General features: G+C 48.4%; 1 protein-coding gene across 2 annotated transcripts; it reads right to left on the bottom strand.

The window, feature by feature from the left end:
- Positions 1-10,615: 10,615 nt before the first annotated feature.
- Positions 10,616-68,358, bottom strand: LOC146049879 (phospholipase B1, membrane-associated-like). Of its 2 annotated transcripts, XM_083166533.1 has the most exons (16): positions 67,782-68,358; positions 48,295-48,359; positions 45,016-45,106; positions 44,658-44,716; positions 44,503-44,570; positions 44,240-44,283; positions 35,954-36,074; positions 34,372-34,423; positions 34,207-34,287; positions 31,327-31,392; positions 29,069-29,160; positions 25,080-25,161; positions 23,892-23,999; positions 17,954-18,049; positions 12,097-12,168; positions 10,616-11,265 (listed from the first exon to the last, which is right to left on the bottom strand). In XM_083166533.1, exons 1-16 carry the CDS (start codon positions 67,837-67,839, stop codon positions 11,143-11,145), a joined length of 1,278 nt encoding a protein of 425 aa, XP_083022659.1. In that variant the 5' UTR covers positions 67,840-68,358; the 3' UTR covers positions 10,616-11,142. The 2 variants fall into 2 exon arrangements, with proteins under 2 accessions (XP_083022659.1, XP_083022660.1); XM_083166534.1 differs by lacking the exon at positions 48,295-48,359 and having other exon boundaries at positions 67,782-68,354.
- Positions 68,359-69,108: the final 750 nt, after the last annotated feature.

Here is a 69,108-nt window from a genome sequence, read left to right as displayed (position 1 = left end):
GAGCTTCCCGTGAACTCCGGGTGAGTATTGTGTGGGTGCCGAGGAAAAAAAGTACTGTAGACAAAACGATCCACACCCCCTATAAACGTGATCTCTCAAAACGTTAAGGTGTTAAACACTTAGCACAAGAGATCTCTTTTATTCCGTATGCTTAATTCAGTGCACGGCGACAGTGCTTTTATACAAGAAACACACTTTAAGAAAAATGCACACCCTTCGATAATTTCTAGACGATTCCCCATGGTGATATACTCACAAAAGGAGTGGTGTAGCAATAATGATTCGCTCCACAACCCCAGATTATTACCACTAAAAAAAGATAGGGAGGGACGCTATATTATTCTGGTCTGCCAGGTGGGCCACCAACTAATGACTTTGGTGAGTCTTTATGCACCAAACTCCGGACAGGGGTCCTTTTTCTGTAAACGTTTCCTAGAAATTCATACTATCCGCAAAGGCGCTCTTTTGGTAGGAGGCGACTTTAACTCAGTTATCTAGGATTAGACAAAAGTAAGCCCACGTGCCCATATCAGCATAGTCACCCCCCGGGCAATCTTAGAAAACACATGACCGAGGTTGGTCTCTTTGACACATGGCATGCTCAACATCCATCCTCCAAAGTCTACACTTTCTTTTCGATCCCCCATGGAACTTATTTGCGTATAGACATGATTCTGGGATGTAGTAGTATACTGCAGTCACTGCTGAAAGTGGACATCCTTCCTAATTTTTGGTCAGACCATTTGAGTGTTCTAGCTACTATAGATCCACTAGGTACTCAAAAGGCCGCCAGACATGGAGACTGAATGAAACTCCTTCGAATACCCCAATTTAAAGAACATATCAATACCCACATTCAAGACTACTTTCAGTCCACCGAAGACGTTCCCACGTCCACAATATGGGAGGCACATCAGAGGAGCTATGATTAAATATGCCACACATAGAAAAAAAATCCAAAATGAAAGGATCTCCTCTCTCACATCTAAACCCTCCCAACTGGAGAATATACACAAACAATCCCATTCCCCCACCGTACTGTCACAGATCCAAGGGGTTAGGGGGGAACTGCAATACATTTTAGCGGAACACACAGAAAAATCCTTACGGTACCTCAACCAAAGATTTTATGAAAAGAATAATAAACCTGACTCCCTCCTGGCAGCTAAACTTAAAGCTAAGAGAGCCTCCCAAACTATTTCCGCAATACATAATGATCAACACGCCCTTAGCTATGACCCAGGCCACATAAATGACTCCTTTAAATACTATAAGTCCCTCTACAATCTGAAGGAACCGGCTACCGGCCCTTCTTTGCCATCAGCTATAGCACAGGAATACCTAGACAAGTGTCACCCTCCTACACTCTCGAACTCAGCTATCAGAACTCTCCTGTTTCCCCTGATGAAATAACCAGGGCACTGAAAACACAGAAGCCATCGAAGGCCCCGGGTCTCGACGGGTTCCCTATGTCCTACTACAAGACATTTTCAGGACTATTAATCCCACAGCTATCTGTGGTATTTAATAAAATTATGATGGGGGAGAGGTTTCATGCTGAATCCATGAAATCTGCAATCATTGTATTGCCAAAACCAGGCAAAGATCCTACATGTTGACAACACGAAACGAGCTATTAACTTGATCTCATATATCAATAAAATATATAAATAAAACCCCAGCAATCATGCTTTCCTTAGACGCAGAGAAGGCCTTTGACCGCCTCTCTTGTCCTTTTATGTTTCAGATTCGATGGTAGTTTTCTGTCAGCCATACAAGCCTTGTACCATGGCCTGAAAGCAGTGGTCTCCACTAATGGAGTCACTTCCCAACCCTTTAACCTGGGAAATAGCACCAGACAAGGATGCCCTTTATCCCCTTTACTGTATGCCCTCAGTATTGAACCCTTCACGGCTCACATCAGAAAAAAACAGGATATACAGGTGATTAATGTCCGGTTTTCCCAGTACAAAATATCGCTAGTAGTAATAGTTTGTTTATTTATAAGGTGCCACAAAGTGTCCTCAGCGCCGTACATAGCAAACATAAAAACAAATTACAAGGTAACATACAGGGTTTGATGATAAAATACAGCATAAGTAGGGGTTAAATCTGGTAGAACTAAAATCAGCATAAAATTCTGAAGTAGGTGTCGAATTGTCGAGGAGACTGAAGATGAAGTAGAGGAAGGGAAGAACAGGGCAGGAGCACAGGTGAGGTAAAGAGGGTAGGTTAAGTACGTGAGGAAGGAGAGCCCTACTCATAAGAGTTAACAGACTAAAAGGAGGTGGGTGGACGAACGAAAAACAATAAGAATAGTAGGAATCGCTATTTGCCGATGATGTTCTACTATCGTCCTCCCCACTGACCTCACTTCCGAATTTTCAAGCTGAACTTACACTCTATGGTAATTTGACAGGTCACAAAGTAAATACTTCAAAGTCAGAAGCACTAGCTTTTCACCTACCCAACTCCACCAAGGAACTTTTAGAATTAAATTTCAACTACATTTGGCGCCCCCAATCTATTAAGTACCTGGGAATTCATATAACAAAACATCATGATCAATTATTTAAAGCTAACTATGCACCTCTTTTAAGCTTCATTAAGAAAGATCTAATGACATGGACCCCCTTGTGCATATCCTGGACAGGCCAGACAAATTTGGTTAAAATTAACATTTTACCCAGGTTGCTCTACCTATTACAAAGATCCCACTTCCTTCCTCCGTTCCATTCAATCTTTATGCCGCAAATTCATTTGGTCGAACAAATCCCCTAGACTAAATAGAACCTGCCTAGCAAAGTTCTCGACAAACGGGGGGAGGTTAGGCCTCCCCATGTTTGAACGCTACTACCAGGCCACACAACTAAGCCATGTTGTAGCATGGCATATACAGGCGAGGGGCAAGAAGCGGGTGGCTCTAGAGAGCGAACTAATCGACTACCACTCGGTTTACTTCCTCCCCTGGCTACCGTCGAAATTGAGACCAGCCTCGGTACTAGATACCCCTTGTGTCCACTCAGTGTTAAAAACATGGGACTATAGAAATAGGAAACATCAACTGGCACCATATCCCTCCCCACTCACCCCTCTTTGGCGACACCCAGACTTTCCTTTAGGATGTATGTCACCATATTCTCAACCTTGGATTTCGGTAGGTGTCACCCAGTTCTCACACATTTCAGGGGAATTCGCCCCTCAAAATTATGTAGCACTATGTGAAAAATATGATAATCAGCGTCTTTGATATTTTGATTACCTCCAGATATCCAGCTTTGTAAACTCCCTCTACAAATCAACTAAACCCAGATCCCTGCTCTCCTTTGAATGGTTTTCATGTACAACCCAGAACGCAGAGGAGCAATTTCAATGTTATACTCCCTTCTGGCAGACAAACCCCCGGCTAAAGAGCCATTTGAATTAGCATGGGAAAAAGATCTGAATGTTACTCTAGAGGAGGAAGAATGGGCAAAAATAAAAACACTAGTAGCAAAATCTTCAATTAACTTAAATTTTAAGGAAAATGCCTATAATGTCTACTCTAGATGGTACATGGTTCCCACAGTAATACACTGTATTTTCCCTTCTAGCTCCAGTCAGTGCTGGCGGAACTGCAGATCACAGGGTACATTCATACATATGTGGTGGGATTGCCCCAGATTAGCTCCTACTGGGATGAAAATGTTTCTCTATTGGGCAAGATATTTGATTCCCGGCTCCCAAAGGGACATTAAACCCCAAAAGCAAGCTAAGTGGCCAGATACTTAACTCCGCTAGATTGATCATTTCATCAAACTGGACACAAATTGCTGCCCCTTCCATTCAGTCTGTAATCAACAAAGTGTGGTTTGCTGGGTCCATGGAGTATATCATTGCGCTGTTACATGACAAGGTAGGGAAATTAATGTCAACTTGGACTCCCTGGTATGCACACTTCCAGAGGCAACTCCCTGGTAGAGTGTGATCGCTGGACCTTGCTCATTGCTCATCTACCGATACGTGCTTGGTTAGGTGACTCTCCCCCTCCTCCTTCCCCTTTCTGTTTCGTTCTTCTCTCTCCTTCCTCTTTCCTTTGCTTCTCCTAAATACCCCATTTGCAACGAATTACTGTGTAGTAAAAAAAAAAAAACTGTGGTAGATAAGACAGTTTTTTTTTTCTGCATCATATTATGTAATCCACATCAGACTGTATATAATAGTACTGTTCAGATATCTGATTTTTCACACTGTGTTGTATGCTACTGTAAAAATAAAGAGTTTAAAAAAAAAAGAAAGAAAGGCGTTTCGCCACAGGTGTTGCAATCATAAATGAAAAGGGAAAGTCCAGAAACTGCTGAGCGCCTGATGTCCCTCACCACTTAACAAACTTTGAACCCAAGGTCCCGTCTCCTCCCCTTCTTTCCTCTTTTGTAATAGGGAAACAAGGGGGGTGTACACCCTGCGCTATACTTCCAATCTGAAAAATATTACGTACACAGTGGTTTAGTGAAAATAAAAGTGGATATTTATTATAGTCTGCAATTTGAACAATAATAATATTAAATGCAAATAGTATTTATAATAATAAGATAAAAATTATTAAGATAAAAAGTATTATATAGGATAGTATGCTAGCAGTATGCTAGAGTATTAAGCTATATAAATGTAACAGCTAATACCGGTATACATATACATAAGGACTGGCGGTCACAAGACAAACATAAAAGAGTCCAATGCAAATGCAAACCAGGTGCAGCTTAATTAGCTGTTGGGAAAAGTCTTTTAGGATAGTTGGAGTGGTTTGAAGTAAACGAGTACCTGTTTCCAGGGTACAGGGGGTCTGCCGGCAGACTTACTCGTCAGTGTCGTATTGGGCAAACGGAAATCTGAGGGAGGATGTGACATCACACTAGACACTCCCTATGGAGAACACTCTTTACCAACACGCCCAGGTAAGGGCGGAAGCACTACTGCATTACAGGATGCCCACACAGGGGCGTGCTACACAGGCACCTGAATCAATCAGAAGACAAAAGAAATCGTACTTAAACCCCAGCCTGCAGGGGCATCTACCACACACACCATTCTGAGGAAGCCTTGCTGGCGAAACTAGTCGATGTTTGTGGAGATCCCGCCAACGCCGTTTGCGCAATACGGCACTGATATACATCCACTCACCGCACCCACTCTTGCCTGTACATGGCCCCAGAACTTTTTGTGGAAGAGACTGAGTTACCCACACCCCAACAAGGTCCCTTTTTATCTCACAAATGCACTATATCTTACCCATTTTCAAGCGATCTATATTGATCAGATATACGAATTGATTATTTGTCATTTCTTTCCTCAATAAAATACTCTTTTATATACCTAGAAGGTCTAGTGTATTCTCTGAATTGTACGGTTAAGGTGTGCGCAGGAGTGTCTACCCATTTTCTTTTTTCAACTGTTTATTCCTTGGGTAATCTGTAGTTTACCCTAGACACCCAGCAGCAACCTTAGTCCCAAACTGTTACTCAAAGCGCAGTCAGTCACCCTGTTTTTTACACTATGTTGCTGGGTTGCTTCCCTCCTTCAGCATCACCCATTTTCCTTTCCCTTGCTGGTCCATCTTGGACATGTGTATCTTGAAGGCCACCACTTTTTCGCTAACCCACACGTTGCTTGCTAACATGCCCGATGCCTTGCATCTCTTTGATGCAGACACCAGCTCGCTCACTCTAAAAGCCCCATGAAAGGCCATTGCAAAAGCCGCCCTAAGCAGCGCTGTTTCATGTTCTCCCAGGTTGTCACACCAGAAAGTTATCTCCCTGTTGGCTAACCTGCTGCCCCACTGCTACTATTATTGGGAACAGCTCCAGTAGCAGCAAGTTCTTTGCAACCCCTCCCCTGCCCAGATCTGGGGCCACAATGCCGCGCACCATTCTCCCTCTAGGTAAGCTCCAAAGCCCCAGGACCCTGCTGCACCCCTGTATAGTTGCAGCTCTATTTTGGGCACAGGTGTGCCGGCCAGTTCCGTACACCATTAAATTTCTGCAAAAAGGTTTCCCATTTGAACATGTCTTTTCTCATTTCTGCTGTTAACCTAACTAAGTGATGCGCCTTTTCCACCCCAGCAGTGACCCTTTCCATTTTGCGACAGAAGATTCTCCCCTGGGGATCACCCTGCATGCAAAGTTTAGTGACCCCAGCAATGATTGGAGCTGATTGATGATTGTTAGTGTCAATTTTCTTGCCCTTGCGTGCTCGCTAATCTGCCCCAGGAGGTTGGACACCTTGTCCTCTGGTAACCTGCACAGCTTGTCTGAGGTGTCTATTTCTATGCCTTGGTAGGATAGCCTTGTTGTTGGCCCATTTTTTTGGGTTGCTTTGGGTACCCCAAATGTGTGGAATAGCGCCTGGGTGGATTAGAGCAGCTGCTCGCATCTATCAGTACTCGCCTGGCTGACCATTAGAAAGTCGTCCAAGTAGTGTGCCATTGTTTTACTGCATGTTCCCGTTTCCACACACCAGTGCAGGAACGTAATGAATTTTTAAAAGAAAGCGCATGAAATGGCGCAGCCCATTGCTAAGCATAGGTCAATGAAATAATTGCCCTCGAATTTGAGGCCCATGAATTTTTGACTCTGTGGGTGAGGAGAAAGGAGGCTAAATGCTGATTCAATATCTGTCTTCCCCATCAGGGCCCCTTCCCCGCAGCTGCGCACTATTTTGAGCGCTTCCTCAAAAGACTGGTAAGCCACGCTGCACTGAACTAGCGCAGTTCTAGTCTGTGAACCGCGGCAGGGGAGAGGCTGCATGAGCTGGGCTTACGGCTGCTGTGAGGCGGGGGTTGTGGGGGAGTTGGGTCCCAAGAGGAGAATAGGTCGGGTGGACTGCTGGCTGAGGGTAAGCTGCGCCGATCCCTGACAGGGATAGTGTGCTGCTGGTTGTTGGAGGCTGCCCTGGGTGAGTGCCGGGGGCTGCTGCTGATCCGGCTCTGATTTTCCCCATGCAGCGCCTTGTGAGTGTGGTGATGTGGGCGGGAGCTCTGGTTGCTGTGGGGCCTCAGGCTGACTGTCGGGGTTGGTGCTGTGGGCAACAGAGGCAACTTCCTGAAAGCTGCTGCTGGGTGTCGGGCAGGGCGGTGATGGTCGGAACTCCGGCTATGGGGCAGACATGGTGTGTGCTTACCCACTTCATGATAGAAGTGCCGGAGCTCAGTGCTTCTCCTGGTCATCACTGGCCACGGTCCTCCGTCTCACTGTCATGGATGTCTCTTCCCCTCGCCTCCACCTCCCGTTCTGTCACCATTGGTGTCCTTGTGTTCCTGCCTCTTCTTGCGTCTGGCCTCTTCTTCTCCCTTGGCTCCTGTGTTGGTCCTCGGTACCGTGCCGGGGCTTCCCTGGATCGTTTAGGACGGTCCATTGTCTTCTGGAATCAGGAAAATGCTGCTGGGTAAGTATATGCAGGATCCTGTAACTTGGCTAACTATCCTTGCTGTGGTCACTTCTGAGTGTGCTGGCCACAAACCTCCCCCCTCCTTAAGTATGGCCTATCCCCTGGGGAGGGGCCGCTTTCGCTTTATCATTTTCCGCACACCTCTGTACCTGCAGCCTCCACACCCTCTGTGCCTGCAGCCTCCGCACCCTCTGTACAAACAGTCATGCACAAGGCATGTGAGCAGCGCTTAATAAATTTAAACCAATGGAATGAATAATGAAAATATTTTACTATAATAAAAAACAGATATATAAACAGCATACAATAGATGCACAGTACAATACACAATATAAAAATAAATGCTAAAATCACACCACAGGAGAATGAATGGATTGTAGATTGGCAACAAGGGGCAATGGGGTACAGTGGGTCACAGGTAAGTGCACTTTACCGGTATATTGTCACTTCCTACAACCGTGTGGCGGACACTGCTCTACAAGTCCCCCGGTGGCCAACACCATCTAGCCAACCAAGTGGGAATGACCTTATGAGCAGAAGCCCCTTCCAGTGACTTTCCATCTCCTGGCGGACACCGCATCCTGGACCACCCTGGTGGCTATAGTCCAATATAGTCCACTAGGGCAGATTACCAGTAGAATAGCGGAAGCCTATGGTTCACTCCTACCTCCAAACGGCTTATAAAATACCGTGATCAATAGTGAGGGTAAACATCGTTTGTTACAAAAGTGGGCTTCCCTGGATCAAAAAGGTCACCCAAATACCGGTAAAGTGCACTTACCTGTGACCCACTGTACCCCATTGCCCCTTGTTCCCCTGGGCCAATCTACAATCCATTCATTCTCCTGCGGTGTGATTTTAACATTTATTTTAATATTGTGTATTGTATTATGCATCTATTGTATACTGTTTATATATCTGTTTTTTATTATAGTAAAATATTTTCATTATTCATTCCATTGGTTTAAATTTATGAAGCGCTTCTCACATGCCTTGTGCATGACTGTTTGTGCCTTTTTTTCTTTTGGTGGGGATTGACTGATAACACCTTATGCCAGGGGTTCCCAAACTTTTTGGAATCATGGCACCCCGAAGCATCAGAGTTATTTTGCAGCACCCCTAGGCTACTGATTTCTCATTGAGAAAGTTAAAAACAAATATTAAGTTAAATATATTGTGTTTATATCTCATCCTTAGGATCAGTAATGTGGTAATGGACAGGATTCACTTCTGTTTGTGCACAATTTACTATGATATTGGACATAAATAACTTGAATTGATCCTGGACCACCAACCCAGGGCACCCCTGCAAGTTTTCCAAGGCACCCCAGGGTGCCTACGGCACACAGTTTGGGACCCCTGCTTTATGCATTGTTGCATCTGTCCTTACAGTCTCTAGTTTAGTTGCTGATAACACTCTATGCATTATTGCATCTGTCCTTACAAATAGACCCTTGTTTAGTTGCTGATAACACCTTATGCATTGTTGCATCTGTCCTTACAGTCTCTTGTTTAGTTACTGATAACACCCTATGCATTGTTGCATCTGTCCTTACAAACAGTCATGTTTAGTTGCTAATAACACCTTATGTATTGTTGCATCTGTCTTTACAGTCTCTTGTTTAGTTGATAATAACACCTTATGCATTGTTGCATCTGTCCTTACAAACAGTCTCTTGTTTAGTTGCTAATAACACCTTATGCATTGTTGCATCTGTACTTACATTCAGTCTCTTGTGTAGTTACTGAGAACACCCACTGCATTGTTGTACTCAGCCCTGTTATCTTAATTAAATCACCGTTTGAACAGCTGTGTTTCCGACTTTGGGTTTCTGAAAACGCCTCACTGTGTACAATTTCTTCTGCCCAGCCTCCAGTAGCCACTTTGTCTTTCGGAAAGACCTGGGGCATCTGAGTACAGGGTGGACCTAATTTGCCCTGTAAAGACAGCTGCTATAGGTGAAGTATTTGGCTGCAGGAGGCTGGAGGATTGCTGGGCAGGGTGAAAATTGCGGTCAGAGGCCGCTCAGTCATGTCAGCTCAGTGTACCGGTGTGACACGCACCCTCTGTACCTGGAGTCTCAAGCCCTCTGCACCCTCTGTGAGTACAGACTCCAGCCCTACACATCCTCTTTACCTGCAGCCTCCAGCCCTACACTCCCACTGTGCCTGCAGCCTCCGCACAACTCTGCCTGCAGCCTCCAGCCCTACACACCCTCTGTGCCTGCAGCATCTGCACACCTCTGTACCTGCAGCCTCCAGCCCTACACACCCACTGTGCCTGCAGCCTCCTCACACCTCTGTACCTGCAGCCTCCGCACACCTCTGCCTGCAGCCTCCAGCCCTACACACCCTTTTTGTCTGCAGCCTCCAGCTCTACACACCTCTGTACCTGCAGCCTCCGCACCTCTCTGTGCCTGCAGCCTCCAGCCCTACACCCCTCTGTGCCTGCAACCTCCACACCTGTCTGTGCTGGCAGCCTCCAGCCCTACACACCCTATGTGCCTCCAGCCCTACACACCCTATGTGCCTGCAGCCTCCAGCCCTACATACCCTCTGTGCCTGCAGCCTCCAGCCCTATACCGCTCTGTCCCTGCAGCCTCTGCACACCTCTCTGTCCCTGCAGCCTCTGCACACCTCTCTGTCCCTGCAGCCTCCGCACACCTCTCTGTGCCTGCAGCCTCCGCACACCTCTCTGTGTCTGCAGCCTCCAGCCCTACACACCCTCTGTACCTGCAGGCTCCAGCCCTACACCTCTCTTTCCCTGCAGCCTCCGTAAACCTCTCTGTTCCTGAGGCCTCCGCACACCTCTCTGTGCCTGCAGCCTCCGCACAACTCTCTGTGCCTGCAGCCTCCTCACACCTCTCTGTGCCTGCAGCCTCCGCACACCTCTCTGTGCCTGCAGCCTCCGCACACCTCTCTGTGCCTGCAGCCTCCGCACACCTCTCTGTGCCTGCAGCCTCCGCACACCTCTCTGTGCCTGCAGCCTCCGCACACCTCTCTGTGCATGCAGCCTCCGCAAACCTCTCTGTGCATGCAGCCTCCGCACCACTCTCTGTGACTGCAGCCTCCAGCCCTCTGCTCCCTCTGTACCTGCAGGCTCCACAACCTCTGTGACTGCAGCCACCAGCCCTACACCATGCCCTCTGTGTACCATGGCTCCAGGTACACATTACTAGTGTTCCACATATAGTATTTTCTAATAATTACCATTTATTAAGTTAGTGGCAGCACAGTCCATGGCACACATGGGATTGCTGCACACCCGTTACAGTGCATGGACAGACTAGTATGCGTGTTACACTTTCAAGGCGCTTGTCCATTGTGTTCCAGAGCTGCCGTAAAGTCCCAGTTCAGGAGCATCTTTATCATTGCTCACGCTCCACAGTCATCTGGAACTCAGTCGCATCCCCATGTAAAATCCACATTCTCTCCTAGCACGCAGTGTGGGTGTAAGTACGTCCGGCTTGCGTACAACTGCGCCAGCCCCGGTGATTCTGAAAATCCATTAAAGTCAATCAATTCCTCTGTCCTTTCCCTTATTTAAAAATAACAATTTGCTCTTTTTTATTTTTCCCTGTGTATATGTTCCATCTGTTCTCTCCCAATCAGCCCAAAGTGGCGGCAGCCAGGAGAGAGCGCTGTTCAAACAACTCGTAACCTACACAATATCCAACATAGTCAGATGTCTCTCTGCCAAGTGTTCCTTCTGCATCTTGCTCAGGGGCTGGCATAGAGGAGCACAGCAAGAAGGAGGAAGACGGTGAGCAGAGCGGATCCTCTGACTGTCCACGATGCAGCAGACGGGCTTACCGGGGTCCTGGTGTAAATATACGGATGAGCCTGCAAGAAAAAGTTGGTTTCACAACTATGAAATCATGTCAGGGATTGCAGTAGACTGTCCCTCTCGTCAGATGTGGTGGGAGTTTGTTACAGCAATGACAACCGGGTCCTGACTGCTGAACCTCTATACACAAACTAACACATAAAATTCTGGTGCATAACAAAATATGCCACGAGTCACCAGCAGCCAGAAGAAATGAGTGGCAGGTGAGGTACACTTAGTATAGACGCTGAGAAGATAGACGCTGAGAAGATCTGTCGGAGGGGAAGAGGATAACCAAGAGAACACAAGGCTGAGAAGCATAAGTTGGGGAGGAAGAGGAGAACCAAGAGAGGACAGAGATGGAGGCTGAGAAGGATTGTTTGGAGAGGAAAAGAAGAACCAAGAGAGGACAGTGGTGGAGCCTGAGAAGCACCATTTGGAGAGCAAGAGGAGAACCAAGCGAAGACAGAGGTAGAGGCCGATGAAATGGAGGGTGCAATGGAGGAAAGGATGGTCGATGGTATTGAGCAGGAAGCAGATCAAGGATGTAAAGAGAAAAGTGCCCCTTAGATTTAGGGGTCTATGTACTAAGCCTTGGAGAGAGATAAAGTGGATGGAGATAAAGTACCAACCAGCTCCTAATTGCCGTGTCACAGGCTGGGTTTGAAAAATTACATTCATGAGCTGGTTGGCAGTTTATCTTTGTCCACTTTATCTCTCTCCCAGCATTAGTACGTAGATGCCTCAGCTCTGTGACAGCCCTGAAATATTTACGTCTTTTATATGTGGCCACCCATACTTTATAATTGGCACAGAGACACCATGTTATGATGTGCCCAGAATGTTACCTCAGAGGGACACAAGAGCTTCACCTCCTCGGAGAATGATGTTAGTTGGGTTTTTTCTCCATATGGCTGAAGCTACAGTGAGGAAACAGAGAAGACATTGAGGGGATGAGCACTGAGCTGTCCTTATATCCTCATCTGGGAGGAAGCAATGCAGAGTATAACGTTGCACAAACATGGGAAATTGGCTGTGAACGTTTCAGTAGATATGAGTGGTTATGGTAGAAATAGATTGGCTCTAGGTTGACAGTCATTAGGTTGACCACTAATGGTCGACAGTGGGTAGGTCAACATCTTTAAATGGTTGACATACTTAAAGTCGACATTGACAGAAGATCGAATCAAGCAAAAAAGGTCAACATAGACATGGTCAGCACTGAAAATGTCGACATGAGTTTTTCACTTTTTTTGGGTGTACCGTGTCCCCTCACGGTACACTTGGATGGTAAAGAATGAACCAAGTCAGTCTAAACCCCCCAAAAACATGAAAAACTTGAGTCGACCATGTCTATGTTGACAATCTGTCAATGTTGACCCTGAGTATGTCGACCATTTAAAGTCAATAGGATGACCATTAGTGGTCGGCCTAATGACTCTCAACCTAAAATCACTCTATCATGAGTCTGGATACCGATACGAGTACGTCTGTGCCCTTCTTACGGTCTCCCATCAATGTTTCATGTATCACAAGATGACCCCAGAGGTGTGGTAGGACCTGGAATCTCTGGCGAGCAGCTAGGTATGCGCTTGGGCATCTGGAGGATGGGTCAACAGTTACAAGGTTGACAGTAAATCCGTTGATATCATATAATTGACATAATCAAAAGGCCGATGTGGCAACGGTTGACACAGGGAAATGTTTTTTTTTTTTTATAACCATCAAATTTTTATTCAGTGTTGAAAAGAGCGTTACAAATATCTTGTCATTAATACATTCTTGATACAAGCGTAAAGTAATAGCAGGGATGCCAAATATTTCACACAACAGGTTACAAGCATGTTATGGTTACAATCGAAGGCATGTGTAGAGATTTAATCATTCTTTTCCCTGAGTGATTCAACACCGAGGTTTTGCGTTTTTTTTGAGTAGTAGAGTGTAGGGGGGGAGGAGGGGGGTGGAGAAGGAGAGAATAGTTAGGGAGGGGGAGGGAAGGAGAGAGGGGTATTGTAGGAGATACGAAGCGGTGAGTCTGAAGTGGGGAGAGGGGGGGGAGGGTGGTTCCTGCGTCATTTCCAGAAAATCTTTCGAGCCAATGTTGGGGTGTTCAGTCTAAACATATTTTTAGATGTTTGGTTATGTTAGGAGGTAGAGTTACAATGTACTTTTCCCAAATTTTTCGCAGTTGTGAGTGTTTCTTTTGGTTGAGTGTAGGGGACTCTAGCCATGTCATTTTGAAAAAGAAGAAGAGGGTGTCTTCAAAGAATTGAAATGAGGGAGGAGTCGTAGAGATCCATTGCTTTAGTATCGCTTTCTTTGCTACTCCAGCTATTATGGACAATAAGTGTTTTTCCGCTGATGTGATATTGGAGTCGGGGTCAGTCAGCCCCAAAATTGCCCACTCCGGTCCAAATGTGTAAGTTAGATTTAGTATGTTATTGACGTAGTTGCTAATTAATTTCCAAAAGTGTTGTATGTTAGGGCAGTCCCAGAGGCAATGTTTTAGAGAGGCCGGGGTTCCGTTGCATTTGGGGCATGAAGGGGATGAGGTTATACCTATCTGGGATGCTCTAGATGGAGAGATGTAGCTACGGTAGAATATTTTGTAGGTCATTTCCCTGTAGGATGTGCTTGGCATTGTTTGTAGTGAATACAGTAGAGAGTTTAGTATATCCTGTGTGTTCAGGTGAGGAAAGATTTCGTGCCATTTGCGTATACCTGTGTTGAAGTTATTGGAGAACACTGGGGTATGAATAATTGTATAAAAGAGAGAAATGAGTTTTGGGGTGTCGCTTGGTAGAAGTAGGCAGGTATCAAATGGATTTGCCCAGTCTTTGTTGTTGAGTTCCTTGAGGACCGCATTTGTGTAATGTTGCGCTTGGAAAGTTGCTAGTGTGTTGTTTTTGGTGAATGTATATTTGCTGTTTATCTGTGTGACGGTTAGGGGTTTGCGTGTGTCTAAGTTAGTAATATGCCTAACAGATGACAGTCCCCATCTCATCCACAGTGGGAAAGGGTGGTTTCAATTACCGTCTTGGAATGTTGGGTTGCGCCAAAAGGGCAGAAATAATGACATTTTTGGATTCAGGTTCCAGGAGTTGCGTATCCTAAACCAAACTGTTCTAGTAGTAGTGAGGAGTGGATTGTTCTGTGCTGATAGAGGTAGATCTTTTTTGTCCATATGTAATAGGGCTGTTAGGTGTATATTAGGGATTAATTGTTGTTCTAGTTCATAATTTGCGTAATTATTGGAAGAGGTTACCCAATCCTTTATATATCTGCAGATTGCTGCTTGATTATACATGGAAATATGCGGGAAATTTATTCCTCCTTCTTTGTGGTTCTTTTGTAAGATTTTAAGGCTAATTTTGGGTTTTTTCCCTGCCCAGATAAATCTGCGGAATGCAGTGTTAAGGTGTTGTTCGTCTTTTGATGTTAATAAAATGGGTAAAAGTTGGAGGGGGTATAATAGTTTTGGGAAGGAAATCATTTTTATGATCTGTGCTCTTCCCAAAAATGAAAGTTGGAGTTTTTGCCATTCTTGTAATTCTGTTATAACATTATTTATTACTTTAGAGATGTTTAGTTTATACAGTAGTGTTGGATTTTTTGGAAGCTGAATGCCAAGATATGTAATGCTAGTATTTGCCCATGTTAGGTTGAATGACCTAGCCCATGGTGGTTGGGTTTGGGTGGAGAGATATAAGGCTGTGGATTTCTGGACATTTATGGAGAAGCCGGATACTGCGCCGAACTGTTCTATTTTTGAGAGGACTTCACTTAAGCTATCTTCTGGGTTTGAGATAAGCAATAAGAGATCGTCAGCGAAAGCCAGAATTTTTAATGATTTATTGCCTATATTGATTCCTCTGAAGATATCAAGGTTTTCAAGTAGGCGTAGTAAAGGATCTAGTGAGAGATTAAATAAGAGGGGAGATAGGGGGCACCCCTGTCTGGTTCCTCTGTGTAGATGGACTGGTTCGCCAATTAGGTCATTAACTATCAATCGTGTTGTTGGGTTGGAATAAAAGAGGCGTATGATATTGATGAAACGAGGACCAAATTGTCTATAATCTAATACTCCGTATAGATGTTCCCACGTAATTTTATCAAATGCCTTTTCGGCGTCGAGGCTTAAGAGCATGCCATGTTTATGGTTGTTTGTGGATGTTGAGGTAATGGCTGCTAGAGCCGATCTTACCCCCATTACAGAGTGCCTACCATGTGTAAATCCAAGTTGGTGTTTTGTTAGTAATGATGGCATGAGCTTTTGGAGTCTGGAGGCTATAATTTTTGCTAGCAGTTTAAAGTCTTGGTTGAGTAGGGTAATTGGTCGGTACGATTCTACCTTTTCAACGTCTTTGTTTGGTTTGGGGAGCAGTATTGTGTAGGCCTCATTAAATCTCGGGTAGTTAGGGCTTTCTTTAAGCAGTAATTTGTAGAGTGCCGACAGGACGACACAGGGAAATGTTAACATGAGTTTTTTGTTTAACTTTTCGGTACTTGTTTCCTAGCACGGCCACACCGATCATGATCGTGGGCATAGTTAGTAAAAATCGGGGGCATAACGGCCATCGCATGCACTAAAAAATCGGGTACGATGGTACCGACGCGATGCCCGCGATTTCCCATAGGGAACAATGTTAAATGCCTCAATTTACCCGCGATGCCCCCGATTTCCCATAGGAAACAATGTTAAATGCCTCAATTTCACCAAATCATCATAGGGAACAATGGTAAATGGCCCAGAAACCCCCAAAAACACCCCTGAACAGTGAAATGTCCCCTCAAATGTAGTTTACGCCACCCCACGATCAACGTGAACCCGTGGCGAGCGCAGTGAGCCCGCGAGGGGCGGCGGTACGCGTCCTCCGACCTTTTCATACCCCCACTATCCACGTCGGCGTGGAGTTGAGAATAGAATAGTGTGGCAAGCGCAGCGAGCCACCGAGCCCGAAGCGTGGCGAGGGGACGCGGATAACTGTGAAGCCCGCGAAGGGACGCGTTTACCTGTGAAGGTATCCGCTGCGCTCGCCACGCTTCGGGTTCGGTGGCTCGCTGCGCCTATTCTATTTTCAACTCCACGCCGACGTGGATAGTGGGGGTATGAAAAGGTCGGAGGACGCGTACCGCTGCGCTCGCCACGCTTCGGGTTCACGTTGATCGTGGGGTGGCGTATAACTACTTTTGGGGGGACATTTCACTGTTCAGGGGTGTTTTTGGGGCTTTCTGGGCCATTTACCATTGTTCCCTATGATGATTTGGTGAAATTGAGGCATTTAACATTGTTTCCTATGGGAAATTGGGGGCATCGCGGGTAAATTGAGGCATTTAACATTGTTTCCTATGGGAAATCGGGGGCATCGCGTCTGGACCATTTAAGCCTTTTTTAGCCGCCTGCGACGCGACCGACGCAATTTTGACTTTTTTCAATGCATTTCAATGGGAAAATCGGGGGCATCGCGTCGGTCGCGTCGCAGACCACTAAAAATTACACCCGATGCCCGCGATTGTGGCCGTGCTAGGAAACAAGTACCAACTTTTACACCCAAAGGCACTTGTCCGAAGCATGTCGTCCATTTCATGTGTCGACTATTTCCATGTCAACCTTTTGCCTGTGTGGACATTTTGTCTATGTTGACCTGGACACTTGCTTAGAACATTCCTAATCTGGTTATGACTCTATGTGTAGTGTCTTCGACAGCCCATGCCTCATAATGAGGTATCACGGTTACTCATTTGCAGGCCTGCGCGTCCCACATCTGACTTATGTATACTGTATATCTCTCTGTACAGATACTCACTTCTGATGCTATATGAGTTTTGTACTGTACATCTTACCGCATACTGTATCCTGCAAACTCATGCTGCAATGTGCTCGTCTTTCATGGTATGTGTTGATAGTGAGTATGTGTGAAGGATGTCTGATAATAGTGAGTCTGTGTGAAGGATGTCTGAAGATGAGGAGTCTGTGGGAATGACTGCTAACGATCAGAAGTTTGTATGAAGGATTTCTGATGATGGTGAGTGTGTGTGAAGGACTTCTAATGATAGTTAGGGTGTGTGAAGCATTTTTGATGATAGTGAGTGTGTGTGAAGGATGTCTGATGATAGTGAGGGCGTGTGAAGGATGTCTGATGATAGTGAGTGAGTGTGTGTGTGTGTGTGTGTGTGTGTGAAGGATCTCTGATGATAGTGAGTGCATGTGAAGGATGTCTGATGATAGTGAGGGTGTGTGAAGGCTTTCTGATGATGGAGAGTCTGTGTGAAGGATTTCTAATGATGGTGAGTGTGCGTGTAAGGGACTTCTGAGGATGGTGAGTCTGTGTGAGGGACTTCTGAGGATGGTGAGTCTGTGTGAGGGACTTCTGAGGATGGTGAGTCTGTGTGAGGGACTTCTGAGGATGGTGAGTCTGTGTGAGGGACTTCTGAGGATGGTGAGTCTGTTTGAGGGACTTCTGAGGATGGTGAGTCTGTGTGAGGGACTTCTGAGGATGGTGAGTCTGTGTGAGGGACTTCTGACGATGGTGAGTCTGTGTGAGGGACTTCTGAGGATGGTGAGTCTGTGTGAGGGGCTTTTGATGATGCTGAGTCTGTGTGAAGGATTTATAGATGATAGTCTATGTGATGGGTTTCTATAGATGGTGATTGTGTAGGATCAGGATATATTTATTATTAGGCATCATACAGCATATACATTACCATGTTGTTCCACAGTCCTATTGCCATCAGCTCATGACCTTTAATGGTAAAATGGAAACAGTCTGGAGAAAAAAATGAATAATCGATGCGCCCATTCTGTACAGGATGAAAGTGAAGCAAATATTACACAGCGCTCAGAGGGCCTGCACAGGGCCTACTCCCCCCCCCCCCCCACACACACTAAATAACCTGATATAAGGCAATTGTATCACCATGAACTTTGTAGAGACATATCCTTCTAAGTTTCCCTTAAATCTGTTGTATTTGCAACAAATGTAACACTTCCAGCCTCTAAAGATAAAATAAGCATAGCATGGTTACACGGCCCAACTCCACTACACACAGTGGTGCACCCCCAAACCTCCCCAACTCCACTACACGCAGTGGTGCACCCCCACCCCTCCCCAACTCCACTACATGCAGTGGTGCACCCCCACCCCTCCCCAACTCCACTACACGCAGCGGTGCACCCCCACCCCTTCCCAACTCCACTACATGCAGTGGTGCACCCCCACCCCTCTCCAACTTCACTACACACAGTGGTGCACCCCCACACCTCGCCAACTCTACTACACAAAGTGGTGCACCCCCACCCCTTCCCAACTCTACTACACACAGTGGTACACCCTCACGCCTACCCAACTCTACTACACACAGTGGTACACCCTCACGCCTACCCAACTCTTCTACACACAGTGGTACACCCCCACACCTACCCAACTACTACACATAGTGGTGCACCCCCACACCTCGCCAACTCCACTACACGCAGTGGTGCACCCCCACCCCTCCCCAACTCCACTACATGCAGTGGTGCACCCCCACCCCTCCCCAACTCCACTATACGCAGCGGTGCACCCCCACCCCTCCCCAACTCCACTACATGCAGTGGTGCACCCCCACCCCTCTCCAACTTCACTACACACAGTGGTGCACCCCCACACCTCGCCAACTCTACTACACAAAGTGGTGCACCCCCACCCCTTCCCAACTCTACTACACACAGTGGTACACCCTCACGCCTACCCAACTCTACTACACACAGTGGTACACCCTCACGCCTACCCAACTCTTCTACACACAGTGGTACACCCCCACACCTACCCAACTACTACACATAGTGGTGCACCCCCACACCTCGCCAACTCTACTACACAAAGTGGTGCACCCCCACCCCTTCCCAACTCCACTACACACAGTGGTACACACTCACACTTACCCAACTCTACTACACACAGTGGTACACCCTCACGCCTACCCAACTCTTCTACACACAGTGGTACACCCCTCACACCTACCCAACTACTACACATAGTGGTACACCCTCACACCTCCCCAACACACAGTGGTACACCCTCACACCTCCCCAACTCCACTACACGCAGTGGTGCACCCCCACCCCTCCCCAACTCCACTACATGCAGTGGTGCACCCCACCCCTCCCCAACTCCACTACACACAGTGATGCACCCCCACACCTCGCCAACTCTACTACACAAAGTGGTGCACCCCCACCCCTTCCCAACTCCACTACACACAGTGGTACACACTCACACCTACCCAACTCTACTACACACAGTGGTACACCCTCACGCCTACCCAACTCTTCTACACACAGTGGTACACCCCCACACCTACCCAACTACTACACATAGTGGTGCACCCCCACACCTCGCCAACTCTACTACACAAAGTGGTGCACCCCCACCCCTTCCCAACTCCACTACACACAGTGGTACATACTCACACCTACCCAACTCTACTACACACAGTGGTACACCCCTCACACCTACCCAACTCTTCTACACACAGTGGTACACCCATCACACCTACCCAACTACTACACATAGTGGTACACCCTCACACCTCCCCAACACACAGTGGTACACCCTCACACCTCCCCAACTCCACTACACGCAGTGGTGCACCCCCACCCCTCCCCAACTCCACTACATGCAGTGGTGCACCCCACCCCTCCCCAACTCCACTACACACAGTGGTGCACCCCCACACCTCGCCAACTCTACTACACAAAGTGGTGCACCCCCACCCCTTCCCAACTCCACTACACACAGTGGTACACACTCACACCTACCCAACTCTTCTACACACAGTGGTACACCCCTCACACCTACCTAACTCTTCTACACACAGTGGTACACCCCCACACCTACCCAACTACTACACATAGTGGTGCACCCCCACACCTCGCCAACTCTACTACACAAAGTGGTGCACCCCCACCCCTTCCCAACTCCACTACACACAGTGGTACACACTCACACCTACCCAACTCTACTACACACAGTGGTACACCCTCACGCCTACCCAACTCTTCTACACACAGTGGTACACCCCTCACACCTACCCAACTACTACACATAGTGGTACACCCTCACACCTCCCCAACACACAGTGGTACACCCTCACACCTCCCCAACTCCACTACACGCAGTGGTGCACCCCCACCCCTCCCCAACTCCACTACATGCAGTGGTGCACCCCACCCCTCCCCAACTCCACTACACACAGTGATGCACCCCCACACCTCGCCAACTCTACTACACAAAGTGGTGCACCCCCACCCCTTCCCAACTCCACTACACACAGTGGTACACACTCACACCTACCCAACTCTTCTACACACAGTGGTACACCCCTCACACCTACCTAACTCTTCTACACACAGTGGTACACCCCCACACCTACCCAACTACTACACATAGTGGTGCACCCCCACACCTCGCCAACTCTACTACACAAAGTGGTGCACACCCACCCCTTCCCAACTCCACTACACACAGTGGTACACACTCACACTTACCCAACTCTACTACACACAGTGGTACACCCTCACGCCTACCCAACTCTTCTACACACAGTGGTACACCCCTCACACCTACCCAACTACTACACATAGTGGTACACCCTCACACCTCCCCAACACACAGTGGTACACCCTCACACCTCCCCAACTCCACTACACGCAGTGGTGCACCCCCACCCCTCCCCAACTCCACTACATGCAGTGATGCACCCCACCCCTCCCCAACTCCACTACACACAGTGGTGCACCCCCACACCTCGCCAACTCTACTACACAAAGTGGTGCACCCCCAGCTCTTCCCAACTCCACTACAAACAGTGGTACACCCTCACACCTACCCAACTCTTCTACACACAGTGGTACACCCCCACACCTACCCAACTAATACACATAGTGGTACACCCTCACACCTCCCCAACTCCCCTACACACAGTGCTACTCCCTCCCAACTGAACTACACCACAGTGGTACACCCCCACACCTCCCCAACTCTAGTACTCCTATTGGTACACCCTCACATCTCCCTAACTCCCACCTGCACTGCTCACACTGCTACACCATCACACCTCCCCTACTTCCACCTGTACTGCTCACACTGGTACAGCCTCACACCTAACCTACCCCCTCCTGTACTGCTCACACTGGTACACCCTCACCCCTCCCCTACTCTCACCTGTACTGCTCACACTGGTACAGCCTCACACCTGTACCCAGGGGCGGATCCAGGATAAAATGACAGGGGGGGCACCATGATAAAAGAGGGTTTAGGTGGGGGAGGGCCAGTGTTAGTGGTGCCAGTGTACATGCTAAGAGAGCGGCAGAGAGAGGGTGGCAATGGGATTAAAAATAGGCCCTGGCATTTAAAGTACGCAGGCCCACCATGGCAACAAAAGTGAAGGATGTAGTTGTGCGCGCACCGAAGGCACGCTCTGGAAAAGGGGGTGTGGCCACTCAACAGGGGGCATGTCCTTGAGTGTAGTGTACAACACCATATACAACTTCTACACATTATGTAACAAAATACTAGACCCCATTATACTTGCCCCTTACACATGATGCCAAATGGAAAGAGCCAAAATTCACATAATGCCACACGGATTGAGCCAAAATTCACATAATGCCACATGGATTGAGCCAAAATTCACATAATGCCACACGGATTGAGCCAAAATTCACATAATGCCACAAGGATTGAGCCAAAATTCACATAATAACACACGGATTAAGCCAAAATTCACATAATAACACACGGATTGAGCCAAAATTCACATAATAACACAGGGATTGAGCCAAAATTCACATAATGCCACATGGATTGAGACAAAATTCACATAATGCCACACGGATTGAGCCAGAATTCACATAATGCCACACAGATTAAGACAAAATTCACAATACTCTTCATAAACAGGGACATTGTCCACCAAAGGCGCGCATTAAACATTTACACCAGGCATGTCCAACCTTGGCCCTCCAGATGTTGTGAAACTACACATCCCAGCATGCTTTGCAATAGTTTTAGCATTCTCTAATAGCAAAACTGTGGCAAAGCATGCTGGGATGTGTAGTTTTACACCATAATGTCCATTGCACGTTAAGTTACACGGCATGATGTCCATTATGTATTATGCCAAACACCATAATGCCTATTAAAACTTATGCTACATACAGTAAGTGCTGCTTATCTACATGCTCATTGCCAAGGGTTCCATGCTCATTGCCAGAGGTTCCATGCTTGTTGCCATGTGGGATTACATGCTCATTGCCAACGGGGAATACATGCTCGTGGTAAATGGGGGACAGCCGCTGCCAGGCAGAAGTGATAGCCACTGACAGTGGCAGAGCCTGGCTGTATTCCGAGCACTGCAGGTCCCAGCTATTTGAAATAATACCCATTTCACACCAGAAAATGCATTCCCAGGTTGGCCCCTTTTACACCAGCCTAGTCCCTGCATTTTCTGGTGTGAGGGGGAGAGAAAACCACCCCTCCCCCCCCCCCCCCTTTAACCAGTTATCTCATTTAACCGGCTATATCTGCCGACTAACTGACCCATTTACATGAGACAAGTATCATATTGAAGAACTTCTGAGTGGGCTTTGAATGATTTTGGTCCAGTGAAACTGGAACGTTTGGTTCCAGAGTAATCTGCCCTCAAAGAACATGAACAGCCATAAAATTACATTTCAAAAAGAAAAACAAAATCGATTTACACGCTATATCTCTGGAACCGATTAACCGATATGGACCATCCTGGTATCATATTGAAGGCCCAGCGATTTGGAATTGAATGACATCAACCCCAAGCTCCTGTGATGCCAGGGGGAACTGGCAGCCGTCAGGACTGGGTGGGGGTCGGAATTGACGGGTCCCATATTATCCTATGGGGAAAAAATGTTACAGCTTTGCCAGGCGATATCTCCGGTTCCCGGGGGGCTAGAGACACGGGGCTGGGCTCGTTGGAAAGCTCTGGTCCTCATCTACAAACTGAATGACAGGGGGGGCACGTGCCCGGGTGCCCCCCCCCTGAATCCGCCACTGCCTGTACCACTCACACTGGTACAACCTCAGACCTCCCCTACTCCCTCCTGTACTACTCACACTGGTAAACCCTCACACCTCCCCTACTTAAACCCACCTGTACTACTCACGCTGGTACACCCTCACACTTCCCTTACTCCCACCTGTACTGCTCGCACTGGTACACCCTCACCCCTCCCCGACTCTCACCTGTACTACCAACACTGGTACACACTCACAGCTCCCCTACTCCCACCTGTACTACTCACACTGGTACATCCTCACACCTCCCCTACTCTCACCTGTACTACTCACACTGGTACACCCTCACATCTCCCCTACTCCCACCTGCACTACTCACACTGGTACACCCTCACATCTCCCCTACTCCCTCCTGTACTACTCACACTGGTACACCTCCCCTACTCCCACCTGCACTACTCACACTGGTACACCCTCACACCTCTCCTACTCCCACCTGCACTACTCACACTGGTATAACCTCACCCCGATACACATGCACACCTCCCATTCACCCACCTGTACTACTGGTACACCCTTGAACAATGATACTGGGAATGTGTATGGCACACCTGATCAGTGGGTGGTTCTGCATGCTCTACAAATGGCTGGAGGACGACAGCAAAGTCTCTCTTTCCTTCATATCTTCCAGACCTGTGTATCAGATGCTCCAATTTTTCCTGCAGGAAGATGAGCAATGTGGTAGTATACATTAAATACACATATTACATCTAGAGGAAGTAGCGAGATGCAATGTTTTGTGAACCAGATTGGTAAAACAATGGATTGAAAGATCTGTGTGGGTGTGGATTGAGTTGTCCCTACCAGTGGCGGATACAGAGGTGGGGCTGCAGCGCGTTCCAAAGTTCAAATAGGTAAGGAGTCACCAATTGCCACCCCAACTGCTGTGAAACTTCTCCAGCCGGGACTCACAGGCAGTTGGTGCAGCTCCTATCCTATTTGAATCTTGGACTGCACTACAGCCTCACTTCTGCAACTACCGCTGGTCCCCACCATCGCAGTGTCTCTGAGAATATCTCAGGTGGGACATTGGAACTGTGAATGCATCCTGACATCGCGTCATTGTACCCATCACTAATTCCTGCCCAGACATCATATTGTCTCCTTGTGGTAACAAAAGAAAAATAAGGAATTACAGGTATGGATCATTGGGTAGACAGCATGTCGGTCGACAAGCTTTAGGTCAACACCACTCGGTCGACATGCACTACGGTCGATATAACTCAAGATCGACATGCAGGTTGACATGGGTTAGGTCAACAGGGTCGTTAGGTCGACACAAGCATTAGGTCGACATGGGGACGGTCAACAGTCAAAAGGTCAACATAGGGTTTTTCACCTTTTTTTTTGTCCCGAATTTCGACACAGTTGACATGGACACTGAAATGTAGCACCGCGTCCACTGGCCATGCTTCAGGAACACTATTTTATTCTCCCACCAGGCCCAGTGGATTGTAGGGCATGAAATACCGCCTGTCGGCACGTCAGCTCAAAAGTGAAAAACCCCATGTCAACCTTTTGACTGTTGACCTTCCCCATGTCGACCTAATGATTGTGTCGACCTAATGACTCTGTGGACTTAACCCATGTCGACCTTCCTGCAAGTCGACCTAGTGGTGTTGACTTACATGCTGTAGACCTAGTGACCGTATCCCATTTGTAACAGTTGAAAAGTCTTAAGTGTAAGGGCGGCCTAGGGATATATGATGTGGTTACACTGAATGTGGTGAAAGCTTTACCTGGAACTGCTTATTCTGGTCCAGGACTTCCAGTAATTCAGAGGAATTGTCTTTTGGTTGCACCACACATGAACAGAAGAACCTGAGAAGATGAGGGGTGGATGAGAAACTCACGGCCAGGGTAGTGTCAAAATAATAGCCAATGGAATACTCTCCCTGATGGGCCCAGTATTGTGGTATCAAGAGAGCAAGGGCGAAAAAGATCTATTTAAAATATATGGGTAAACTAGAACGTACTAAAGGTTATAAGCTCTCAAGAGCAGGGCCCTCTTCCCTTGTTTACCCTTCCATACTGACAATATTATCTTGCCACCCTTGGATATCTAATTTCTAAAACACAGCCTGTAACAATAGACAGTTAAAAGCTGATTGGCTAACATCTCCCTCCACTTTATCTCTCTCCAAGCTGTGATAAATCTGCGCCTTTATGTCCTGTATTGCAGTACACACACTAGTCCAGGCCCAGCCAACCTGTGTGTTCTCCAGCTGGTTTGAAACTACACATCCCAGCATGCCCTGCAACACTTTTAGCAAAACTGTGTCAGCATACAGTACCTCCCAACAGTTGATCCCTACAAGGAGGTATACGGTGCACGCCATTTTCACCGCTGTGGGGGCATGTTCAGCAGCTCTGTGATTTGCTGGCTGTGCCCCCAGCCCCTCTGGCTGCAGGAATAGATGAATCTATGCACAGATGAAGGGGGTGGGGGGTTTGAAACGACTTTCCTCAATAAGCGGGACAGTTGGGAGGTATGGTGTCAGGGCATGCTGTGACTTGTAGTTTGACAAAAGCTGTAGAGCAGCAGGTTGAGGATCACGGCTAATGGCATGAGATGATGGCCGGCCGTACACACTGAATGTGCGCAACGGAATATGCTGCGCTATATAAGAAACTGTTAATAAATAAATAAATAAATGTGCGCTATATCATTCATGGCTGCATTCAGTAGCATAAAGTAAGCAGTTATTGGCACTTCGGGGTATGCGGTAGTGCACACACACAGCCGATGTACACAATGTGAATATATACACAATTGGGATTTAATTTGGTACTTGTTTCCTAGCACGGCGCCAGCGATAAAAATTGTATCCATCGGGACCCCAAAAATCGCGTTGATCGCATCGCATGCAACCAAATCGCATGCGATGCAATCGACGCGATTTTTACATTGGAATCAATGTAAAATGGTCCCTGAGACCTGATTTTACATTGGCCCCAATGTTAAATGCTCCCCAGACCACAATTTTCATTGTTTCCCAACCCTGATGGGTCAAATGCCCCCCCATTGTTAACGCCACCCAACGATGAACGCCAACCCGAAGCGTGGCGAGCGCAGCGCGCCCAGCGAGGGGCGGCGGTACGCATCCTCCGACCTTTTCATACCCCCACTATCCACGTCGGCGTGGAGTTGACTTTATATAGTGTGGCGAGCGGACCCGCATTAATTCACAGATATTACGTGTCTGCTCGCCACGCTTCGGGCTCGGTGGCTCGCTGTGCTCGTCACACTATAGAAAGTCAACTCCACGCCAACGTGGATAGTGGGGGTATGAAAAGGTCGGAGGACGCATACCGCCGCCGCTCGCCACGCTTCGGGTTGGCGTTCATCGTGGGGTGGCGTTAACAATGGGGGGGCATTTGTCATGTAAAATACCCATAAGGGTGGGTATACAATGAAAAATCGGGTCCATTGGCCCATTTAACATTGTTCCCTATGTAAAATCGGGTCCATCGCATCGGTCGCATCGCATGCCTTAACTTAAGGCATGCGATGGACGCGATTTTTTCATTGTCGGGGAAAAGGCTAAAAATAGCCCTAAAATCGCGTCGGTCGCGTCCATCTCATACCTTAAGTTAAGGTATGCGATCACCTACAATTTGCGCCGTGCTAGGAAACAAGTACCTTTAATTTACTATTGATAGTGTATATAAAAGAGATCGCCTCATGATTGGATAACTAATAATACAAAGTTTGTCAATTTATTTGTATATAATATTTAAAAGACATAAAATAAATGCTCAACGATGTAATCAACCGGGGTAAGCTTCTGCTCAGGGATGCAGTCCAGAGCTCAAAGAAGGGATAAGGAACCCCATACCCCCTTTATCCAGCATATCGGACCTACCACCCTTGTTTGAGTTCTGGACTCTTCCCTTGTTGGTGAATTGTGCAATTATAACCGCAGTGCTAGCCATCAATATATTCAGCACCACAGCCGTTGTACACGCACCTGCCCGGCCATCCCTGAGCAGGTGAAAGCTTACCCCCGGCTGATTACATTGTTGAGCAGGTGAGGGACGGCTCGCTCACTGCCGAATACATCTATAGCAGGTCCGTCAACAGGCGATGGCTGCTGGGCGGGGGCGGAGCTGGAACCTTCCGAACATCGCTGAACTTTTCTGCCACCGCTGCTGCCGGACAACCTACTAGTGAGAATTCTACACAACTCCCACCACTGCCAGACAAGTATACAAGTCCTCCGGAGCAGACCTGAGGGTCCAATACAATTAAGTACCCATTTTGGGTTCCTCTGTTTTATCCTCTATAAGTGCAAACTTACAATTCTTACTGAGTGTCACCGGCTTAATTGACTCCTGCCAGAGCCAAATAGAGTGAGATAATATCTTGTTCTTAATACAGGACATTTTTATTAAAGTTGATTCTTTTATGAATACTTACTAATCAATTGTAATCTCGGAACGATTATGCTGAATAATTATACCAGGTATTAAGGTATGCGATGGGACCCGATTTGAGCCTTTCCCCGGGATGAGTGTACAATTTTAATATCGCGTCGCATCGCATGCCATTATAATGGCATGCAATGCGAAGCAATTTCCATGTTAAATGCCACAGACCCGATTTTTAATTGTATCCCCACCCTGATGGGTAATGACTATGTTAAATGCCCCCCCATTGTTAACACCACCCCACTATCAACGCCAAACGTGGCGAGCGCAGCGAGCCCGTGTGGGGCGGCGGTACGCGTCCTCCGACCTTTTCATACCCCCACTATCCACGTCATCCTGGAGTTGATTTTATATAGTGTAGCAAGCGCAGCGAGCCCCGGGAGGGGACGCGCATTACTTTACAAGTATTACGTGTCCGCTCGCCACGCTTCGGGCTCGGTGTCTCGCTGCGCTCGCCACACTATATAAAATCAACTCCACGCCGACGTGGATAGTGGGGGTATGAAAAGGTCGGAGGACGCATGCCGCCGCCCCACACGGGCTCGCTGCGCTCGCCACGTTTGGCGTTGATAGTGGGGTGGTGTTAACAATGGGGGGGCATTGTACATAGTCATAACCCATCAGGGTGGGTGTACAATCTAAAATTGGGTCTGGAGGGGCATTTAACATAGGAATCAGGCATCTGGGTGCCTGTACAATTAAAAATCGGGGACAATCGCGTCACATCGCATGCGATGCAACGCGATTTTGTGGTTGTACAATGCCATGCGATGGAAATCCGGGGCGCCGTGATAATACACAAGTACTGAAATCCCAATTGTGTATATATTCCCATCCAAGTATTTTCCAATTGAACAATTGCCAGATTGTTGTTGGGAGCAGCCTCCAATAGCATTTTAAACCCATATTAGTTTATTATTAATTCATTGAATTCAGTTGATATAATTAATTAATCATTGGAGCGTTCGTTATTTTAAATATAAAAATATATCAGGTATTTTGCGCCCGATTGCTTTTTTGTTAAAGTTTGGATGTGCACAATGTGTTGGTCCGATCCGCTGGATCAGGCGACATCGTCTAGTGAATACCCAGCTATGGCTAGTGTATTAATGTGTACACTTTGCGCAGTATTGCGAACCCAATGTGGAATACTAATAATCACAGAGAGCAAGGTGAATCGTCTTTGTATCGTTTAATAAACCTCGTTTAATAAACCTCATGATCAGCTCTGTACCAGCCCCCTGATAGGAGATCTACATGCTACATTACTGAGCGCACAACAGACGCCAGGCCTCACCTTTGTAGTATACAGCCAACGCTGTTGTCATTGATCTGCCGGAGATGTGGGACGTGCAGGAGTTGAACTACATTGATGATGGATCTGGGCAGCTGTGGACAAAAGCTCACATATCAGGCGACCCGTCAGGGTAACCACACCCCACAATCACAACGTCCGCCTATCCCCCACATTCACCTTCTCTGCTTTATAACTGAGCCTAATACTGCAGATCCTCTACTAATACTTCCCAACATAGTAGTAATATCAGGGCCGGCAGCTGTACGCACCCAAACCAGGAACACTTGAATTGCTCTGTCGGGCATCATCGAGTGCCTGTCAACGTGTACTACACTTGAATTCCACCCATAGAGGTGAGGAGCAGTTTTTTCCTTTTATTATATAGGATTAAAGCAGGGTTGTCTACTTTTGGGCTGTCCTCTTCGGGAGAGGACAGCCAGCTAGAAGAAGAAGGGGGCACTAACCTAATAAGCCCTATTTGGGGGCGTGGCCATGCAATTGCATCATCGTGGCCATGCCCCCACTGTGAAATGCCAGTATTACTGTGTGTCATGCTCCACCCAAAGGGCGTTACTAGTTCCAGATATGGAGAGATTGTGAAAAGAGATTGTAAACCTGGCACCTAGAAGCATGGGTGTGTAATTTTGCATTGTATTCTATCCAAATGTAGATGAGCCCCAAAGCAGTTAGTAAGAGCTACTATACTTGGTAAAGTGCTGGGAAATGGTGCTGACTATTCAATGTAAATGTATCTATCTCTCTTTCCTTTTTTCTCCAAAAAATGTAACAGTGTAATGTGGGATAGGTGACATAAGGGAGATTGCTAGACTAATGAGGGAGAGAGGGAGATTGCTGCTATTTCAGGGAGTCTCCTGCAGAATGCAGAAGTGTAGGTAACTATGGTGTAACAGTGTAATGTGGGCTAGGTGAAATGAGGGAAATTGGTATACTAATGAGGGAGAGAGGGAGATTGCTGTTATTTTAGGGAGTCTCCTGCAGAGTGCAGGAGTGTAGGCTTAACCCCCCCTACAGTAAATAGGAACGGGTGATCGCTAACAAGCATGGAATAAATTAGGCTTTCATCCCCATGTGCCAACCCAAATAATTCCTTATACTTTTATAGGGTTATATGGGGGGTTAAAGGCCCCTTTAATTTCAGTTTCATAAAAGATTAAATGAGTTCTATGGGAAACATACTGTATAATGTTATGGGTGGCAACTTTGTAGAATATCTGGAGGTGAGCAAGTGCCCCACTCGACCTCTCCTCAATAGGACTGCAAAAATGGCATGCATAGAAGTGTGGCAAAATTATTGGGGTGTCCTAACCTGATTCATGTATGTAAATAATTCAAAATAAAGGGTACTTCCTCATCTTTGCAGCCACAACTTTACTAAAGGTAATAGATGGTGGCGTGGACACAGAAGGGTGGCGTGGACACAGAAGGGTGGCGTGGACACAGGAGGGTGGCGTGGACCCAGGGTGATGGCGTGGACACAGTACGTAAGTTCTGTAGCATAAGCAGTGGTCACAAAGATGAGGAAGTACCAAATAAAGTTTTAATGCAGGCAAGCAAATACATTGTATTGTTTCCGTGCGGGGTAAATACTGTCTGCTTTTGAATGTAGCCCACATATGTTAGACAGCTGACAGACATTTCCACAGTAAAACCGAGATTTCAGTTTGAACACCCCCCAACCAAATCTAACTCTCTGCACATGTTACATCTGCCTCCTGCAGTACAGCATGGTGTTACACCTTTCTGAGGAAGCCGCCAACGATTAAGGTGGAGAAACGAGTAAAAGGACTGATTTCCCAGCCGTCTGCACCAATGGCATGACAGCTGTCACCAGGGAAATGAAGAGGGAGAAAGCAAAAAATGGAACAATCTAGACCACACGGGGAGGCTGTTATCTCCCCTTCCCCATGTTATCACAGGTATCCCCCCGGACAAAACACCTACCGTTCCGGGGAAATGTCTGGGTCTGTTTTTTTAATTGTGCGTACAGTGAAGGGAAGTGTGTGTGGGTGTGACGACTCTCCTGTACCCAGTGTGGTGCTGGCGCATATACTAATGGCAACATCTGAGTCGGATGGCATAATATCAATGGACGCACAGAAACCTGCCTTGGCCCTATGCATTCTCTCATCAATATAGAAGGTAGAATATCAGGCTTCCCCGGCTACCCACAGCTGTGGTCAGCCCCTACATCTCCAATGTACAGAGAAGTGATGATAATTTGGGGGATACCCACGTACCTCTGCCTTTAGCAGATCCAGAGACACCGTCATATTGTAGATAAAACTTTCAGCTGAGAACAGGGTCTGTGTAATAAGGTAACAAGTCATTAGCACAATGATGGATGAGCAGAGGATGGCGCTAGGCTGCGGGAGGAGATGGGAGGATGGCGTTAGGCTGCGGGAGGAGATGGGAGGTTGGTGTTAGGCTGCGGGAGGAGATGGGAGGTTGGTGTTAGGCTGCGGGAGGAGATGGGAGGATGGCGTTAGGCTGCGGGAAGAGATGGGAGGATGGCGTTAGGCTGCGGGAAGAGATGGGAGGATGGCGTTAGGCTGTGGGGGGAGATGGGAGGATAGCGTTAGGCTGCGGGGGGAGATGGGAGGATGGCGTTAGGCTGCGGGAGGAGATGGGAGGATGGCGTTAGGCTGCAGGAGGAGATGGGAGGTTTGAGTTAGGCTGCGGGTGGAGATAGGAGGATGGCGTTAGGCTGCGGGAGGAGATGGGAGGATGGCGTTAGGCTGCAGGTGGAGATGGGAGGATGGCATTAGGAGATAGGAGGATGGCGTTAGGCTGCGGGAGGAGATGGGAGGATGGCGTTAGGCTGCAGGTGGAGATGGGAGGATGGCATTAGGCAGCGGCGGGTGGAGATGGGAGGATGGCGTCAGGCTGTGGGTAGAGATGGGAGGTTGGCGTTAGGCTGCGGGAGATGGGAGGTTGGCATTAGGCTGCAGGAGGTGATGGGAGGTTGACGTTAGGCTGCAGGAGGAGATGGCAGGATGGCATTAGGCTGCGGGGGGAGATGGGAGGATGGCGTTAGGCTGTGGGGGGAGATGGGAGGATGGCGTTAGGCTGCGGGGGAGATGGGAGGTTGTCGTTAGGCTGCAGAAGGAGATGGGAGGATGCAGAAGGAGATGGGAGCATTAGGCTGCAGAAGGAGATGGGAGGATGGCATTAGGCTGCGGGGGAGATGGGAGGTTGTCGTTAGGCTGCAGAAGGAGATGGGAGGATGCAGAAGGAGATGGGAGATGGGAGCATTAGGCTGCAGAAGGAGATGGCAGGATGGCATTAGGCTGCGGGGGGAGATGGGAGTATGGCGTTAGGCTGTGGGGGGAGATGGGAGGATGGCGTTAGGCTGTGGGGGGAGATGGGAGGATGGCGTTAGGCTGCGGGGGAGATGGGAGGTTGTCGTTAGGCTGCAGAAGGAGATGGGAGGATGCAGAAGGAGGTGGGAGATGGGAGCATTAGGCTGCAGAAGGAGATGGGAGGATGGCATTAGGCTGCAGGAGGATGGCGTTAGACTGCAGGAGGAGATGGGAGGATGCAGAAGGAGATGGGAGATGGGAGCATTAGGCTGCAGAAGGAGATGGGAGGATGGCATTAGGCTGCAGGAGGATGGCGTTAGGCTGTGGGAGGAGATGGGAGGTTGTCGTTAGGCTGCAGGAGGAGATGGGAGGATGGCGTTAGGCTGCAAGGGGGGAGGTTAGGGTTTGGCTGAAGGACGGGAGGTTAAGGTGAAGCTGTGGGAGGGGAGGTTGAGGTGAGGCTGTGGGAGGGTAGGTTAGGATTAGGCTGTGGGAGGGAAGGTTAGGATTAGGCTGTGGGAGGGAAGGTTAGGATTAGGCTGCTGGAGGGGAGGTTAGGATTAGGCTGTGGGATGAGAGGTTAAGGTGAGGCTGTGGGAGGAGAGGTTAAGGTGAGGGTGTGGGAGGGGAGGGTTAAGCTACAGAAGAGAAGGTTATGGTTGGGTTCAGAGGCGTAATTAGACATTCATAGGCCCCATAGCAAAAGTTTGTATGGGCCCCCTATTTAGCAACTGTTGGTAATAAATGAATATAGCACATATACCTTAGACTGTAAAGATGGGCCCCCTTCAGCTCTGGGCCCCTTAGCAGTTGCACCCCTTGCACCAATGGTAGTTAAGCCTTTGGTTAGGTTGCTGGGAGGGGAAGGTTAGGGTGAGGTTGTGGCAGGGGAGGGTTATGGTTAGGCTATGGAAGCAAAGGGTTATGCTTAGGCCGGGGGAGGGGAGGTTAGACACTGGGGAGGGAGGTTTAGGCCACGTGTTAGGCTGTGGGAGGGGGATGTTAGTGGCCACACATCTCATCCCTTTTGGCACCCTACATCTGACCGTACTGACCGAGCAGAGCGTTGACACACAAAATTACTAGGTCAAGCCTTCAAACCTCTGGGCCAGCCTATCAAGCCACTAGCCCTTGTGGGATTTGTCAGAGTTATGATGACTGTACATATAGGTTGATGACTGTACATATAGGCTCTTATTCAGGTTGATTCACTCCACTGCGTGTTTGCGCAGGGAGCAATGTTTTGTGACTGCACATGTGCAGCCGCTGTGTGCAAACAAATTATTCGCTGGCGCTCGCACATCAGTGCTGACAGGGGGCGTGGGTTTGCGGGACGGGGAATTCACCCATGGGAACACCCAGTGCTCTATGGGCGTTCCCATGAAAACGCTGGGCATTCTCATGGTAATTCCCCGATGAAGCAGGTGCGGGGGGCGGGCATCTGATGTCAGCGGATATCATCTGCCCCCCGCTTCCCATACAGGCACTCGCAGATGTAAGACACCAAAGAGGTGTCTTAGATTTGCAAACGCTTGAAAAATCATTTGATGGTCCGTGACCATCGAATGATTTTGTGTCCGAACGCAAGACTACGAATGGATGATTATGCAAATCACCCATTCGAATGTCTGTGAGTAATATCGCCGTGGGTGGGGCAGGTGGCTGACTCGCGACTCAATCTGAATAAGTGCTCAGGTCATGTAGGTGCAGGACTAGTGTGGCGGACATGTGACCGTACGGTTACTGACAGGAGGCGGAGGACGGCAGTCCACTGCTAGGGAAGAAGGATAGATGGAGATAGACAGAGGCTGCTGTCACCTTATTTTTGCAGTAATCACATAAGTCATTGGCACCGACGAATATTGTGACCACCTTCCAGTCATCTTCATAGTTTACCCCCTGAGGAGAGACACAGAAACCATTAATGATACTGGGAGCGTTACTCCAAGCTCCAGAGAAGATATTGGTGAGTAAGATAATTACCGGAAGCGTCTTCAGAGTATCAATCAGGTGTCTGACCTGCTCCGGGAATTTGCTGAAACGAAACCATGGTCAGTTATTCTGGGATATAAGGCCTGCTTAACGCTCACCATGGGTCTTCAACCTATGGCCCTCCAGATGCTGTGAAACTACATGTTTCAACATGCATTGCCACATTTTTTCCTATAAGAGAATACCAAAACTGTCAGGGCATGCTGGGAAATGTAGTTCCACAACATCTGCAGGGCCACAGGTTGAAGACCTGTGCTCTAGACCAGCTGTCCTCAAACTATATTGCTCTGGGACCCCATCAGACATTAATGACATGACCCCAGCAAGTGACTGCAGAAAGTCATCACGTCACACGTGTGGTCAGCAGACAGCACTGTGCATGGCAGCAACGTGGAGGCACAAAATTATTGGAGGAGTCTAACATAACACAATTCAACAGACTTATCAGACTCCTTGAATCACTGACTGAGATTAGAGAAGTCATCAGCCTGATGGTCAGCAACATGGAGTCGCAGCCCCATGCTGAGAAGGTCGGGACCCACTTTGTGGCCAGGACCCACATTTTGACAACTGCTGCTCTAGACACATTACTGACGTACTAACCCTGGTTCATCCCAAGACACAGAATTATATATCTGACCTCTCATTAACAGGGGTTTTCCCACAGAGCTGACGCCCACTGGTTCATTCTTATATTAAACACCAATCTGTGCAAACTCTGAAGAATGTAGTGTTGAGAATCCCAGGAGATCAGTCATTTCTGAGATGCCCCAACCACACTGTCTGGCATCAACACTTATTCAATGGTCAAAGTTACATAGATCACTATCCTTCCCCATTCTGGTGTTTGGTCTGATCAATAACTGAACCTCTTGACCTTAGCCCTTATTCCGATATGATCGCAGTACAAATTTGTTCTCTAAATGGGCAAAACCATGTGCACTGCAGGTGGGGCAGAGGTAACATGTGCAGAGAGAGTTAGATTTGGGTGGGGTATGTTGAAACTGAAATCTAAAAATTGCAGTGTAAAAATAATGCAGCCAGTATTTACCCTGCACAGAAACAAAATAACTCACACACATCTAACTCTCTCTATACATGTTACATCTGCCCCACCTGCAAGTGCACATGGTTTTGCCCATTTTGAGAACAAATTTGTACTGAGATCAGATCTGAATAAGGGCCTATATGTATTTGATATTATGCACTGACTTGCTGTATATACTATAAAAACAGCATATAATTAGGTAACTCTGCAATGTAAGCAGAAGAAGGGATCACAGCAGATTCCCCAGGCACCCTCTGCTAGAAATGGCCCTTGTGAACGGCTGCCGCTATGACCGCATGTGTACAGAAAACCCAAGCGCACACTCCGCCCCTCTCAGAGCCCCTGTCCCTGCGAGTGCATTGCAATCACAATTGATAAATGGGCCCCAAAGCCCTCAAAGTTCTGTCATATAATTTAATATGTAACCATCTGTGCATCTCCCCCCACAGCTGAGCTGCTCACAGTTTGCTGATGCTATATAAATACATTAATGTACTACGCCTTATACAGTGCCGAGTCTCTTACAAGGTGTTGGTTCCGGTGACGGCCAGATTGAGCCCCGTGTCCTCCAGAGGGGCCGGTCTGTAACTCAGTGTGCTCCTCTTCGCAAAGCCAACAAGTCTGGGATTAAATGTCTTCAAAATATCTAGAGATAGGTAACAAAGAGTCCAGTGACTGTCAGGAATACCAGAGACAGGCGGCAGAGAGTCCAGTGACTGTCAATTATATCAGAGACAGGCAGCAAAGAGTCCAGTGACTGTCAGGAACATCAGAGACAGGCGGCAGAGAGTTCAGTGACTGTCAGGAATATCAGAGACAGGCGGCAGAGAGTCCAGTGACTATCAGGAATACCAGAGACAAGCGGCAGAGAGTCCAGTGACTGTCAATTATATCAGAGACAGGCAGCAAAGAGTCCAGTGACTGTCAATTATATCAGAGACAGGCAGCAAAGAGTCCAGTGACTGTCAGGAATATCAGAGACAGGCGGCAGAGAGTCCAGTGACTGTCAATTATATCAGAGACAGGCGGCAGAGAGTCCAGTGACGGTCAGGAATACCAGAGACAGGTGGCAGAGAGTCCAGTGACTGTCAGGAATACCAGAGACAAGCGGCAGAGAGTCCAGTGACTGTCAGGAATATCAGAGACAGGCGACAGAGAGTCCAGTGACTGTCAGGAATATCAGAGACAGGCGGCAGAGAGTCCAGTGACTGTCAATTATATCAGAGACAGGCGGCAGAGAGTCCAGTGACGGTCAGGAATACCAGAGACAGGTGGCAGAGAGTCCAGTGACTGTCAGGAATATCAGAGACAGGCGGCAGAGAGTCCAGTGACTGTCAGGAATACCAGAGATAGGCGGCAGAGAGTCCAGTGACGGTCAGGAATATCAGAGACAGGCGGCAGAGAGTCCAGTGACTGTCAGGAATATCAGAGACAGGCGGCAGAGAGTCCAGTGACTGTCAGGAATATCAGAGACAGGCGGCAGAGAGTCCAGTGACTGTCAGGAATACCAGAGACAGGCAGCAAATAGTCCAGTGACTGTCAGGAATATCAGAGACAGGCAGCAAATAGTCCAGTGACTGTCAGGAATATCAGAGACAGGCGACAGAGAGTCCAGTGACTGTCAGGAATATCAGAGACAGGCGGCAGAGAGTCCAGTGACTGTCAGGAATATCAGAGACAGGCGGCAGAGAGTCCAGTGACTGTCAGGAATATCAGAGACAGGCGGCAGAGAGTCCAGTGACTGTCAGGAATACCAGAGACAGGCAGCAAATAGTCCAGTGACTGTCAGGAATATCAGAGACAGGCGGCAGAGAGTCCAGTGACTGTCAGGAATATCAGAGACAGGCGGCAGAGAGTCCAGTGACTGTCAGGAATATAAGAGACAGGAGGCAGAGAGTCTAGTGACTGTCAGAAATACCAGAGACAGGCAGCAAAGAGTCCAGTGACTGTCAGGAATACCAGAGACAGGAGGCAGAGAGTCTAGTGACTGTCAGAAATACCAGAGACAGGCAGCAAAGAGTCCAGTGACTGTCAGTAATATCAGAGACAGGTGGCAGAGAGTCCAGTGAGTGACTGTCAGGAATATCAGAGACAGGTGGCAGAGAGTCCAGTGACTGTCAATTATATCAGAGACAGGCAGCAAAGAGTCCAGTGACTGTCAGGAACATCAGAGACAGGCGGCAGAGAGTTCAGTGACTGTCAGGAATATCAGAGACAGGCGGCAGAGAGTCCAGTGACTATCAGGAATACCAGAGACAAGCGGCAGAGAGTCCAGTGACTGTCAATTATATCAGAGACAGGCAGCAAAGAGTCCAGTGACTGTCAATTATATCAGAGACAGGCAGCAAAGAGTCCAGTGACTGTCAGGAATATCAGAGACAGGCGGCAGAGAGTCCAGTGACTGTCAATTATATCAGAGACAGGCGGCAGAGAGTCCAGTGACGGTCAGGAATACCAGAGACAGGTGGCAGAGAGTCCAGTGACTGTCAGGAATACCAGAGACAAGCGGCAGAGAGTCCAGTGACTGTCAGGAATATCAGAGACAGGCGGCAGAGAGTCCAGTGATGGTCAGGAATATCAGAGACAGGCGGCAGAGAGTCCAGTGACTGTCAGGAATATCAGAGACAGGCGGCAGAGAGTCCAGTGACTGTCAGGAATATCAGAGACAGGCGACAGAGAGTCCAGTGACTGTCAGGAATATCAGAGACAGGCGGCAGAGAGTCCAGTGACTGTCAATTATATCAGAGACAGGCGGCAGAGAGTCCAGTGACGGTCAGGAATACCAGAGACAGGTGGCAAATAGTCCAGTGACTGTCAGGAATATCAGAGACAGGCGGCAGAGAGTCCAGTGACTGTCAGGAATACCAGAGATAGGCGGCAGAGAGTCCAGTGACAGTCAAGAATATCAGAGACAGGCGGCAGAGAGTCCAGTGACAATCAAATATATCAGAGACAGGCGGCAGAGAGTCCAGTGACTGTCAGGAATATCAGAGACAGGTGGCAAAGAGTCCAGTGACTGTCAGGAATACCAGAGACAGGCAGCAAAGAGTCCAGTGACTGTCAGGAATATCAGAGACAGGCGGCAGAGAGTCCAGTGACTGTCAGGAATATCAGAGACAGGCGGCAGAGAGTCCAGTGACTGTCAATTATATCAGAGACAGGCGGCAGAGAGTCCAGTGACGGTCAGGAATACCAGAGACAGGTGGCAAATAGTCCAGTGACTGTCAGGAATATCAGAGACAGGCGGCAGAGAGTCCAGTGACTGTCAGGAATACCAGAGATAGGCGGCAGAGAGTCCAGTGACAGTCAAGAATATCAGAGACAGGCGGCAGAGAGTCCAGTGACAATCAAATATATCAGAGACAGGCGGCAGAGAGTCCAGTGACTGTCAGGTATATTAGAGACAGGCGGCAGAGAGTCCAGTGACTGTCAGGAATACCAGAGACAGGCAGCAAAGAGTCCAGTGACTGTCAGGAATATCAGAGACAGGCGGCAGAGAGTCCAGTGACTGTCAGGAATATCAGAGACAGGCGGCAGAGAGTCCAGTGACTGTCAATTATATCAGAGACAGGCAGCAAAGAGTCCAGTGACTGTCAGGAACATCAGAGACAGGCGGCAGAGAGTTCAGTGACTGTCAGGAATATCAGAGACAGGCGGCAGAGAGTCCAGTGACTATCAGGAATACCAGAGACAAGCGGCAGAGAGTCCAGTGACTGTCAATTATATCAGAGACAGGCAGCAAAGAGTCCAGTGACTGTCAATTATATCAGAGACAGGCAGCAAAGAGTCCAGTGACTGTCAGGAATATCAGAGACAGGCGGCAGAGAGTCCAGTGACTGTCAATTATATCAGAGACAGGCGGCAGAGAGTCCAGTGACGGTCAGGAATACCAGAGACAGGTGGCAGAGAGTCCAGTGACTGTCAGGAATACCAGAGACAAGCGGCAGAGAGTCCAGTGACTGTCAGGAATATCAGAGACAGGCGACAGAGAGTCCAGTGACTGTCAGGAATATCAGAGACAGGCGGCAGAGAGTCCAGTGACTGTCAATTATATCAGAGACAGGCGGCAGAGAGTCCAGTGATGGTCAGGAATACCAGAGACAGGTGGCAGAGAGTCCAGTGACTGTCAGGAATATCAGAGACAGGCGGCAGAGAGTCCAGTGACTGTCAGGAATACCAGAGATAGGCGGCAGAGAGTCCAGTGACTGTCAGGAATATCAGAGACAGGCGGCAGAGAGTCCAGTGACTGTCAGGAATATCAGAGACAGGCGGCAGAGAGTCCAGTGACTGTCAGGAATATCAGAGACAGGCGGCAGAGAGTCCAGTGACTGTCAGGAATACCAGAGACAGGCAGCAAATAGTCCAGTGACTGTCAGGAATATCAGAGACAGGCAGCAAATAGTCCAGTGACTGTCAGGAATATCAGAGACAGGCGGCAGAGAGTCCAGTGACTGTCAGGAATATCAGAGACAGGCGGCAGAGAGTCCAGTGACTGTCAGGAATATCAGAGACAGGCGGCAGAGAGTCCAGTGACTGTCAGGAATATCAGAGACAGGTGGCAGAGAGTCCAGTGACTGTCAGGAATATCAGAGACAGGCGGCAGAGAGTCCAGTGACTGTCAGGAATATCAGAGACAGGCGGCAGAGAGTCCAGTGACTGTCAGGAATACCAGAGACAGGCAGCAAATAGTCCAGTGACTGTCAGGAATATCAGAGACAGGCGGCAGAGAGTCCAGTGACTGTCAGGAATATCAGAGACAGGCGGCAGAGAGTCCAGTGACTGTCAGGAATATAAGAGACAGGAGGCAGAGAGTCTAGTGACTGTCAGAAATACCAGAGACAGGCAGCAAAGAGTCCAGTGACTGTCAGGAATACCAGAGACAGGAGGCAGAGAGTCTAGTGACTGTCAGAAATACCAGAGACAGGCAGCAAAGAGTCCAGTGACTGTCAGTAATATCAGAGACAGGTGGCAGAGAGTCCAGTGAGTGACTGTCAGGAATATCAGAGACAGGTGGCAGAGAGTCCAGTGACTGTCAATTATATCAGAGACAGGCAGCAAAGAGTCCAGTGACTGTCAGGAACATCAGAGACAGGCGGCAGAGAGTTCAGTGACTGTCAGGAATATCAGAGACAGGCGGCAGAGAGTCCAGTGACTATCAGGAATACCAGAGACAAGCGGCAGAGAGTCCAGTGACTGTCAATTATATCAGAGACAGGCAGCAAAGAGTCCAGTGACTGTCAATTATATCAGAGACAGGCAGCAAAGAGTCCAGTGACTGTCAGGAATATCAGAGACAGGCGGCAGAGAGTCCAGTGACTGTCAATTATATCAGAGACAGGCGGCAGAGAGTCCAGTGACGGTCAGGAATACCAGAGACAGGTGGCAGAGAGTCCAGTGACTGTCAGGAATACCAGAGACAAGCGGCAGAGAGTCCAGTGACTGTCAGGAATATCAGAGACAGGCGGCAGAGAGTCCAGTGATGGTCAGGAATATCAGAGACAGGCGGCAGAGAGTCCAGTGACTGTCAGGAATATCAGAGACAGGCGGCAGAGAGTCCAGTGACTGTCAGGAATATCAGAGACAGGCGACAGAGAGTCCAGTGACTGTCAGGAATATCAGAGACAGGCGGCAGAGAGTCCAGTGACTGTCAATTATATCAGAGACAGGCGGCAGAGAGTCCAGTGACGGTCAGGAATACCAGAGACAGGTGGCAGAGAGTCCAGTGACTGTCAGGAATATCAGAGACAGGCGGCAGAGAGTCCAGTGACTGTCAGGAATACCAGAGATAGGCGGCAGAGAGTCCAGTGACAGTCAAGAATATCAGAGACAGGCGGCAGAGAGTCCAGTGACAATCAAGTATATCAGAGACAGGCGGCAGAGAGTCCAGTGACTGTCAGGAATATCAGAGACAGGTGGCAAAGAGTCCAGTGACTGTCAGGTATATTAGAGACAGGCGGCAGAGAGTCCAGTGACTGTCAGGAATACCAGAGACAGGCAGCAAAGAGTCCAGTGACTGTCAGGAATATCAGAGACAGGCGGCAGAGAGTCCAGTGACTGTCAGGAATATCAGAGACAGGCGGCAGAGAGTCCAGTGACTGTCAGGAATATCAGAGACAGGCGGCAGAGAGTCCAGTGACTGTCAGGAATACCAGAGACAGGCAGCAAATAGTCCAGTGACTGTCAGGAATATCAGAGACAGGCAGCAAATAGTCCAGTGACTGTCAGGAATATCAGAGACAGGCGGCAGAGAGTCCAGTGACTGTCAGGAATATCAGAGACAGGCGGCAGAGAGTCCAGTGACTGTCAGGAATATCAGAGACAGGCGGCAGAGAGTCCAGTGACTGTCAGGAATATCAGAGACAGGCGGCAGAGAGTCCAGTGACTGTCAGGAATACCAGAGACAGGCAGCAAATAGTCCAGTGACTGTCAGGAATATCAGAGACAGGTGGCAAAGAGTCCAGTGACTGTCAGGTATATTAGAGACAGGCGGCAGAGAGTCCAGTGACTGTCAGGAATACCAGAGACAGGCAGCAAAGAGTCCAGTGACTGTCAGGAATATCAGAGACAGGCGGCAGAGAGTCCAGTGACTGTCAGGAATATCAGAGACAGGCGGCAGAGAGTCCAGTGACTGTCAGGAATATCAGAGACAGGCGGCAGAGAGTCCAGTGACTGTCAGGAATACCAGAGACAGGCAGCAAATAGTCCAGTGACTGTCAGGAATATCAGAGACAGGCAGCAATATAGTCCAGTGACTGTCAGGAATATCAGAGACAGGCGGCAGAGAGTCCAGTGACTGTCAGGAATATCAGAGACAGGCGGCAGAGAGTCCAGTGACTGTCAGGAATATCAGAGACAGGCGGCAGAGAGTCCAGTGACTGTCAGGAATATCAGAGACAGGCGGCAGAGAGTCCAGTGACTGTCAGGAATATCAGAGACAGGCGGCAGAGAGTCCAGTGACTGTCAGGAATACCAGAGACAGGCAGCAAATAGTCCAGTGACTGTCAGGAATATCAGAGACAGGCGGCAGAGAGTCCAGTTACTGTCAGGAATATCAGAGACAGGCGGCAGAGAGTCCAGTGACTGTCAGGAATATAAGAGACAGGAGGCAGAGAGTCCAGTGACTGTCAGAAATACCAGAGACAGGCAGCAAAGAGTCCAGTGACTGTCAGGAATACCAGAGACAGGAGGCAGAGAGTCTAGTGACTGTCAGAAATACCAGAGACATGCAGCAAAGAGTCCAGTGACTGTCAGTAATATCAGAGACAGGTGGCAGAGAGTCCAGTGAGTGACTGTCAGGAATATCAGAGACAGGTGGCAGAGAGTCCAGTGACTGTCAATTATATCAGAGACAGGCAGCAAAGAGTCCAGTGACTGTCAGGAACATCAAAGACAGGTGACAAAGAGTCCGGTGACTGTCAGGAATACCAGAGACAGGCGGCAGAGAGTCCAATGACTGTCAGGAATACTAGAGACAGGCGGCAGAGAGTCCAGTGACTGTCAGGAATACTAGAGACAGACGGCAGAGAGTCCAGTGACTGTCAGGAATACTAGAGACAGGAGGCAGAGGGGATTACACATGGGGGCAGTGGTCACATGGCTATGATGTCACTACACTATACTCGGGGGAGAGATAATGTACCAGCCAATCATCTCCTGACTGTCATGTTACAGGCTGTGGTTAACAAATGATGGTTAGGAGCAGACTGGCTGGTACTTTATCTCTCTCCTTAGTGCTCTACACCTGGCTTCATATTATAAAGACATTTTGCTCAGTCATCTTGTGACATGGAAACACAGAGATGATGCCGTGAATATAACAACCCCATTGGACCCCTCGTCTAATCAGGTCTTTTGCTGTCAGGACAGGAGGTGTGTGGTCAACACCAAAAGGTCGACATGAGTTTTTCATGTTTTTTTGTTTGTCAGTGTTGAATCCTGTGCTAACGCTTAACCCAGCAACACTTTACCATTCCCAATCAGTCCACGTGGATGATAAAATATGCAACAGTTCCGAACAATTTAAAAAATCCTCAAAAACTCATGTTGACCTTTTCATGTGTCGACTTGTTGACAAAATTTTGCTTATGTAGACATTTTGACAATTTTGACCTTGTGCTTGTTGGCCTAGACCAGGGGTCCTCAAACTATTTTGCTCTGGGACCCCATCAGACAATAAAAATAATGACATGACCCCAGCAAGTTACAGCAGAAGGTCATCACATCACATGTGTAGTCAGCAGACAGCACATACATGGCAGCATTGTGCAGACACAACATGATGGGAGGAGTCTAATATACCATAACCAATCACATCACATGTGTAGTCAGCAGACAGCACATACATGGCAGCATTGTGCAGACACAACATGATGGGAGGAGTCTAATATACCATAACCAATCACATCACATGTGTAGTCAGCAGACAGCACATACATGGCAGCATTGTGCAGACACAACATGATGGGAGGAGTCTAATATACCATAACCAATCACATCACATGTGTAGTCAGCAGACAGCACATACATGGCAGCATTGTGCAGACACAACATGATGGGAGGAGTCTAACATAACAGACAATTCAACAGATTTATCAGCCTCCTTCAATCACTGACTGAGATTAGAAGTAATCAGCCTGATGGTCAGCAACATGGAGTCGTGACCCCATGCTGAGAAGGTCGGGACCCACTTTGGGGTCAGGACCCACAGTTTGAGAAGCGCTGGCCTAGACAATGTCTACCTTTTCAATACCCTACAGACAAACCGTTACTGTGTGTGATGTAACAAGGAGATAAGGTGAATAAAGGACTCACTGGGTAACGTGATAACATCAGACAGGTTCCCGTATCCCCCAATGCTGAGGAGAAAAGACAGACACTCAGTATAATGATGAGTGATGGGATGCTTCAGATATGGGATACAGATCAATTATATATATACCATGCAGAGTATATAACAGCTACTTATAGTGCCAGCGTATTCCGTTACATGGTACATCTGATAAACAGTAATAACAGAACGACACAGAGGGCCCTGCTCGTGGGATTACCCTCCAGAATGAGCCCCTCACACTCACCTCCAGGAGAACTGTCGATATTCCGTCGGGATCTCTAGTACGTGTGAAGCATTTGCACCAATTGCTGTCTTTAAATAACAGGAAAACTAATCAGAACACCCACAAAACCCAGCACTAACCCGCATGAGTCCCCTTAATGGTGTTTGTCCACATACCGTTAGAGAGTCCCCAAGAGCAGCCACAATCTTCACATCCGCCGGTCTTACACGGTCAGCTATCGGAGACAAGGGAGAGATAGGGATTAGTCAGTGACTGGTTATGTGTTCTAGGAAGACGATAGTTACTAAGCTGCGTCTACACATTGCCTTTTATCAGGATGCAGTTGAACAGGATCCTGTTTAGCAGGATGCAGCAGGCTTGTGTATATATCCTCTTGAGTAAGCATTCTGCTAAATAGCTCCTGTTCGACTATATCCTGCTAAAACGCAATGTGTTGACGCAGCCTCATTTGCCGGGAATGTGGGAAAAGCAGAAGCGCTGGACCCAATCACAAGGCAGAGAACAGCCACTGACCTGACGTGGGTATCTCATCAGATGGGGACATATCCGGACAGGTGTAATCTCTGGCAGCTGCAAATAGCCCTCTGGACTGTACAGGGAATTGCTGGGAAATATATAATAATAAAATTGAATACATTTTGGGAGTCAGGAGATGGGTGGACTCTCACCACGCATTACTGTGGGGGAGAGGATTCAGGACCTGCAGGGACTGATGGGAAATTCCTCCTCTGTCCCTGAAGGTTTTTGTGTAATTTAAGGATTTTATTCATATAACGCCATTCTGGCATAATATTATATACGGTTACCTTTTATCTGTAATATTTCTATGCTTGCAGACTACAGTGCTTTGAATGTTAGAGCAAGGTCTCATCATCTCCGTTAGCCCTGTGCTGAATAGCGGGGATGTGGTAAACCTGCAGAAAACCACATCCTGACTAGAGTCCTCTCTGTGTTCCCTGCTTAAACTCTGATAGAAACACAGTCCCTGTATAGTACAGCTGTAAGGCCGGTGTCACAGTCCCTGTACAGTACAGCTGTGAGGCCGGTGTCACAGTCCCTGTACAGTACAGCTGTGAGGCCGGTGTCACAGCCCCTGTACGGTACAGCTGTAAGGCCGGTGTCACAGTCCCTGTACAATACAGCTGTAAGGCCGGTGTCACAGTCCCTGTACAGTACAGCTATAAGGCCGGTGTCACAGTCCCTGTACAATACAGCTGTAAGGCCGGTGTCGCAGTCCCTGTACGGTACAGCTGTAAGGCCAGTGTCACAGTCACTGTACAGTACAGCTGTGAGGCCGGTGTCACAGTCCCTGTACAGTACAGCTGTAAGGCCGGTGTCACAGTCCCTGTACAATACAGCTGTAAGGCCGGTGTCACAGTCCCTGTACGGTACAGCTGTAAGGCCGGTGTCACAGTCCCTGTACAATACAGCTGTAAGGCCGGTGTCACAGTCCCTGTACGGTACAGCTGTAAGGCCGGTGTCACAGTCCCTGTACGGTACAGCTGTAAGGCCGGTGTCACAGTCCCTGTACGGTACAGCTGTAAGGCCGGTGTCACAGTCCCTGTACGGTACAGCTGTAAGGCCGGTGTCACAGTCCCTGTACGGTACAGCTGTAAGGCCGGTGTCACAGTCCCTGTACGGTACAGCTGTAAGGCCGGTGTCACAGTCCCTGTACGGTACAGCTGTAAGGCCGGTGTCACAGTCCCTGTACGGTACAGCTGTAAGGCCGGTGTCACAGTCCCTGTACAGAAGAGCTGTAAGGCCGGTGTCACAGTCCCTGTACAGTACAGCTGTAAGGCCGGTGTCACAGTCCCTGTACAGTACAGCTGTAAGGCCGGTGTCACAGTCCCTGTACAGTACAGCTGTAAGGCCAGTGTCACAGTCCCTGTACAATACAGCTGTAAGGCCAGTGTCACAGTCCCTGTACAGTACAGCTGTAAGGCCGGTGTCACAGTCCCTGTACAGTACAGCTGTGAGGCCGGTGTCACAGCCCCTGTACAATACAGCTGTAAGGCCGGTGTACAGTCCCTGTATGGTACAGCTGTAAGGCCGGTGTCACAGTCCCTGTACAATACAGCTGTAAGGCCGGTGTCACAGTCCCTGTACGGTACAGCTGTAAGGCCGGTGTCACAGTCCCTGTACGGTACAGCTGTAAGGCCGGTGTCACAGTCCTTGTACGGTACAGCTGTAAGGCCGGTGTCACAGTCCCTGTACAGAAGAGCTGTAAGGCCGGTGTCGCAGTCCCTGTAAGTACAGCTGTAAGGCCGGTGTCGCAGTCCCTGTACAGTACAGCTGTAAGGCCGGTGTCACAGTCCCTGTACAATACAGCTGTAAGGCCAGTGTCACAGTCCCTGTACAGTACAGCTGTAAGGCCGGTGTCACAGTCCCTGTACAGTACAGCTGTGAGGCCGGTGTCACAGCCCCTGTACAATACAGCTGTAAGGCCGGTGTCGCAGTCCCTGTATGGTACAGCTGTAAGGCCGGTGTCACAGTCCCTGTATGGTACAGCTGTAAGGCCGGTGTCACAGTCCCTGTACGGTACAGCTGTAAGGCCAGTGTCACAGTCCTTGTGCAGTACAGCTGTAAGGCCAGTGTCACAGTCCTTGTGCAGTACAGCTGTAAGGCCGGTGTCACAGTCCCTGTACAGAAGAGCTGTAAGCAGTGGCATAACTAGATACATGTGGGCCCCATAGCAAAAGTTTGTAAGGGCCCCTATTCATCAACTAATGCTGAAAAATGTATATAGCACATGATACTTTGACAGGCAAGAGGGGCCCTCTCAGCTCTGGGCCCCATAGCAGCTGCACCCCCTGCACCAATGGTAGTTACGCCCTTGGCTGTAAGGCCGGTGTCACAGTCCCTGTACAGTACAGCTGTAAGGCCGGTGTCACAGTCCCTGTACAGTACAGCTGTAAGGCCGGTGTCGCAGTCCCTGTACGGTACAGCTGTAGGGCCGGTGTCAAATTCCCTGTACGGTACAGCTGTAAGGCCGGTGTCACAGTCCCTGTACAGTACAGCTGTAAGGCCAGTGTCACAGTCCCTGTACAGTACAGCTGTAAGGCCAGTGTCACAGTCCCTGTACAATACAGCTGTAAGGACAGTGTCACAGTCCCTGTACGGTACAGCTGTAAGGTCGGTGTCACAGTCCCTGTACGGTACAGCTGTAAGGCCAGTGTCGCAGTCCCTGTACAGTACAGCTGTAAGGCCGGTGTCGCAGTCCCTGTACAGTACAGCTGTAAGGCCGGTGTCGCAGTCCCTGTACGTTACAGCTGTAGGGCCGGTGTCACATTCCCTGTACGGTACAGCTATAAGGCCAGTGTCACAGTCCCTGTACAGTACAGCTGTAAGGCCAGTGTCACAGTCCCTGTACAATACAGCTGTAAGGCCAGTGTCACAGTCCCTGTACGGTACAGCTGTAAGGCCGGTGTCACAGTCCCTGTACGGTACAGCTGTAAGGCCGGTGTCACAGTCCCTGTACGATACAGCTGTAAGGCCGGTGTCACAGTCCCTGTATGGTACAGCTATAAGGCCAGTGTCACAGTCCTTGTACGGTACAGCTGTAAGGCCGGTGTCACAGTCCTTGTGCAGTACAGCTGTAAGGCCGGTGTCACAGTCCTTGTGCAGTACAGCTGTAAGGCCGGTGTCACAGTCCCTGTACAGAACAGCTGTAAGGCCTGTGTCACAGTCCCTGTACAGTACAGCTGTAAGGCCGGTGTCACAGTCCCTGTACAGAACAGCTGTACAGAATGTATCACAGTCCCTGTATGGTACAGCTGTGAGTCCTAACATTACCTGTAGGCCATGCACAGAGATTTGCTCTTTCATTCCGTCCATGTAATTACCCATCCAGTCCAAACCTACACAGAACAGCACAAAAATCATATAATCACTAATAGTGACACCAAATACTGCAAATACCCACATAACGCAGTTACTTATATAAAAATATGTAGAATATATCACTATGTACCTGTCAGAGGGTAGATGGGACAGAGTAATGTTCTGCAGATCACTAGAGGGGTCAGTAATGTAATAATCTGCAGAATATATTACTATGTACCTGTCAGGGGGTCAATAGGACAGAGCGATGTTCTGCAGAACACTAGGGAGGTCAGTAATGTAATAATCTGCAGAATATATCACTATGTACCTGTCAGGGGCCAGACAGGACAGAGCAATGTTCTGCAGATCACTAGAGGTCAGTAATGTAATACTCTGCAGAATATATCACTAAGTATCTGTCAGGAGGTAGATGGGGCAGAGTGATGTTTTGCAGATCATTAGAGATGTCATTAATTAATGTAATACTGTAATCTGCAGGATAACGAGATTTATGTCTTACCTGTTAAATGTCTTTCTTCGAGGACGTCAGGGGCCACAGGGCTAACAGTGGGTAGTGAGCGGGAGAGCGACCATTCTAGCACCAGAAAGGTTAAACTACTTGGCTTCTCCCAGTCATCCAGGCTCCTCCCCTCCTCTACCCCGCCTCCAGGCCAAGCTACTCAGTTTTAACAAGCCAGGGCAGGAGACAAGAGAGTAGAGATGGGCAAAGTGACTCACTAAAGAAAGCGGTGATCAATTGTTCGCTCAGTGAAAAGAACAGGTTCTTTTGGACAGCTCACTGACTCACTTTGAAAAGAAAAAAAAAAACCATCCCATTTGAAATACAACTTTTGTCTTATTAAATTTCCCCCAATATGTTAATTTGGTAAGCCGAATATTTCAATTCAGCTAGTAACCAACAGTCAGCAGAACAGCTGAACACCGATAAGATCCCATATGCCACCGGACCCACTTGTCCGATAAAGCCGGTAAAATGATTATCTCCACAGCGTCAAGCCTAAAGTGTGTAAATCAAGCCAGACAAGGGGGAACGTTTGATACCAGGCAATGATGTAGCACACACCTGTTAGGTAGAGCACCTGACAGATAGAGCCCAGCTCACTGGATCTTTATTTCATGAATCTGGGACCTGTGGTGCTTCAAGTTCCGCAGCAGCCCTGTTATTCAGCACTCAGCAGCTCCAGTGCAATACTTTCTGGAGTTAGTACATCTCAGCTGCCACAGGTGGCAGTGCTGGGCTCAAACATGGTGTGGATTGCACTCTGCGGAGCTGGATGGACTACAGCCCTGAGTCAGTCAGTACAGATCCTTTAAGCGACCATGTTGCAAGTTCCACCATAAGTAGGGACATGCTGAATTCCTTGCAAGGAGCATCCCTCCAGCAATTGGTGAGAGAGCCCACTCGTAAGGACGCAATATTAGACTTAATACTTACAAATGGTGACAGAATATCTGACATAAATGTGGGTGAAAATCTGGGATCCAGTGACCATCAAGCAGTATGGTTCAAAATAAAGACAGAGACTGACTCATCGCACACAAAAACAAAGGTGTTAGATTTTAGGAAGGCTGATTTTGTAGAGATGGGAAACTCTGTAAGGGATTCTTTGGCAGAGTGGAGGAACTTGGAAGGAGTGCAGGATAAGTGGGAAAAATTAAAAAGTGCAATTCTAAAAGCAACAGAACTTTGTGTCAAAAGTTAGGAAAAACACAAGAAAAAGAAAGCCATTGTGGTTTGCAAAAGAAGTAGCAAGTATTGTGAAAGCAAAAAAGTTAGCCTTTAAGAAATTTAAGCAGATGCAGAAGAATGAGGACAAAGAGGTGTATCTTGTTAGACAGAAGGAGGATAAGAAGGTAATCAGATGTGCAAAAGCACAGGCTGAAGAGAAAATGGCCCAGTCAGTGGGTAAAGGGGGGAAAACTTTTTTTAGGTATATAAGTGAAAGGAGAAAAACAAAAAGTGGAATAATTAGACTGAAGACAGAGAGTGGAAGTTTTCTTGAGGGGGACAATGTAATAGCAGATAATATTAATAATTATTTCTGCTCAGTATTCACTGCTGAAAGAGAGGGGAAGGGGCCACAGTTAAGTTGCAAGTATAGTCAGAAAACTGAGGGAGAGACAAGTACATTTACAGAGGAGAAATTCCTCACAGAACTCTCAAAACTGAAAGTGGATAAATCAATGGGGCCAGATGGGATACATCCAAGGATACTAAAAGAGCTGAAAGGGGAGCTGATAAAACCAATAACAGAATTATTCAACCAGTCACTAGCTACTGGAGTAATCCCAGAGGACTGGAAGCAGTGAATGTAGTCCCACAAAAGTGGAAGCAAGGAAGAGGTAAGCAACTATCGACCAGAGAGCCTTACATCAGTAGTAGGGAAATTGATGGAAACACTCTTAAAACAAAGAGTTGTAGAATATCTCAAAACCAGCAATTTACAGGATCCAAAACAGCATGGGTTTACTGGGGGAAGATCATGTCAAACAAATCTTACTGACTTTTTTGACTGGGTGACTAAAGTAATAGATCAAGGTGGGGCTGTAGATGTAGCTTATCTAGACTTTAGTAAAGCTTTTGACACTGTCCCACATCGCAGACTGTTAAATAAACTTGAAAGCTTGGGATTGGATTCTAAGATAGTTGAATGGATAAGAGCGTGGTTGCAGGACAGAAAACAGAGAGTTGTAGTAAACGGAGTACAGTCAAAGGAGGGAAAGGTTACAAGTGGAGTACCCCAGGGATCTGTACTTGGACTGGTGCTTTTTAATATCTTTATTGGTGATATTGCAAATGGAATGGAGGGTAAAATGTGCCTTTTTGCAGATGACACAAAGGTATGCAACAGGGTAGACACACCAGGAGGGGTAAAACAAATGATTGAGGATCTAGGCAGATTAGAGAAATGGTCAAGAGAATGGCAACTACAGTTTAATGCCAAAAAATGCAAAATCATGCACTTGGGTCTCAGAAATCCAAAGACTCAATATAGTATAAATGGCACTATAATGGAAACTACTGAGGAAGAGAGGGATCTAGGTGTCACTATTTCAGGGGACTTAAAAGCAGGTAGGCAATGTAACAAAGCAATGAAGAAGGCAAGTCAGATGCTTGGTTGCATAGGGAGAGGTATCAGCAGTAGAAAGAAAGAAGTAATAATGCCACTGTATAGGTCATTGGTACGACCTCACCTAGAGTATTGTGTTCAGTTCTGGAGGCCATATCTCCAGAAGGATATAAATACATTAGAGACTGTACAAAGAAGAGCAACTAAAATGGTGCATGGCCTATATCACAAAACGTACCAGGAAAGACTAAAATATCTTAATATGTATACTTAACAAGGTACAGGTGGGAGACATTCTTCACAGGAAGAGGAGCAACAGAACACGAGGACATGCACTGAAACTAGAGGGAGGAAGATTCAGGGGAAATGTGAGGAAGAATTTTTTCACAGAAAGAGTAGTAAATAAGTAGAATAGCCTCCCAACAGAGGTGGTAGACGCATATACAGTAGTACAATTTAAACATGCTTGGGATAAGCATATTGATATCCAGAGCCGGCCCTAGCCTAAGTGACGCCCTAGGCAAGATTTTGGCTGGTGCCCCCTAGCACCGCCACTAGTTCCGCCTCTGACCCTGCTCCCCTTTCCCAGCACCATCAACCCTCATCAAAGCAGTCATCATTTTGGTGCTCCTACCCACAATATTTTAAATAGAAACAGTGCCCACATTTGGTGCGCAGCCCAAACAGGGGTGTTTTCTTGCTGGGAAGGGGCATGGCCACACAATAGTACCCCCAATTCAAATTATGCCACACAGTAGTGCAACTTTATTCACATATCATGCGATGGTGTCCCTTATTCACGTTACATCACACAGTAGTACCACTTTACCTTATGTACATTATTGCTCACATTATTCACAGTATTTTAAGCACCTCCATGGCCACACTGCAACCCAGCACAAAGCTGTGTGTGCTGGGCAGAGGAGAAGAGCTGCAGCTGCTGCTGTCACTTAAGGGGATGTTTCCTCACACATCTTGCATCAATAGGCCATGCAACTCCTGGCCAGTTCTTCTAACGTTGGGTGCCTTTTTTGCTGTAAATTCGTCTTATTTGCATTGTTATGACCAGCACACACAAGGAGCTTCCAATGATTAAAATGATATGTGGCATGAATATATTCTGTGTGCGACTGTGGCTGTACCTGCATATGTTACAGTGATTTCCATGAATACACTATTTCATATGCAGATACAGCCTCACTCACACAGAGATTATAGGCATGCTGCATATCATTTTAATCAGCAGAAGCTGCTGGTGCCCCTAGGCATTCCAAATGCCCTAGGCAATTGCCTAGTTTGCCTATGCCTAAGGCCGGCTCTGTTGATATCCTTACAAAAAAATAAGGATCAAATATGGTTTGAGGTAACATGTTTAAAAAAGGGACAGACTAGATGGGCCAAGTGGTTCTTATCTGCCGTCAAATTCTATGTTTCTATGTTTCATGTGTGGCACTGCTGTGCTCAGGCAAATGCAGAAAATGAAAATGAAACTGAACTGAAGAATGACCATTCCCATTTTAGCGAGTACCGACTCACTGACTCTTTTAAAGGAACCAGTCAAAAGAACTGTTTCACTCACGACAGACCCATCTCTACAAGGGAAAAGGATGAGAAACACCATACATAAACACATTCAAACATATGTGAGGTCCCTCAATAGAGGAAACCATAATTGTAACATGTGTGAGTACCCTCAACAGAGGAACCATTAACTAAGTTCACTCAACGGAGGAACTATGAACTTTAATACAAATGAAGCAGGTGCGGCAGGGAGGGATCCCTGTGGCCACTGACGACCTTGAAGAAAGAGATTTAACAGGTAAGACATAAATCTGGTTTTATTCTTTAGGAGAGGTCAGGGGCCACAGGGCAAACAGTGGGACACCCTAATGCAGTCTCATAAGGGTGGGGACACACCTGTGCTGTGGCCAGTACACTCTGGCCAAATGCTGAGTCCAGGGAGGCAACTGTATCAAACACATATAAGCGTACGAAAGTGACGACCATGTCGCCGCCTTGCAAAGATGCTCTGCTGTTGCACCACCCCTAACAGCTCAAGACGCACACACAGACCTTGTGGAATGAGCCTGGACCCCCGCAGATACCGGGAAGGAGGCGCCCAAGTAAGCCTGCTTGATGACAGATCTCAGCAACAGGCAGGGCCGCTGACAGGGGGGTGCCAGGGGTACAACTGTCCCGGGTCCCAGCCTCTGGAAGGACCCGGGCAGCAGCCCACAGTGGCACGGCACCCCCCCCCCCCCCCCGCACAAATGCCCCCACCCGGCGCCGGCGGTCAGGCTTGCACAATACACAGTGCAGCCTGCAGAGCGCCGAGCCTAGGATACAGAGGGAGGAGTGCCGGCGCGCGTGAGGGGGGGGGGGGGGGGGCGCGCCGCTGGGGGCCCAGGCTGAAGGTCAGTCCCGGGCCCCAACATTACTAGTGGCGGCCCAGGGCAATAGTCTGCTTAGTGGAAGTCCAACCCCTCTTTTGAAATCCATAGAGGACAAAGAGAGAGTCTGATTTCCTAAGAGCCTTAGTGCGATGCACATAGATGCGCAAAGCACGGACAACATCCAGGGGACGCTGCTCCGGAGAGGCAACCAGTCTCCGAAAGGCAGGGACAACAATCTCCTGGATGACATGAAACTTATATAGAGAGAAGATAAAGATTTGCACTATGGATGCACTCCTAGAGAAAGATGAATTTTTGTTTAATAAAACTTTTAACCTTCAATTAAAAGATAAGGGGGAGGTTCTATCTATGTTCGTTTAGCTTATAGGTTCACAGATAGTGTCCCTCCTTATTTTAGTGAAATATTTAAAGGGTTAAAAATGTTAGACACACATTGACAAACACACATATAACGTGAAGTGCTTTTAATGCACCTATGGAAGATGAAAAGGTGTGTATATAGATTAAAAAAATAGGCCTTTAGTTCAGAGTCTTGTTACTGTCGCTCCAAGTTATAATATAGCACGGTGCTTCCTCTGTAATCTCAGTGTGTTGGTTGATTAATACAATGTTTCAGGTTGATAGCAGTTTGTCCAGAAAATCTGTTGTATTATTCTTATGATTTGATACACTCTTATAGAGACTGTTGTTCCTTTTTATTTTGTAACAATTTACATACACAATGTATTCAGTTCTTACGGGTAGTCAGGTACCATGGCATGTAAGGTCTCTCCCTATTGTGGAGATTGCTTATACCCCTTTCCCACTGCAGCTCATAAACGGTTTTTTTTTAGCCTTTTTAAACGGGTAGAGCTGCAGTGGGAAAGCTCCAGGATGCTTTACCCATTTAATACCGGTGGAGGGAAGTGGGTTTCTTAGTAGATTGTAATTTCATCTGCGTAGTCCCTGCCGCGAATGGGAACTAGCGGAACCGCTCATTAGATGTGCGCATATTTAATGAGTCGCTCAGATCTTTACTGTTTTGGTCACTGTCTGCAGTATTAAATTGTATCAGTAGCTGCATATCATTTAAATGCTGTCTGCTGTCTTTCAATATGTTGTTTTAGATTGAAGGAGTTGGTTCCTTTACTGTGATTATGGAGATCTGCTGACCTCTAGTGGGCACTTAGCAGCATTTCATTGACATCTCATATATTTAGCCAGAACCGTCACTCACAATCAGTGTAGGTAACGGTGGGCGGGCTTCCACGGGTGATTGACATGCCCGTCCACCGTTAGCCACACTGCAAAACCTGGCCACTTCCGTTCTACACACTATTTTATTCTACACAGCAGCTCCCACACTATCCGCCCCCTCCTCAGTCGCCACTCCCCATGACCGCCCAAAACCCGCCCCACGGCCAACGCATCCCTTCCTACACACAGCCTCCCAACACTCCCCATGCCCAAACCCCGCCCCACGCCTACACACCGCGCCACCCCCCCCACAGCCTCGCTCTCCGGACGGACACCCTCACCGCCCCTTGATGCCAGGCACTCAGCCCAGCCTCTACACCCCATCCAAGGAACAACCCACCCGCACGGATCATCTGCCTTGCGCAAACAAACACCCTTTTCTATGCAGCGGTGGCGTCCCCCGTCACCCCCACTCCTCTCCAAAGAAATATAAATCTGACCTTGCCTGAGCGCAGCAGCTTCTCGCAGCACTGAGCAGCAGAGACAGGTCCGGTAACCTAGCGGCGTGTGCGTGAGCTTCTGCCGGGTGTCAGCCCCGCCTCCCGTCACCAGCCGCTATTAAGGGCTCCCCGGGGAGAAGCATTCCCATGGCACCTTCCCCCATCAATGTCCGCTGTGCACCTTCCCCCATCAATGTCCGCTGTGCAAATATTATCCGTGCTACCGGCCACCTCCGGGAAAAGCGCCACCCTGCAGAAGAGCGACACCCTTCAGCCGCTGCGCAGGGCCTGCCAAGGCCACTACAGCAGCCCAGATCTAAGCAGAACTGATTGAGGCCCTGGGGGCTGAACCCAGAAACATGCACCACCTTCTGGAGAATGGAGAAGGTACCTTTCCATTTCTCTCTCTCTCTCTCTCTCTCTCTCTCTCTCTCTCTCTCTCTCTCTCTCTCTCTCTCTCTCTCTCTCTCTCTCTCTCTCTCTCTCTCTCTCTCTCTCCCCACCTCTCTCCCCCTCTCTCCTCCTCTCTCTCTCTCCCTCTCCCCCCCCCCCCCCTCAGGCCCCACTGTCAACCATCTCTCTTTGCCTGACCCCCCTCTCTCTCTGCCTAACCCCACTGTCACTCATCTCTTTGCCTGGACCCCCCTCCCACCCAATCCCTCTCTTCCTGGCCCCACTGTCACCCATCTCTCTCTGCCTGACCTCACTGTCTCCCATCTCTTTGCTTGACCCCTCTCTCTCTCTGTCTGACCCCACTGTCACCCATCTCTCTTTGCATGAACCCCCACTCTCTTTATGTAATCCCCCCTCTCTCTCTCTGCCTAACCCACCCAATCCCCCTCTGCCAGGCCCCTCTGTAATCCATCTCTCTTTACCTGACCCCCTTCTCTCTGCGTAACCCTCTCTCCCTCTCTGCCTAACCCCCCTCTCACCACATCCCTCGCTCTGCCTGACCCCATTCTCACTCTCTCGGTCATAACCCCCCTTCTCTCTGCATGACCTCCCCTCTCTCTTTGTACCTGACCCCTCTCTCTCTTACCCTTAAATCCTCTCTCACCCCCTTCTCTCTATTCCTGACACTCTCTCGCTCTCCCCTATAATTTCCTCACTTTCCCTTATCCCCTGACAATTCTTTCTTTGTCGCTGACACCCTTCTTTCTCTCTTCTCCATGATTCTCGCTCTCGCTCGCTACCCCTTTTTTATCATTCTCTCTAGCTAGCTATCTATCTATGGGGGCACCAACTATTAGCTTACCTCCGGGTGACATGGACAAACTTACGCCACTGCACCAGAGCACACAGCCGCCAGCTCACCAGGGGTCCCGTTGCGCTCAGCAGCGGCAGGGGGACATGAGAGGCCATGGAGTGCTGGCCAGTGCCGCCAGTTTCCTTACTCTGTCAGCAGAGCAGAGCGGAGCACCAGAGCACACAGCCGCCAGCTCACCAGGGGTCTCGCTGCGCTTGGCAGGGGGGACATCAGAGGCCACAGGGAGCTGGCCAGTGAAGATTGTATGGGTCAGCGGAGCGGAGCGGCAGAACACACCACAGGTTTGTGGTCAGTGCACCAGGGGTACCGCTGAATATGCACCCAGCCTTCCCCCACCCACACCCACACCACCACCCCCACACTTCACACACCCAAAGCATCCATGCCACTGCCCGTTCGTAACCAGTCCACCCACGCACCTAACCAACCACACCCACAGGATCCCCCCACCTGACACAAGCCACCCAAACACCCTTTCCACCCTCCCACCACTACCACACTCACATGCAACCCCCCTCCACCACCCGCGCATCCACTTGCACAAACACAGCAACTGCACCTCCCACACCCCCAGTACACCCATACCCACCCCTTCACCACTAATAGTAGACCAACCTTTACCACATCCACAGTACACCAAACCCCTTCCCTAAGCCACATCAAAATCCCCCACCCCTCCAACACCCACGACTCCTACCACCACTCTTCCACCTACAGCCTTCTCGCCCCAGCACCTCACACACCTACACCACCCACATGCAACACCCCCCCAACACACACACACACTTCAACTACACCACCTGCTAAACAACCACACCAGCCCACACCATATTTCCCGCAATAAAGGTGTTCACATGTTATGGGGCAGAGCCCCTTACGACGGTGTGAAGAGCGCCCGTAGGGCGCGATGAATCACCTAGTTATATATATATATATATATATATATATATATATATATATATATATATATATATATATATATATATATATATATATATATAGAACAAGTTCTCCAATATGCGCTAAATAGAGAAACTAGTCGGTCGCTGTAGACACTTAGTTCCCCACTAGTAGGAACTACTACTACACATAAACACCAACAATAGTGTCTTCAGCGCCCTATAGTTATAGATGTCTTAAACCATAATTGATATATAAAATAAATGAATATAAAAACAATATAAACTTGAAGCTTCTTGTTTCTTGTGGAATAAATTTTCTTTATTTTCACAAAATAAAGAAAATGTATTCCACAAGAAACAAGAAGCTTCAAGTTTATATTGTTTTTATATTCATTTATTTTATATATCAATTATGGTTTAAGACATCTATAACTATAGGCTCTGAAGACACTATTGTTGGTGATATATATATATATATATATATATAACCTTTAAAGCAGAGCCTCTATCTATTTTTGTTGGTGGATAATTGATAATTCACAAGATAGGGCTAATTGCTATTACCAGTCTGGGAATCTCTCCCTCCTGCGGGAGTGTATCCCTGAATTGGGTACCGCTACCCTTAAGGCCATGAAATTGGCCCAAATCGCATGTTTAAACATCCCCTCCGATCCAATGCACGGTCCCGTGCGCATCGGATCAGAGTCAGGCTGTCGGACCGGCTGCACATAAGATTTCCCAAATCTTATGTGCAGCCTCCGGGCAGCAGGGTCAGCGGGCAGGGGCAGTAAGAGAGGCAGGCAGTAGCAGCGAGCGGGGGACGCCGGAGAGCTGGACAGAGTCAGCGGCGGCAGATGCTGGGGACCTGCAGGGGGGAGGGGGGGAAGCCGGGCATGGTAAGTTGTCAAATAGGCAGCGGGCGGGGGGAAGGGCGCTGGAGAGCTGGGCAGGGGACACAGAAGCAGCGCGCGGGAGTATGCTGGTGAACCGACGAGGGAGCTGGGCAGGAGGATCGGGGACTCACTCTGCAGCTGCAAGGATAAAAACCAATACAAATGAATGGGCAGCCAGTGATTGGCTGAGAGCTCTCTCAGCCAATTGCTGATTGGCTGAGAGCTCTCTCAGCCAATTGCTGATTGGCTGAGAGAACTCTCAGCCAATCACTGGCTTCCCATTCATTTGTAATGGTTTTTTATTTTTCCTCCCTTGCAGAGTGAGTTCCCGATCCTCCTGCCCAGCTCCCTCGTCGGTTCACCGGCGTACCCCCGCGCGCTGCCTCTGTGTCCCCTGCCCAGCTCTCCAGCGTCCGCTGCCTATTTGACAGCTTACCATGCCCGGCTCCCCCCCTGCAGGTCCCCAGCATCTGCCGCCGCTGACTTTGCCCGGCTCTCCCCCTGCCCGCATCCCCCACTGCAGCTCTCCGGGAGTTGCATATGATAAATCGCATGGTGATCAAGTGCCTAATCGTGTGATCCCCTCCCGGGGAGCTGCCGGGGAAAATCAGGTCCGACTTGTCCCCAGGACAAGTCAGGTTAATGTATGGGGGCCTTTAGGACTATTACATATGAGCTGAGAGTTCTAACATTCAATTGAGGTTATAATAACATTGTTGACATAAGAGAACAAAGGCCTATTGTTTGTCTGTCGACCCATGTTTCACTAAATGCTTCTTCTGTTGAGTTAAAGCCTTTGGCTCTCAACAATGAGGTCTCAACAACCGCTCTGTTAAAACCAGATGCTGCAGGTTTAGATGTAGACACAGTCCTTGAAAAAAGGGGAGAAATGGGGGGGGGGCACGACTATAGACACTTCAAATGTAAAAAACACAATCTATTATTAAAGGAAGGAGGGGGGGGGAGGAGGGAAGGGGAGAAGAGTTAATATAGTGTACTTTAACCCCGTACCGAAATAACTTAACAGAAATTAGTAAATTAATCCGACCCAATATGATTGCATCTCCTGATATTTATGGAAAATATGTATGATATATGATATTCTTTGATACCATGAGAAGAAAAGAGATATGCATATGAAACTTAATTTAAATATGAATCACTTCCATATGTTGGCTCTCCGAAAATATGTAACTATAACAATGTAACTGCAATTGTCATGATAATATATGTCTAAATGTAAAAATGATAATGAAGTATGAAAGGAGAGAGAAAACAAAGAAAAATAATAAAGAATTAGACACGGTCCTTGAGTGAGAAGGTCTGGCCATAGAGGTAGATGGAACAGAGGGACCACAGACAGGGCCTGCAGATCCGAGAACCAAATCCTCCTGGCCAATGTGGGGCCACTAGGATCAACGTTCCAACTTGCGAAGGGACTCTGAGGAGGAGCAAGAAGGGGAGAAAGGCATACATTAGAGCAAAACGCCACGGGGCTGACAGGGCGTCTACCATGCAGGCCCCCAGGTCGCGAGACCTGTACAGGGTGACCTGGTAATTGTGGCGTGAGGCCATCAAGTCCACCTCAGGTCTGCCCCAATGGCTCAACAACATCTGGAACACCTCTGGATGGAGGGTCCATTCGCTGGCATCCAGAGTCTGACAGTCTGCTTCCCAATTGAGGACCCCCTGCCAATAGACCCGGGATCTTTCCCTCCGACCATCGAAATATGCGGGAGGTGGTTGATATATTCCACCATAGTCGCGTTGTCCGACTGGACTTGCACAGGGTGACCTCGGAGCCAAGGTTCCGCCTGGTGGAGGGCCCTCAGTTCGAGGTCATTGATCGATAGCAAGGATTCCTGTGCATTCCACAATCCCTGGAAAAAGCTTTGGCACGTAACCACTCCCCAACCACGGAGGCTGGCATCCGTGGTGAGAAGAATCCACTGGTGGATCCAAAACGGTCTCCCTTCCATGAGGTTCTGGTCCAAAAGCCACCAGGACAGGGAGATCTGTACTAAGGGTGCTTGGACAATCTGGTGGTACCGAAGATTGGTGTAAGATCCAGACCATTTGCTGAGGATCTCTTGTTGGAGAGGGCGTGAGTGGGATTGTGCATACTCCGCCATGTTGAAGGCTGATACCATCAAGCCCAGGACCCTCATACAGGCATGGATTGTTACTCGCCTGAGGAAGAGGAGATGCCGAACACGGGACTGAAGAATCCTGTGGTGTACTTCGGGTAAGTAGATACACTGATGATCTGTGTCTAACTGGGCCCCCAAATGGATCATGGAATGAGCTGGAAGCATAGTAGACTTGGGACAATTTATGATCCAGCCGTGATGTTCCAAGACCTCCACCACTGTGGTCAAGTGGGCCCGGAGCACCTCTGGCGACTGTGCCAGGATCAACAGGTTGTCCAGATACGGAAGTATCCGGATACTCTGATTGCAAGTCTGCTGCCCATTACCGGAATGACCTTCGTAAATACCCTGGGAGCTGTGGATAGGCCGAAAGGAAAATGCTGGAAATGATGGTCCTGCAGTGCATACCGCAGAAACCGTTGATGTTCCTGTTTGCTGGGGATAGGCAGATACGCATCCTGGATGTCCAGGGATGCCATGTTGTCCCCTGGTTGTAAGGCCAGAACTATGGACCTCAAGGTTTCCATCCTGAACTTTGGGACCCTGACAAATTTGTTGAGCCGCTTTAAATTAAATATGGATCAGAATGGGCTTCCGAACCCAGAAGAGACTGGCATAGACACCTGTGCTTTGCTGAGACAGGCGAACCAGAGCTATGACAGCAGCTTCTGGATGGCCTGCTCCAGAGCTCTACGCTTTTCCAAGTACTTTGAAAATAACTACTTGGTGGACGACGGCGAAAGGTTATGGGTAGCCTTGGGAGACCACATCCCAAACCCATGCACCTGTCGTGGATTCCAGCCAGACATCTGAAAACTGCAGCAATCGACCCCCCCCCCCCCAACCCTGGGATCAACCAAAAGGAGTGCTGCCTCCTCATGCGGAGGGCTTGTCATCTGGCTAAGAATCAGGGTGCCTGGTGGCCTAGGCATGTTTACCCTTAGTCTTGGAGGACTTTGCGGGCTGGGGTCTTGTGAAAGACTGTCCCCTACCCTGCCCTGAGAGTGAAAGGAATGGAACGCAACATGGGGCTGTGGAGTAGGAGTGGACAGCAGGAAAGCTGCCTTGGAAGCAGCCACCGTAGCCATGATTTTGTACAATTCTGACCCAAATAACAGCAAACCCTCAAAAGGGAAGGGTCTCTAGGGTTTTGTTAGAATCTGAATCTGCCTTCCAGGCGCAGAGTCACAAACAGGGCCGTTTCTAGACAATTTAGCTCCCAGGGCAAAGGAATAAAAATGCGCCCCCCCCCCCCAAATATAAAAAGTTAACACGGCATAGAAGAAATTGCGCGCGCCGTAGGCGCGCGCGCCAAAATAGGGGGCGTGGTTTATTTTTCAAATGGGCGTGGCTTAATATAAGGGCGTGGTCTAGCAGGAAAACAATTACCTTACAACTCACCTTTGCAACCTGCATGTCCAGACATTGGTTACCGCAGGAATTGTCATTGTACTCCCGCACTTTAGTTGGCCGGCTGAAGGCCACACAGTGACATAAAAATATAAAGGCCCACACAGTGACCTAGTACGCCTCACAGATCAAGGCCAAACAATGATAGGTTACTTGAATCATTATACACTATTTATCCATGACGCCGCACACCGTGATGACAATTACACATTGTCGCACACCGTGATGACAATTACACATTATGTCGCACACCGTGATGACAATTATACATTACGCCGCACACCATGATGACAATTACACATTATGATGCCCGTTACACCCCACACTGTGATGGCAATTACACAATACTCCCCACACCGTAATGCCTATTACACATTATGCCCCACACGCCGCTGCCGCACAACTCATGCTGTTTATTAATATGCCCCCACAGTGCCACACATACGCCCCCACAGTGCCACACATATGCCCCCACAGTGCCACATATATATGCCCCCATAGTGCCAAATATGCCCCTAGTGCCAGATATGTCACCAGTGCCAGATATGCCCCCCAGTGCCACACATATGCCCCCACAGTGACACACATATGCCCCCACAGTGACACACATATGCCCATACAGTGCCAGATATGCCCCCACAATGCCTCATATATATCCCCCACAGTGCCAAATATGCCCCTAGTGCCACAGATATGTCCCCAGTGCCACACATATGCCCCCACAGTGCCAGATATGCCCCTACAGTGACACAGATATGCCCCCAAAGTGCCACATATACATACCTCCCAACTTTTCATATGAAGAAGTAGGGACACTCGCGCGGCAAAGCCCGAAAAGGGGGCGTGGCGTATGCAAATGAGGGCGCGGCTTATGCTAATTAGCCGCGACCTCATTTTCATACGAGAATAGACACTGTGCGCATGCGCACAGCGTCTATTCTACTACATTGGGGGGTCTCCCAACTGCCACCCCCCCGCAGCGGGACAATGCCTGCCGCGGGTGGGACGTCGGGACAGGACCCGAAAATCGGGACTGTCCCGACGGAATCGTGACAGTTGGGAGGTATGCATATATGCCCCCAAAGGGCCACATATATGCCCCCAAAGTGCCACATATATGCCCCCAAAGTGCCACACATTCCCCCAAAGTGCCAGCAGCACTACTCACTCTCTTTCTCACTCTCTTTCTCTCTCTCTGGGTCTCCCCCTCCAGTCCCCCGCCGCTGCATGCTGCTGCTTTCGATGTGTCCCTGAGCCGGCAGCCATTCATACCTCGCGGGCTGGCTCCTGATTGGCTGCCAGCCTGCGAGGTCCTCTGATTGGCTGCCAGCCCAAGGACACAGTGAGCGAGGGGAAGGAGAGACGCGCTGCGCTCTCCTCCCCTGGGGCTCACCTGTGCGCCTATTCGTTGCGGGGGGGCGGGGGGGGCGAGACGGGACTTGGAGGAGGCGGCGGCGGGGGAGACTTGGAGGCGGCGGCGGCGGCGGCAGCAGCGTTGTGGGCTGTGGGGAGCTGAGAGCTCAGCTGTCGGCCGGGCGCCCTGGCTGTGTAACAGGTGGACAAGCCGTGCGGCGCCCCGGGCTGCTGCACGGCTTGTCCGCCTGTAGAAACGGCCCTGGTCACAAAGATTGATGTGCCGCCACTGCCAAGGCAGACACGCAGGAGGTAAGGGTAGCTGCATCCAGAGCATCTCCAGAGGGGTGCGAGCACTTTTAAGCAAATTCGGCCCTGCAAAGGGTGTGAGATCGGGCTGAATTGGGTGCTATTTTCACCGTTAAAATGCCACACGAACTTCAACTCATACGATAATAGGATCGACCCCATAGTCTTTAGAATTAGGGAAGACAGCCAGAGTCCTTTTGGGACGCTTAAAAGTCGGTCCGAAGGTCCGGGGAGGTTGTGTTGGGTCCTGTAAATTTAAAACCTCCCTGACTGCTGTTACCAAGGCCCTTACATCGACGATGCATCCCGGTCATCAACTAGTTGTCCCATCTCATCATCACTGTCCGTATCAGTGTCCTGATGGAGGAGTGGTTTGAGGGAAGGGGCCCCCTGATCGTAGCCGTACAGCTACCAGTCTTACTCTGTAACAATGTTTGGATGCCCTGGACAGAGGCTGCTAAAGCATATGCAAAGGCAGGATACATCGCAAGGCGGGCAAACACCGAAGACGTGGATGGCCTCACTGGCTGCAGGGACGGATTCAGTACTGAATCCCGGCATTCAGAATCCCGACAGCCAAAATCCCGACAAGGGGGGGACGTGGATCACCCCCCCTTGCAAACTCGCTGCGCTCGCCACGCAGCGGGCATACTAATTTATTCTCCCTCCAGGGGTGTCGTGGACACCCACGGAGGGAGAATGTGTCGGGATTTCGGCGGTCGGGATTCCGGCGTCAGGATTCTGAATGCCGGGATCCCGACCGCCGGGATTTTAACTGCATCCCGCAGGGACAGTGCAGTTGAGAGTTGCTCTACTAACTGCAACATAACCTGAGTAAGGGACTTAGCCTAAGCAGGCTCCTGAGAGGAAGCTGCAACTGTGGGCTGCGCCTGCGCATTGAGACACCTTTGGCATAAACATTTTTACAAGAAAAAGTAAGTATATTGTAAGTGCACTGACAATCACAATGTTTATTTTTAAGAATTAACTTTTATTTTGTTCATTAAAAGGTGAAATATTTAAAATATAGAAAGATAAAGAAAGAAATATATTTAAAATATCAATGACCCCTGCTCCCCAAAATACTTTATTATAGGGTTCTTTTGTCCCTGTATGCCTCTAATATGCTTTATATTAGCACTTTTCTCCCTGTTCAGTTTCAGGAAGAGATATTTTGTGCTTAGATGTTGCAAATTTGTAGTTATGTATTAGATCTTTATGTATCAGATCTTGTTTTCTCTGAGTCTCTCAGATTATTGTGTATGTTTTAAGATATATTTTGTTACATTCGCTCAGTATAGTTAAACTGACATTTTATATTCTCTGCAGACAGATTCTGTCAAATATTTTTGCAGAAAGAGGTACAGTTTATTTTTCTCTGTTGTTTAATTATATATCTCTAAATGCAGCTGTATTCTAATTTGTCGGTCTCAATGGATTGTATCGTGTGGGTTGACTGAAGCTGCGTGTTAACTGTCAGAAATTATATTGATAGCATGTGTAGTCTTATTTCTATTAGCAGTATTTCACACAACCACAAATTATATCTATTGTAATAGTATATTGCAATTCTTAGGATTCGATTTTTATCAACTGCACAGAGGTAAATGAATAGTAGATAACCTCTTTATTCCGTGCTCCTGTATTGGGTAGGCATTTATAGGTGTTGTAATTCTGTCTTTGCATTTATCTCCAAGGCCATATAATTATAAAGATTATGGTTTTTTAATTGTATACAGACAGTTGAGCTATATCTGGTATTAAATGCTATTCAGTGAGCAATCATATAACCCAGCTCATAAATCAAAAAAGGTTGCTGGTGATTTTTCTGCATTAATAATGTACAGACAATTGAGCTATATCTGGTATTAAATGCTATTCAGTGAGCATTCAAGCTGAGATAGGGCTGCTTTGCAAAGTGTACAGGATTCCAATATGGGAGCCCCAGAGTCAGTAATGCTGCCTTTTCTGGATGACATTGTACAGGAAGGGGCAGCTGAAACTGCTACAGTTAACACAATATACTTCTGACAGGCAGTGATAGTGTTTAAACAGTACAGAAAACAAAGTATACAGACAAAGGCATCCAATGCAAATAAAAGCTGGCACGGAGCTCCTTGAAGCAGCTATGGCTGGCTGGAGCATAAAATACTGTAACCTGTGTCCATGTAGGAGAGGTACAGGGGGGACTTGCCCAAGTGGCCCGGCAGTGAAGGAGTGGAACCCCGGAATGGCTGAGTACTCTCCATGACCCTCTTGTACGTGCAACAGGAACGCAGCCAGGAAGAGAGCAGTGGAGGGAACCCACGTGGTTATACCCATCCTACTGTCCCAGGGGAGAGGCTGTTTGAGGAGAGCCCACTCCCCTGCTAACAAAAATGACCGACAGGGAATGATGACTCATGCGGCTCATGACTTACTGGTGCCACTGCCCCACACACACACACGTCTCCCTGGTGGTCCAGTAGAACGGAAGGCGGACCAGTCTGGACTCGGTTGCTAGTGCAGCCCAGTAGTCCCCCTCACCGGGCTGTAACAGTCGACAAGTCACGTGCCCTCCGAGCGGGGAGCATGTTACCTTCATCTGAGGTCCCGGTGCCTGGTCGCAACTGAGGTCCCTCAAGTCACGGGCCAGTCACAGGGCCAGCCACGGTCATGCACCCGGGAGTGGTGTGAGGCTGCCAAGCCCGGTGATGGGGCAGCAGCGCAGGTGCCTGTAAGACCCCCAGCACTTGACTTCCAGTGTAAAAATTATAAAGTAAGGCTGCATAAAGCAGCCCCTCGCTGTGGTGCATGTTGGCTCCTCCCAGCACCAAAAAACTCATACCATGTTCTCATTGCCGCCCCTGCAAAAACCCGGGTTTTTGGCGGGGCACAGAGCATCGCAACTTTTAGACCCCGTTCTCACTGCACCTTAGACCCGGGAAATTCCTGTGTCTGACCCGTTCACATTGCTTCCCCTGCCAACAAGTGTGTGAAAATAATAGCAGCTTTGATTGGCTGTTGAAAAAGTAGCTGTGATTGGCTGTATTAGAAAGCAGCTTTTATTGGCTGGTTGAAGATGATGTCATTAAAAGAGGCCTTTTTTCCCCAAGCACATTGCATTTTGATGATGCCACGGGCACACAGGATTTTGGCAACGTTGTAGTAAACTGTGGAGTCCTTCACTGTGCCGGTCACTTGCTTATTAATTTCCTCCTCTCCTCTCACAGCAAGCAGCTCCAACACTTCCTCATCCCTCCAGTGCGCCATTTCTGCTCTCCTCGACGCAGCATTAAATGGACGTCACATGTCACCTGATTACAGTCCCCAATCAGCTTGCTACTTCGCATCTTGTGTGAAAAACCCGTGTCTGTGCTGTTCAGACTGACGTACACCCATGTATTACCCAGGAAAAACCCTGCAAAAAACCCGTGTGTAATTCCTGGGACATAACACCCGGAAATTTCACAAAGACGCGTTCACACTGAGACGCACATGGGAAATTACTGCTCGCCCTGCCAAATACCCGGGTTTTTTAGGCAATGAGAACGGGGTAGAAGTAGCTTGGCCTGGAGGCCAAGGAGTAGAGGAGCCTGGCTGACTGGGAGCAGCAAAGTAGTTTAACCTTTCTGGTGCTAGAATGGTCACTCTACCGCTCACTACCCACTGTTAGCCCTGTGGCCCCTCAGTATGTACCTGTCAGGGGGTAGATGGAACAGTGCAATGCGCTGCAGATCACTAGACGGGTCAGTAATGGAATAATCTGCAGAATATATCACTATGTATCTGTCAGGGTGTAGATGGGACAGAGCGATGTTCTGCAGGTCCCTAGCAATCCTCTATGTATTAGTAAAACACATGCACATTTGTATATTCGGCAGGTGAGATATTAGGAAATACTGATGACCTGGTAATGTTTATATATGAATATATTCAGCTTCAGTGACTTAGGGCCCCCGTTATTATTGCCCTCCCACTTTCCTCAGTCACCCCTGGGTAAGAGACTCACCGTACAGACAGGGCAGGTACATGGCGCAGGCAACCAACATCGCTGTTACGGAGACCATCTTCCTGTTGGGATTCACAAATGATGTCCTATGTGGGGCATGAATACCTGGGCAGCCCGCAACTGGCTGGTGATGAGGTATGAGGCACTGCTGTAAGAGGTATGACTGCTGTTCCTTGCTATCACCAACTACATGGCAAAAACAAGCGAGGGGTTACTAATGGCTAACCGATCACTGATGATTTCATCATTCAAAGTCCAGAGTAAGCGAAAGGCACTGAATGTTTGTGGAATTTAGCAGGAACTAAATTTGCTGGCACAGAACCAGGAATTATTGCCCATCATATTAGATAGTGGTAACTTGCTGATGCCAGGAGTATTTTCTATCTCCTATCCTGTCTTACCTTGCCATGGCGTGTGCCAGTGACGATGTAATTATAGCCGCAATATCCCTAACGTTGCTGCGGGTTGGGATCGTTTGGTCTACAGCTAGATGGTTGACAAGTGTTAAGTCGACACCATTAGGTCGACACAAGCAATAGGTCGACAGGGGGTGTTTTTTGACCCGAATGTCAACACAGTCGAGATGGACACAGTTTCCAAAGCAACACTTTGCTCAGCACACTATTTTATTCTCCCACCACACCCTAGTGGATGGTAGGGTATATAATACCGCCTGTCGGCACATGTTGGCTCAAAAACAGTGAAAAACCCCATGTCGACCTTTTAGCTGTCAACCTAATGCTTGTGTCGACCTAATGACCTGTCGACCCAATGCTTGTGTCGACCTAATGACCTGTCGACCCAATGACCGTATCCCATTGCTGCATACTGGATGAATGCAGAAGCTAGAGGTTAAAATGTGTAGTGCTAGAGAAAGTATAATATTAGTGAAAATTAAATAGTGCTAAATAAATGTTAGGGTGTGCCACCCCGAAAGCAACTCGGTTACACCAACCCGAGGGGAGCCGCGCCCCAAATCCATCCCCAAGACTAGCAATTAGTGTAAATTTTTAGGTCTTACCTTCATTGTGCCTACAGTTTGCAGTCTGTGGCTACCAGGGACCAAGCTGATGAAATAATATTCAGATCAGGTGGGCGGGGTGCTACTCTAAGTTGAAGGAGTCCCAACCTTCAGGTGTACAGGTGTACAAAATTTTAGCTTACGGGGGGGGTCTTAGAATGCACACCCAATATACATGAGGTGCTATCATGCTGGGACTTGTAGTTCTGCAAAGAAAAACATGTGGTGCAGATGCACACTCCATATTATTAATCAATCAATAACAGAGGTTCTTGGTATATCAATTGGCCAAAAAATATTTGCCCA

The sequence above is a fragment of the Crinia signifera genome, chromosome 12 (assembly GCF_055691185.1).
Source record: "Crinia signifera chromosome 12, ASM5569118v1, whole genome shotgun sequence".
Lineage (NCBI taxonomy): Eukaryota > Metazoa > Chordata > Amphibia > Anura > Myobatrachidae > Crinia > Crinia signifera.
The sequence above is the reverse complement of the archived record's forward strand: the minus strand, read 5'-3'. Positions and strand labels throughout refer to the sequence as shown.

Bases quoted from the DNA above. Each gene is read 5' to 3' on its own strand.
- LOC146049879 (XM_083166533.1), bottom strand. From the start codon at position 67,839: ATGGTCTCCGTAACAGCGATGTTGGTTGCCTGCGCCATGTACCTGCCC. The intron at 48,360-67,781 runs GTGAGTCTCTTA...TGTTCTGTGTAG, and splicing joins GTACCTGCCCTGTCTGTACG to GTTTGGACTGGATGGGTAAT. The intron at 31,393-34,206 runs GTGACAGCAGCC...CTTATTACACAG, and splicing joins GTGATTACTGCAAAAATAAG to ACCCTGTTCTCAGCTGAAAG.